Below are 71,850 nucleotides of genomic sequence, written 5' to 3'. Positions count from 1 at the left end.
GCGTTTATTGGCCAGGTAGATGTGCTGGGACGTGGATGCCCTACCGCATGAGGTAGTCGCGGCACAATCCGCTTGGTGCAGGTTGTGATGACGCTGCAGAATCACGTGGTCTAGGCTGCCCACCTTACTCCTAGGTTGCCCACAAGCCCCCTAGGTTGCTTCTATGGAAATTTTTCGTGGTTTTTTCTCTCAATGACGCTTGATTTTCTGTGGCATGAGCTCCTTAACGCTATCACCTTTAAACGGGAGGACAAAGAATATGCGCTATCTTTTGCGACTCCTTTAAGCTGAGCTGCGTTCTCACCGTATATTCAGCGCATTGTTTACTACCTTAAACGGTAACTAATAGCACAACGAAGTAACGGTGCTGAGAAAGCGCAGTCGTGGTGAAGACATCAAGATGGACCTCAGTACTGATCATCGGTCTGAAATTATTTTTCGCGGCTCTCGTGATGGCTGAGGACGCGGAAAGGCTGTGCTAAGTTGCAGTTGATATCGCTATTATTTATCCGTGAGGTCTGTTCCCTTTACAAATGTTGCATTGGAGCGTAGAACACCGTTTAAATCATTCACTCCGCATCAAATTTCCTCTAGTCTTTTTGTTTCTTAAACCAAAGATTACTTGCAAGCGAATCAATTATAATTCCCCTCGAGACGTCCGTTGCCCCTTTGCGTCCGTTGCATCCACAGATGCAAGCGAGCCAAATTCAAGTAAGTTGAGCACTTGAAGGTTGCGTTTTCAAACTCCAACTGCTGCGTTTGTTCCTAACCAATCACGGCCGTCGGCAGAAAACTTCTTTCTGGCCAAAAGATATACTAAAGATACGTAATAATCATACCTTAATCATATTCTCACGTTTCTAACGCAACATTCTTGGCAGAATCGATGGTTTGGGGCATTTTGCAATCGAATTAACTATAAAAACAATACCTACTACGTGCGCGTATCTGCGCTAAGCGAGGTTAGGATTTGCGAAAAGAAAACAAAAATTTAATATACGAGCTTTCGAAACAGGGAAAATTGAGCCAGACGACATTCAAACTTTCTGCAACCAAAAACCGTCACTTTTTTCCTGCGGTTTACCTTTTCAGCGTATGAAATTAAGCACTCCGGAATCAACGTCACAGCACATGCCCAGTTCTTTTTCAAACTGCGCTAAAAAACAAATCTGCTTTCCAGCGTATATATTAAAACAAACCCCAAACACGTCGGCAGGCAGCACAGGCTGCCATGGATCACAGATCGTTGCTACTCTGAAAACGCATCCAATTTGCTATCCCCTATTCTCTTCTTCATAGTAGAAGTGTCTGAAGCCCTTGATGTGTTCGAAGGGGGCTCCAGAGAGCCAGCGCCCAATTACGTCTGTCAAGTGCACGTTGAACAAGAACCAGGTGAACAAGGGGCGCCTTCCTGGTGTGTTCTTGACGATTTTGGCCTGTAAGAAGACGAACGAAGAAGGCTTGGCGCAGGGTGAGACAGAGGCCTTGTGAAGGCACGTTCGCTCGTGAGTGAAGCACAACTGAAAGTGCAAAATGGCACAATGACAAATTAGGCGAATAAACAGCATTGAGGCGGTGCGCAACGCATTGTATTTTATTAACAGTGTTATGAGCCTACTAACCTTTATAGACCCTCAATTTCTATCAGTTGTCCTCTGAACACGACTGTCGGCACTTTTTTTTAACTCATGTTGCGTCGTGCGTTACTCTGAAATATAAATCATTTGCATGGTCAAGTAGAAGCCTTCTTGCGAGCAAGTCAAGTACTTGTTCTTTGCTTAAACCAACAAAGAAAGTCAACATCATAAACGAAATTTGGGCGCGGAGCAACAAGAAGCAAAGTACAAAAGATACATGACAAACTCTCCAAAGCACGCAGTACACATCTTCCTCATTCCTGCTCAAATCAGCACGCTTCCTCTGTGAGTTCCCAGACTAGTACTTTGTCCCGTGGGGCACAGAGTTAGCCAATAGATTCACATGGTCGTAATGAATTGTGTGATATGCGGTACTGCATGGTATGGTATGCTATGCTATGCTATGGTATGGTATATGGTACGGTATGGTATGGTATGGTATGGTATGGCATGGCATGGTATGGTATGGTATGGTATGGTATGGTACAGTACGGTACGGTACGGTACGGTACGGTATGGTAAGGAATGATAGGGTACAGAATTTTATCGCATGGTATGGTTTACATTGGTTGTATGGTTGTCTATGAGATAATATTGTGTGGTACGCTGTTGTGAGTGTTTTAGAAGAACAAAGTATGCTGCGGCAAGGTATTACTTAAAGTACTAAACGTGCACGCGGGCTTTCCTCAGGAATAGAGGAATTCAGTGATTCGTTTTTTTTTTCCTCTGTGCGAATTCGTGCTTCAGTTTAAAGCGCAATGGACCTTCAAACTCATCTGGAGAGTTGTGCGTTTCGTTTATCGTACAGCGCCACATAGCAAAGGTAGACTCAACTTCCCTTTCATGAAACTTAGGGTGTCATGCGACTGCAGATTTTGTCCACCAAGTTTCTGGACAGATTCTTGGCTGTTGAGGCCGATAACAGTTTTCTCACTGTTTAGCTCGGCTGTTCCAACTTGGCAGTCCTAAAAACATAATAGCGAGAAAATGTGGACACCAACACTGAGCAAGCGCACTACCTTCTGAACACTCCTTTTTTAGACAAATACACTTTAAAGCTTGTTGCACTCCGCGAGGAATGATAGGCAAACGTCCCTAGTTCTATTACGCGCACAAGGTATTTTTATAAAAGTAATAGACAATAGAGACCTGATTTTGACCAGGAAATATAATACAATAGTGCAGCCTGTTTATCGAACGCACTACGAGTAAAAAATATATATAGTTATCACAAGTATGTAACACTTCACATGTTCCAACTTGGCAGTCATGAAAAATTATAGCAAGAAGATACGAACACGCGCAACGGGCAAGCGCAATTTCTTCTGCACATTGCTTTTTTAGTGAAATATGCTTTCGGTCATGTTGCATTCTACTATCGCAATGAATGATAGCGCAACATCCCCCGTTATATAAAGTGTAAAATAAATTATTCGTATAAAATCAGTAAAGAGCACGTAACCTCATTTTGGAGTGAAAATACAGTGCATACGGGCCCCCATTTAGTGAGGAACTTGCGAGAAATAAAAATGTATAAGTATCAGACGTATAACCAATGCTCACAGTTCATATGCTCAGAAAAGAAGTAAACAGGAGGAGTAAAAAGTACTCGGTTAGAATCACTATCTTTATATAAAGCAGTTGTTGTAGTCTACCTGTTACAGTAGGAAAATGCAAACAAAGCTTCACAAATTGAACAAAATAGGCCCTTTCTATAATAGTCTATCAGTGGCCCATCCTAATAAGCCGTTTTGTTTCATCTTCATGCTTTCCTGGTTCTCAAAGCAAAGCCTCTTCGGATCATTACGCAAGTTAAAAGACAAATCATCAAGGTATTTTTACATGCTGGCTAGTCAAATGACGCGCGAAGAACAATGGACAAGAGACAATTCAATTGGCGCTGACAGAGAGAGCGCTGCATCCCACGACCACTGCCTGCTTCGTCGTCTACCTCACTTTAACCGAGGCCACCGAGCGATCGTCCGGATCGTGATTAAAGGACACTAAAAAAAATGCCCGCGACATGGTGAAAGGCTTGAAAATACGATAGCTGCCAAAATGAAAGATGGACAACAGTTGTTTTAGTTGCTGCTATCCTAGCGCGAGCGCTCCGTCCCGTGCCGCGCCAGCTTCGTCATCTTCGTAACACCACGCGCCACGAGCGGCAGCGCGGCTAGCCGTCCCCTCTAACCCTGAGGCAACCGCAAAGATCACCAGCAGCCACGTCGACCCTCAGTAGGAAGGAACCTCGAATGCGCACTCCGCTCAGCAGCTTCCCGCACCTGTCCACGCACAGTCCGGTTCTTGGCTCTGGAGCGCCGACAGCCCCAGCCTCACAATGGAGAGCGACCGGTTCGGAAACGACAGGGAAGGCTCGAAGCAGGCGCCGAACCCAACCGAGAGTGACGCTGGTGAGCGGAAGGCAAGGCGCGGCCGGAACAAGGCAGCGGTGGTCGCATGGGCGGTACACACTCCGATACGAAGCACGGCCCGTGTGGGAGATCATTCGCCTAACCAAGCAGAACAAATCAGCGCTCGGTCTAAGGGCCAGCCGACCCTGGAGAAGGGAGACGCCGCTTGCAAGAGCCGTAGGCCAAGGAACGTTGCTCACGTCCCAGGTAGTGAAGATCCCTGGCCTTCAGCCTCGCACGAAGACTACGACTGCTCGCCGCAAGGCACGTCCTTCCCCTACAGGTTCTTCGTCGACCACCACCGGCGGTAGTGCGCGGAGGTGTGGGAGGCGCCGCCGAGCACGGAGCAGGTCTCTGAGTACTGCAGCTGGCAGCGAAAACGAGGGAAGCAGCAGTCGCCCGCGCCGCACTCAGGGCAAGAAGCGTCGCTCCAAGTCGCGTGAGCGATCGGGTACAAAGTCCTCCAGCCTCAGTTCCACCGGCACGACGGCTGGCAAGAAGATCCAGTGGTCCTGCTCTACGTCCTCAAGGCGCAGCGGTGGACGGAAGCGCGGAGGAATACGCCTCCTCCACTTCCGAGCGAGTCATCTGGGAGGAATGTCTTGCTGGCCGTGAGCTAGGACAATCCCTCAGGCCTTCGGCGACCGTGGCCGCTTCCCCAGAGCCTTGCGTCGACAGGCTGCGGCTTCTGCAGGCTCCTTCTATGCGCCATCGCCAGCTTCGCTTTCTTCCGTCCCATTGTTTCAACTCTTACCTACCACCGAGATGGCCTGAAAAACAGCTGCGTGTCTTCAAAACATCTCAAAACTTCCATCGAGTTTCAAGTGATGAAACCATCTTATTTTGCACTTTAGGCTATGTACCTTGCTATTGATTGTCTGTGCGGCTTCGCAGCATATTTCGTGCAGATGAATCTTTTTTTGCTCCTCTTTCCTGATTAGGCATGTGTTGAAATTCACTCTCATGGAAGGTCCCTCCTGTGGTCTTGTACTTTGGGACTTCTCGGTATATATTCGTGTAACTTCTTTTGGAATAACAACTTCAACCTTGATACAGTTGTGCACGCATTCAAGTCCCCCCTTCAATAACTTTTATATTAACTATTGAGCCAATCTCTCGTAATCGAAATGTTCTCTAATTCCCTACATCTAGAGTAAGTGTATATTTACAGCTAAAACTGCGTAAATGCTTTCCGTATCATGTAACGCCCATAGCTATGTTGTAATCGGATAGTCATAAGCAATGTACTCTTTGTCAGGCTATCATCTTTAATTCAATACCGGTCGCATATTCTTCCATCAAGATCATGTTAATAACCTCAAATGTATCGTGGCTTCTTATTGTGTAGTAAAATTTGCAAAGCCAGTACATTTTCAGCTCTTGTGGACAATTTATCACCTATCGTTCCTGCCTTTATTTTTTATTCGTACTAAAGAATACTGTAAACGCCTCCATCCTCTTCCTTGGCAACTGTCGATTTAATAGATCTCATTTCTTTTCGTTCTTTCTTGAGTGCGGATATGCCTAAAAACATTATTGCCTTGTTGTGCTAAGGCGGTGCTGGCTGGGCAATTTTAGTTTTCTCTTTTCTGCCCAATATTGAACGAAATTACTCCACTCTGCTTAAGTCAACGGCAACGCTTATGGGCCAGGTAGACGTGCGGGGACGTGGATGCCCTACCGCATGAGGTAGTCGCGGCACAATCCGCTCGGGGCAGGTTGTGATGACGCAGCAAACTCACGTGGCCTAGGCTGCCCACCTTACTCCTAGGTTGCCCACCTGCCCCTTAGGTTGCATCTATGGGGAATTTCGGTGGTTTTTTCTCTGTGACGATTGATTTTCTGTGGCATGAGCTCCTTAACGCTATCGCCTTTAAATGGGAGGACAAAGAATATGCGCTAACTTTTGAGACTCCTTTATAGCTAAGCTGCGTTATCACCGTATATTCAGCGCATGGTTTTCTACCGTAAACGGTTACTAATAGAACAACGAAGCAACGCTGTTTCGAAGGCGCTGTCCAAGTGAAGACATCAAGACGAACCTCAGTACTGATCATCGGCCTGATATAATTTTTCGCGGCTTCCGTGACGGCTGTGGAGGCGGGAAGCCTGTACTAAATAGCAGTTGATTTGGCTATTATTTATCCCTGGGGACTGTTTCTTTTATAAACGTTGTAGTGGTGCGTCGACTACCGTTTAAATCATTCACTCCGGATAAAATTTTCTCTCATCATTTTTTTTCCTTAATCAAAGATTACCTGCAAGCGAATCAATTAATTTCCCTCGAGACGTCCGTTGCCCCTTTGCATCCGTTGCATCGAGAGATGCAACCGAGCCAAATTCAAGTTGATTCGAGCTAAATTCAAGTTGATGCACTTGAAGGTTGCGTTTCCAAACCCCAATTGTCGCGTTTGTTCCAAAACAATCGCGGCCGTAGGCAGAAAGCTTCTTTCTCGCCAAAAGATATACTAAAGATACTTAATAATCATACCTTAATCATACTCTAACGCTTCTAACGCAACAATCTTGCCAGAACCGATGGTTTGGGGCATTTTCCAATCGAATTAGCTATAAAAACAATAAACACAACAAGCGCGTTTCTGCGCTCTGCGAGGTTAGGATGTCCGAAAAGAAAACAGAAAAATTCTAATTACTAGCACTTCGAAACAAGGCAAAGGGAGCCAGACGACGTTCAAATTTTCCTCACAGAAAAACCGTAGTTTTTTCTCGGTGGCTTATCTTTTAGCGTGTGAAATTAAGCACCCCGGCATCAACGCCACAGCACATGCCCAGCTCTTTTTAAAACTGCGCTAAAAAACAAATCCACTTTGCATTGTATGCTTTAAAACACAACCCAAACATGTCGGCAGGCAGGACAGGCTGCCGTAGTTTACAGGGCGTTCCTGCCGTGAAAAGTCTTCCAAATTATCCCATTTTCGCTTCATAGTAGAAGTCTCTGAAGCCCTGTATGCGTTCGAAGGGACCTCAAGGTAGGCAGCGCCCAGTGAAGTCTGTCAAGTGTACGCTGAACAAGAACCACGTGAACAAGGGGCGCCTGCCTGGTGTGTTCCTAACGATTTGGGCCTGTAAACAGACGAACGAATAGGGCTCGGCACAGGGCGCGACAGATGCTTTGAGAGGGCACGTTCGCTCTTGGGTGAAGCACAACTGACTGCGGGAAATGGCACAATGACTAATTGGACGCAAAAACAGCATTGAGGCGGTGCGCGACGCATTGTATTTTATTAACTGTGTTATGACCCCACTAACCTTTATAGATTATCATTTCTATCAGTTGTCCCGTGTACATGACTGTCGGCACTTTTTATTCACTCATGTAGCGTCGTGGGTTGCTCTGAAATATAAATCATTTGCATGTTCAAGTATAAGCAAGTCAAGTACATGTTCTTTGCTCAAACCAACAGAGAAAGTCAACATCAGAAACGAAATTTGGGCGCGGAGCAACAAGAAGCAAACTAGAAAAGATACATGACAAACTCTCCAAAGCCCGCAATACACATCTTCCTCATTCCTGCTCAAATTAGCCCACTTCGTCTTTGAGTTCCCACACCAGCATTGTGTCCAGGGGGACAGAGTTCGTCAATAAATTCGTATGGTCATAAAGATTTGTGTGATATGTGGTACTGCATGGTATGGTATGCTATACTATGGTATGGTATGGTATGGTATGGTATGGTATGGTAAGGTACGGTACGGTACGGTACGGTACGGTACGGTATGGTATGGTATGGTATGGTACGGTATCGTAAGGAATGATAGGGTACAGTATGATATCGCATGGTATGGTTTACATTGGTTGTATGGTTGTCTATGATATAATATTGTGTGGTACGCTGTTGTGGGTGTTTTAGAAGAACAAAGTATGCTGCGGCAAGGTATCACTTAAAGTACTGAACGTGCACGCGGTCTTTCCTCAGGAATAGAGGACTTCAGTGATTCGATTTTTTTTCCCTCTGTACGAATTCATGCTTCAGTTTAAAGCGCAATGGACCATCAAACTCATCTGGAGAGTTGTGTGTTTCGTTCATTATACAGCGCCACGTAGCAAAGGTAGACTCACCTTGCCTTTCATAAAACTGAGGGTGTCATGCAACTGCAGTTTTTGTCGACCAAGTTTCTGGACAGATTCTTGGCTGTTAAGGCCGATAATAGTTTTCTCACTGTTTATCTCGGCTGTGCCAACTTGGCAGTCCTGAAAAATTATAGCGAGAAGATGTAGACACCAACACGGGGCAAGCGCACTACCTTCTGAACACTTCTTTTTTAGAAAAAATACACTTTAAAGCTTGTTGCACTCCGCGAGGAATGATAGCGAAACGTCCCTAGTTATATTACGTGCACAAGGTATTCTTATCAAATAAATAGACAATAGAGACCTGATTTTGACCACGAAATATAATACTATGGTGCAGCCTGTTTATCGAACGGACTACGAATAAAAATATATATAGTTATCACAAGTATCTAACACTTTATATGTTCCAACTTGGCAGTCCTGAAAAATTATCGCGAGAAGATACGAACACACGCAAGGGGCAAGCGCTATTCCTTCTGCACACTTCTTTTTTAGTGAAATATGCTTTCGGTCATGTTGCACTCTACTATCGCGATGAATGATAGCGAAACACCCCAGTTATATAAAGTGTAAAACAAATTATTCGTATAAAATCAGTAAAGAACACATAACCTCATTTTGAAGTGAAAATACAGTGCATACGCACCCCCATTTCGTGAGGCACTTGCGAGAAATAAAAATGTATAAATATCAGACGTATCCCCAGTGATCACAGTTCATATGCTCAGAAAAGAAGGTAACAATAGGAGGAGTAAGAACTCCTCGGTTAGAATGACAATCTTTATATGAAGCAGTTGTTGTACTCTACCTCTACCAGTAGGTAAATGCAAACACAGCTTTACAAATTGAACAAAATGGGCCCTTTCTTCAATAGTCTATCAGTGGCCCATCCTAATAAGCCATTTTGTTTCATCTTCATGTTTTCCTGGTTCTCAAAGAAAGCCTCTTCGGATCATTACGCAAGTTAAAAGACAAATCATCAAGGTATTTTTACATGCTGGCTAGTCAAATGACGCGCGAAGAACAATGGACAAGAGACAATTCAATTGGCGCTGACAGAGAGAGCGCTGCATCCCACGACCACTGCCTGCTTCGTATTCTACCTCAGGTTAACCGAGGCCACCGAGCCATCGTCCTGATCATGAATAAAAGACACTAAAAAGATTTCCGCTACATAGTGAAAGGCTTGAAAGTACGATAGCCGCCAGAATGGAAGATGGACAACAGATATTTTAGCTGCTGCTGGTATAGCGCGAGCGCTCCGTCCCGTGCCGCGCCAGCTTTGTCATCTTCGTAACACCACGCGCCACGAGTGGCAGCACGGCTTGCCGTCACCTCGAACCCTGAGGCAACCGCAAAGATCACCAGCAGCCACGTTGACCTTCATTAGGAAGGAACCTCGAATGCGCACTCCGCTCAGCAGCTTCCCGCACCTGTACATGCACAGTCAGGTTCCTGGCTCTGGAGCGCCGACAGCCCCAGCCTCACAATGGAGAGCGACCGGTTCGGAAACGACAGGGAAGGCTTGAAGCAGGCGCCGAACCCAACCGAGAGTGACGCTGGTGAGCGGAAGGCAAGGCGCGGCCGGAACACAGCAGCGGTGGTCGCATGGGCGGTCCACACTCCGATACGAAGCACGGCCCGTGTGAGAGATCATTCGACTAACCAAGCAGAACAAATCAGCGCTCGGTCTAAGGGCCAGCCGACCATGGAGAAGGGAGACGCCGCATGCAAGAGCCGTAGGCCAAGGAACGTTGCTGACGTCCCATGTAGTGAAGATCCCTGGCCTTCAGCCTCGCACGAAGACTACGACTGCTCGCCGCAAGGCACGTCCTTCCCCTACAGGTTCTTCGTCGACCACCACCGGCGGTAGTGCGCGGAGGTGTGGGAGGCGCCGCCGAGCATGGAGAAGGTCTCTGGGTCATGAAGCTGGCAGCGAAAACGAAGGAAGCCGTCGTCGGCCACACAGCACTCAGGGCAAGAAGCGTCGCTCCAAATCGCGTGCGCGATCGGGTACAAAGTCCTCCAGCCTAAGTTCCACCGGCAAGACGGCTGGCAAGAAGATCCAGTGGTCCTGCTCTACGTCCTCAAGGCGCAGCGGTGGACGGAAGCGCGGAGGAATACGCCTCCTCCACTTCCGAGCGAGTCATCTGGCAGGAATGTCTTGCTGGCCGTGAGCTAGGACAATCCCTCAGGCCTTCGGCGACCGTGGCCGCTTCCCGAGAGCCTTGCGTTGACAGGCTGCGGCTTCTGCAGGCCCCTTCTATGCGTCATCGCCACCTTCGCTTTCTTCGTCCCACTGTTTAAACTCTTACCTACCACCGAGATGACCTGAAACACAACTGCGTGCCTTCAAAACATCTGAAAACTTCCATCTAGTTTCAAGTGGTGAAACCATCTGATCTTGCACTCTAGGCTGTCTACATTGCTATTTATTTCCTGTGTGGCTTCGCAGCACAATTCGTGTTGATAGATCTTTTTAGCTTATCTTTTCAGATGAGGTGTGTGTTGAAATTCACTCTCATGGAAGATTCCACGTGCGGTCCTGTACCTTGGGACATCTCGGTACATATTCTCTTAACTTTTTTTGGAATTGCAACTTTCAAATTAATACAGCTGGGGACGTATTCAAGTCATCCCTTCAATAGCTTCTATATATATTAATCAAGCCAAATCTCTCGTAACAGAAATGTTCTCCAATATCCTACATCTAGAGTAAGTATTATATATATATTGTGAAGCTAAAATTGCGTAAACGCTTTCCGTATCATATATATAGCTATATTGTAATCGGATAGTCATAGGCAATGTGCTCTTTGTCAGGCTATCATTTTTAATTCAATACCTGTTGCATATTCTTCCATCAAGATCATGTTGATAACCTCAAATATATCGTGGCTTCTTATTCTGTAGTAAAATTTGCAAACCCGGCACATTTTCTGCTCTTGTGGACAATTTATAGCCTATCATTCCTGCCTTTATTATCTTTTATTCGTACTTAAGGATTCTGAAAACGCCGCCATCCTCTTCCTTGGCAACTGTCGATTTAATAGATCTCATTTCTTTTCGTTCTTTTTTGAATGCGAATATGCGTAAAAACTTTGTTGCCTAGTTGTGCTAAGGCGGTGCAGGCAGGGCAGTTTTAATTTGTTTTTCTCTTAGCTGCCCAATATTGAAGAAAATTACTCCACTCTGCTTAAGTCAACGGCAACGCTTATGGGCCAGGTAGACGTGCGGGGACGTGGATGCCCTACCGCATCAGGTAGTCGCGGCACAATCCGCTCGGTGCAGTTTGCGATGACGCTGCAAACTCACGTGGCCTAGGCTGCCCACCTTACTCCTAGGTTGCCCACCTGACCCCTAGGTTGCTTCTATGGGGTTTTTTCGTAGATTGTTCTCTCAATGACGATTCATTTTCTGTGGCACGAGCTCCTTAACGCATTCACCTTTAAACGGGAGGACAAATAATATGTGCTAACTTTTGCGACTCCATTATAGCTAAGCTGCGTTCTCACCGTATATTCAGCGCATGGTTTTCTACCGTAAACGGTAACTAATAGAACAACGAAGCAACGGTGCTGCGAAGGCGCTGTCGCAGTGAAGACATCAAGACGAATCTCAGTACTGATCATCGGCCTGATATTTTTCGCGGCTCCCGTGACAGCTGAGGACGCGGGAAGCCTGTACTAAGTAGCATTTGATCTGGCTATTATATATCCCTGGGGTCTTTTTCTTTTGTAAACGTTGTAGTGGAGCGTCGACCACCATTTAAATCGTTCACTCCGGATAAAATTTCCTCTCATCATTTTGTTTCCTTGACCAAAGATTACCTGCAAGCTTATCAATTATAATTCCCCTCGAGACGTCAGTTGCCTCTTTGCATCCGTTGCAACGAGAGATGCAAGCGAGCCAAATACAAGTTGATGGACTTGAAGGTTGCGTTTTCAAACTCCAACTGTTGCGTTGGTTCCAAAGCAACAGCGGCCGTCGGCAGAAAACTTCTTCCTGGCCTAAAGATATACTAAGGATACTTAATAATCATACCTTAATCGCATCCCCACGTTTCGAACGCCACATTCTTGCCAGGACCGATGGTTTGGGGCATTTCCCAATCGAATTATCAATATAAACAATAAATACAACGTGCGCGTGTCTGCGCTCAGGGAGGCTCAGTTGTACGAAAAGAAAACAAAAATTTCATTTACGTGCTTTAGAAACAGGAAAAATTGAGCCAGACGACATTCAAACTTTCTGCACAAAAAAACCGTCGCTTTTTTCCTGCGGTTTACATTTCCAGCATATGGAATTATGCACTCCGGCATCAACGTCATAGCACATGCCCATTTCTTTTTAAAACTGCGCTAAAAAACAAATCCGCTTTCCATCGTATACATTAAAACAAACCCCAAACACGTCGGCAGGCAGCACAGGCTGCCGCAGTTCACAGGGCGTTGCTGCTGTGAAAACTCTTCCAATTTATCCCATTTTCTCTTCTTCGTAGTAGAAGTCTCTGAAGCCCTTGATGGGTTCGAAGGGAGCTCCAAGGAGGCAGCACCCAGTGACGTCTGTCAAGTGCACGTTGAACAAGAACAAGGTGAACAAGTGGCGCCTGCCAGGTGTGTTCATGACGATTTTGACCTGTAAAGAGACGAACGAATAAGGCTCGGCGCAGGGGGAGACAGAGGCCTTGTGAAGGCACGTTCGCTCGTGAGTAAAGCACAACTGAAAGTGCAAAATGGCACAATGACAAATTAGGCGCAAAAACAGCATTGAGGCGGTGCACAACGCATTGTATTTTATAAACAGTGTTATGAGCCCACTAACCTTTTAGAGCCCCATTTCTATCAGTTGTCCTCTGAACACGACTGTCGGCACTTTTTGTTCACTCATGTAGCGTCATGCGTTGCTTTGAAATATAAATCATTTCCATGGTCAAGTAGAAGTCTTTTTTCGAGCAAGTCAAGTACTTGTTCTTTGCTCAAACCAACAGTGAAAGTCAACATCAGAAATGAAATTTGGGCGCGGAGCAATAAGGAGCAATGTACAAAAGATACATGACAAACTCTCCAAAGCACGTAATATACATCTTCCTCATTCCTGCTCAAATTAGCACGCTTCGTCTGTGAGTTCCCACACCAGTATTTTGTTCAGGGGGACAGAGTTAGCCAATTGATTCACATGGTCATAATGAATTGAGTTATATGCGGTACTGCATGGTATGGTATGCTATGCTATGCTATGGTAAGGTATGGTATGGTATGGTATGGTATAAGGTATAGTATGGTAAGGTATGGTACGATATAGTATGGTATGGTATGGTGTGGTATGGTAAGGAATGATAGGGTACAGTATGATATCGCATGGTATGGTTTACATTGGTTGTATGGTTGTCTATGAGATAATATTGTGTGGTACGCTGTTGTGGGTGTTTTAGAAGAACAAAGTATGCTGCGGCAAGGTATCACTTAAACTACTGAACGTGCACGCGGGCTTTCCTCAGGAATAGAGGACTTCAGTGATTCGTTTTTTTTTTCTCTGTAGGTATTGGGGCTTCAGTTTAAAGCGCAATGGACCTTCAAACTCACCTGGAGAGTTGTGCGTTTCGTTTATCGTACAGCGCCACGTAGCAAAGGTAGATCCACCTTCCCTTTCATAAAAGTTTGGGTGTCATGCGATTGCAGATTTTGTCCACCAAGTTTCTGGACAGATTCTTGGCTGTTGAGGCCGATAACAGTTTTCTCACTGTTTAGGTCGGCTGTGCCAACTTGGCAGTCCTGAAAAATAATAGCGAGAAGATGTAGACACCAACACGGGGCAAGCGCACTACCTTCTGAACTCTGCTTTTTTAGAAAAATACACTTTATAGATTGTTTCACTCCGCGGGGAATGATAGCGAAACGTCCCTAGTTTTATTACGTGCACAAGGTATTTTTAAAATAAATAGACAATAGTCACCTGATTTTGACCAAGAAATATAATACAATGGTGCAGCCTGTTTATCGGATGCTCTACGAGTAAAATATATATATTGTTATCACAAGTACCTAACACTTCATATGTTCCAAATTGGCAGTCCTGAAAAATTATAGCGAGAACATACGAACACACGCATGGGGCAAGCGCTATTCCTTCTGCAAACTGCTTTTTTAGTGAAATATGCTTTCTCTCTTGTTGCACTCTACTATCGCGATGAATGATAGCGAAACATCCCCAGTTATATAAAGTGTAAAACAAATTTTTCGTATAAAAGCAGTAAAGAACACATAACCTCATTTTGAAGTGAAAATACAGTGCATATGCGCCGCCCATTTAGTGAGTGCACTTGCGCAGAAATAGGAATGGATAAATATCAAACGTATAACCAATGCTCACAGTTCATATGCTCATAAAAGAAGGTAACAATAGGAGGAGTAAAAGCTCCTCGGTTAGAATGACTATCTTTATATGAAGCAGTTGATGTAGTCTACCAGTACCAGTAGGTAAATGCAAACACAGCTTCACAAATTGAGCAAAATAGGCCCTTTCTACAATTGTCTATCAGTGGCCCATCCTAATATGCCGTTTTGTTTCATCTTCAAGTTTTCCTGGTTCTCAGAGCAAGGCCTCTTCGGATCATTACAAAAATTAAAAGACAAATCATCACGGTATTTTTACATGGCGGCTGGTACAATGACGGGCGAAGAACGATGGACAAAAGATAATTTAATTGGCGCTGACATAGAGCGACGCTGCATCCCACGTCACTGCCTGCTTCGTATTCTACCTCAGGTTAACCGAGGCCACCGAGCGATCGTCCCGATCGTGAATAAAAGACACTAAAAAAGATTCCCGCTACATAGTGAAAGGCTTGAAAGTACGATAGCCGCCAGAATGAAACAGGGACAAAAGATGTTTTAGTTGCTGCTGGCATAGCGCGAGCGCTCCGTCCCGTGCCGCTGCAGCTTCCTCATCTTCGTAACACCACGCGCCACGAGCGGCAGTGCGGCTAGCCGTCACCTCTAACCCTGAGGCAATCGCAAAGATCAGTATCAGCCACGTCGACCCTCAGTAGAAAGGAACCTCGAATGCGCAATCTGGTCAGCAGCTTCCCGCATCTACCCAGGCACAGTTCGGTTCCCGGCTCTGGAGCGCCTACAGCCCCAGCCCTACCATGGAGAGCGACCGGTTCGGAAACGACAGGGAAGGCTCGAAGCAGGCGTCGAACCCAACCGAGAGTGACGCTGGTAAGCGGAAGGCAAGGCGGGGCCGGAACAAGGCAGCGCTGGTGGCAGGGGCGGTCGACACTCAGATAAGAAGCACGGCCCGCGCGGGAGATCGTTCGCCAAACCAAGCAGAGCAAATCAGCGCTCGGTCTAAGGGCAAGCCGACACTGGAGAATGGAGACTACGCTGCCAAGAGCCGTAGGCCAAGGAATGTTGCTGACGTCCCAGGCAGTGAAGATCCCCGGCCTTCATCCAGTCACACGAAAACCAGGACTGCTCGCCGCAAGGCACGTCTTTCTCCAACAGGTTTTTCGTCGCCCACCACCGTCGGGAGTGCACGGAGGATTGGGAGGCGCTGCCGAGCACTGAGCAGGTCTCCAAGTACTGCAGCTGGCCGCGAACACGAGGGAAGCAGTCGTCGCCCGCGCCGCACTCAGGGCAAAAAGCGTCGCTCCAAGTCACGTGGGCGATCGGGTACAAGGTCCTCCAGCCTCAGTTCCACCGGCAAGAGGGCTGGCAAGAAGATCCAGTGGTCCTGCTCAACGTCCTCAAGGCGCAGCGGTGGACGGAAGCGCGGAGGAACACGCCGCCACCACTTCCGAGCGAGTCATCTGGGAGGAATGTCTTGCTGGCCGTGAGCTAGGACGATCCCTCAGGCCTTCGGCGACCGTGGTCGCTTCCCCAGAGCCTTGCGTCGACAGGCTGCGGCTTCTGCAGGCCCCTTCTATGCGTCATCGCCAGCTTCGCTTTCTTCGTGTCATTGTTTCAACTCTTACCTACCAGCGAGATGACCTGAAACACAGCTGTGTGTCTTCAAAACATCTGAAAACTTCCATCAGGTTTCAAGTGGTGAAACCATCTTATTTTGCACTTTAGGCTATGTACCTTGGTATTGATTGTCTGTGTGGCTTCGCAGCATATTTCGTGCAGATGGATCTTTTTAGCTTCTTTTTTCTGATTAGGCGTGTGTTGAAATTCACTCTCATGGAAGGTCCCACCTGCGGTCTTGTACATTGGGACCTCTCGGTATATATTCTTGCAACTTCTTTTGGAATAGCAACTTCAACCTTAATACAGCTGGGGACGTATTCAAGTCATCCCTTCGATAGTTTTTATATAAATTAATCATCCAAATCTCTCGTCATAGCATTGTTCTTTAATTCCCTACATCTAGAGTAAGTGTTATATATTTGAAGCTAAAATTGTGCAATCGGTTTCCGTATCATGTAGCGCCCATAGCTATTTTGTAATCGGATAGTCATAGGCAATGTACTCTTTGTCAGGCTATCATTTTTAATTCAATACCTGTCGCATATTCTTTCATCAAGGTCATGTTAATAACCTCTAATGTATCGTGGCTTCTTATTGTGTAGTAAAATTTGCAAACCGGTACATTTTCAGCTGTTTTTGACAATTCATAGCCTGTCATTCCTGCCTTTATTATCTTTTATTCGTACTTAAGAATTCTGTAAACGCCGCCATCCTCTTCCTTGGCAACTGTCGATTTAATAGATCTGATTTCTTTCCGTTCTTTCTTGAATGTGGATATGCCTAAAAACTTTATTGCCTTGTTGTGCTAGGCGGTGCAGGCAGGGCAATTTTATTTTTTTTCTCTTTGATGCCCATTATTAATCGAAATTACTCCACTCTGCTTAAGTCAACAATAACGTTTATGGGCCAGGTAGACGTTCGGGGAGGTGGATACCCTACTGCATGAGGTAGTTGCTGCACAATCCGCTCGGTGCAGGTTGTGATGACGCTGCAAACTCACGTGGCCTAGGCTGCCCACCTTACTCCTACGTTGCCCACCTGTCCCCTAGGTTCCTTCTATGGGGATTTTTCGTTGATTTTCCTCCCAATGACGCTTGATTTTCTGTGGCATGAGCTTCTAACGCTATCGCCTTTAAACGGGAGGACATAGAATATGCGCTAACTTTTGTGACTCCTTTATAGCTAAGCTGTGTTCTCACTGTATATTTAGCGCATGCTTTTCTGCTGTAAACGGTAAATAATAGCAGAACGAAGCAACGGTGCTGCGAAAGCGCAGTCGTAGTGAAGACATCAAGATGAACCTCAGTACTGATCGGTCTGAAATTATTTTTCGCGGCTTCCGTGACGGCTGAGGACGTGGGAAGGCTGTGCTAAGTTGCAGTTTATTTAGCTAATATTTATCCCTGGGGTCTGTTTCCTTTATAAACGTTGTATTGGAGCGTATGCCACTGTTTAAATCATTCACTCCGGATAAAATTTCCTCTGATCTTTTTGTTTCCTTAACCAATGATTTCCTGCAAGCGAATCAATTATAATTCCCCTCGAGACGTCCGTTGCCTCTTTTGCATCCGTTGCATCCAGAGATGCAAGCGAGCCAAATTCAAGTTGATGCACTCGAAGGTTGCGTTTTCAAACTCCAACTGTTGCGTTTCTTCCAAAGCAATTGCTGCCGTCGGCAGAAAACTTCTTTCTGGCCAAAAGATATACTAAGGATGCTTAATAATCATACCTTAGTCATATCCTCACGTTTCGAACGCAACATTCTTGCCAGAACTGGTGGTTTCGGAAATTTTGCAATCGAATTAAGTATAAAAACAATAACTACAACGTGCGCATGTCTGCGCTCAGCGAGGTTAGGTTGTGCGAAAAGAAAACAAAAATTCTAATTACCAGCACTTCGAAACAGAGAAACGAGAGCCAGACGACATTCAAACTTTCCGCACAGAAAAACCGTCGTCTTTTTTTGCGGTTTATTTTTTTAGCGTATGAAATTATGCACTCCGGCATCAACGCCACAGCACATGCCCAGCCCTTTTTAAACCTGCGCTAAAAAACAAATCCACTTTGCATCGTATGCTTTAAAACACAACCCAAACACGTCGGCAGGTAGGACAGGCTGCCGTAGTTTACAGGGCGTTGCTGCCGCGAAAAGTCTCCAAAATTATCCCATTTTCGCTTCGTAGTAGAAGTCTCTGAAGCCCTTTATGCGTTCGAAGGGACCTCAAGGTAGGCAGCGCCCAGTGAAGTCTGTCAAGTGTACGCTGAACAAGAACCACGTGAACAAGGGGCGCCTGCCTGGTGTGTTCCTAACGATTTGGGCCTGTAAACAGACGAAAGAATAAGGCTCGTCACAGGGCGCGACAGATGCTTTGAGAGGGCACGTTCGCTCTTGGGTGAAGCACAACTGACTGCGGGAAATGGCACAATGACTAATTGGACGCAAAAACAGCATTGAGGCTGTGCGCGACGCACTGTATTTTATTAACAGTGTTATGACCCCACTAACCTTTATAGATTATCATTTCTATCAGTTGTCCCGTGTACATGACTGTCGGCACTTTTTATTCACTCATGTAGCGTCGTGGGTTGCTCTGAAATATAAATCATTTGCATGTTCAAGTATAAGCAAGTCAAGTACATGTTCTTTGCTCAAACCAACAGAGAAAGTCAACATCAGAAACGAAATTTTGGCGCGGAGCAACAAGAAGCAAACTACAAAAGATACATGACAAACTCTCCAAAGCCCGCAATACACATCTTCCTCATTCCTGCTCAAGTTAGCACGCCTCGTCTGTGAGTTCCCAGACCAGCACTGTGTCCAGAGGAACAGAGTTAGCCAATAGATTCACATGGTCATAATGAATTGTATGATATGTGGTACTGCATGGTATGGTATTGCATGCTATGGTACGGTATGGTATGGTATGGTAAGGAATGATAGGGTACAGTATGATATGGCATGGTATGGTTTACATTAGTTGTATGGTTGTGTATGGGACAATAATGTGTGGTACGCTGTTGTGAGTATTTTAGAAGAACAATGCTGCGGCAAGGTATCACTTAAAGTTCTGAACGTGCACGCGGGCTTTCATCAGGAATAGAGGACTTCAATTATTCGTTTTTTTTTCTCATTTGTATGAATTCGTGCTTCAGACTAAAACGAAATGGACCTTCAAACTCATCTGGACAGTTGTGCGTTTCGTTTATCGTTGAGCGCCACCTAGCAAAGGGAAACTCAACTTCTTTTTCATAAAACTGAGGCTGTCATGCGACTGCAGATATTTTCCACCAAGTTACTGGACAGATTCTTGGCTGTTGAGGCTGATAACAGTCTTCCCACTGTTTAGCTCGGCTATTCCAACTTGGCAGTCCTGAAAAATAATAGCGAGAAGATGTAGACACCAAAACAGGGCAAGCGCACTACCTTCTGTACAATGCTTTTTAGAAAAATGCACTTTCAGGCTCGTTGCACTCCGCGAGGAATTCTAGCGAAACGTCCCTAGTTTTATTACGTGCACAAGGAATTCTTATAAAATAAATATACAATAGAGACCTGATTTTGACCAGGAAATATAATACAATGGTGCAGCCTGTTTACCGAACGCACTACGATTAAAAAATGTATATAGTTATCACAGCTATAACCAATGCTAACACTTCATATGTTCAAAAAAGGAGGAAACAGCCGTATAGATAAAAACTGCAGTGTTAGAAAGACTATCTTAATATGAAACATTTATAGTCTACCAGTATAAGTAGATGCATACAAAAATTCCTTCTCAAAAAGAAAAAATAGACCCTTTTTACAATAGCCTATAAATCGCCAATCCCAATGAGGTGTTTTGTTTTACCTTCAAGTTTTCCCGATTCCCTGTTGGAGCGAGGCCTCTTCGGAAAAGAACAAAATCATCAAGATATATTTACGTGGCGGCCGACTGAAGAATGAGGCACGATTAACGATGGACAGAGATGATTTAGTTGGTCCGCTGGTCTGAAATAAAGATGGCGCATACCCAAAACCGTGGAGCGGCTAAGGCACAGGCAGTTAATGTCTGGAAACGGGAGCGTTTTGAAGGAAAAACGAGTTGTAATAGGTTATAGGCTGACAGATTGGGATGACGCAAAGACAGCGGGGTCCTGTTGACTTGGAGATCGAAGACGCGACAATGCGCTAATGTGCAAATCGTGTAGAAATTATGTAATGTTTCAATTTCGCACCGACAGAGCGGGAAGAGAGAAAATAAAAAACGCATAAAAACTACAGTCGCTGCGCTTCCTTAAAGAAAGTTCGCTCACCAGAGGGCGTACTCCTGTCGCTTCGTCCAAGCAATGAAGCGCCAATGGAAAGGACAACCGCAGAAGACGCAGGCAAACTTAGCTGGTGAAGCGGAATTTGCAATAGGCGCCTCCTCAAATAAGAGATGCCCCTGCAAAACAGCAGCAAGTGATCTATTGTCTCATGTTCGGCACAAAAAGGCCACAGTGGCGAAACCGCTGATTAAATGGCCGTTGACCTAGCGCAAGCGCTCCGACCCTTTCCACTGCCACTCTTCGTCTTCTTCGTCACATTACCTGAAGCCACCAAGCTATCGTCCAGATCATCAATTAGATTCTGAAGAAGATGCACGCGAAATTGTGTTGGGCGATAGCCGCCACGATGAAAGATGGGCAAGAGATAATTTAAGGGCTAATGACCTAGCGCGAGCGTTCCGTCCCGCGCCACTGCCAACGTCGTCTTCTTCGTCACACCACGCGCCACCAGCGGCAGCGCGGCCAGCCATCACCTCGAACCCTGAAGCAACCGCCAAATATCACCATCAGGCACGTCAACCCTCTGCTGGAACGAACCTCGAAGGCGCATTCCGCTGACTGGCTTTCCGCACCTGTCGAGGCAGAGTCCGGTTCCTGGCTCTGGAGTGCGGACAGCCCCAGCCTCAGCATGGAGAGCGACCGGTTGGGGAACGAAACGGAAACCTCGAAGCAGGCGCCGAACCCAACCGAGAATGGCACTGGTGAGCCGAAGGCAAGGCGGGGCCGGAACAAGGCAGCGGTGGCCGCCGGGGTAGTCGACTCTGCCACTCTGAAAGGAAGCACGGCCCATGCGGTACATAAAGTAGATTGTTCGCCCAAGCAAGCGGTGAAAATCAACGCTCTGTTCAAGGGCAAGCAGACAATGGAGAACGCAGCCGCTGCAGCCAAAAGCCGTCCGCCAAAGAAGGTCCCGGATGTCCCAGCCAGTGAAGATCCCGACCTTTCAGCGCCACAAGAAGACCAGGACTGCTCGCCGCAAGGCACGTCCTTCCCCTGCAGTTTCTTCATCGGCCACCACTGGCGGGAGTGGGAGGCGCCGCCGCCGAGCACTGCGAAGACCTCTGAGTACTGCAGTTGGCACCGAAAGCGACGGAAGCAGTCGTCGGCCGCGCCGCACTCGGGCCAAGAAGCGTCGCTCCAAGTCGCGTGGCCGATCGGGTACAACGTCCTCAGCCTCAGTGCCACCGGCAGAAGGGCTGGCAAGAAGCAGCGGCGGTCCCGCTCGACGTCCTCAAGGCGCAACGGCGGACGGAAGCGAGGAGGAAGACGCCGCCACCGCTCCACGAGCGAGTCATCTGGGAGGAATGTCTTGCTGGCCGCGAGCTAGGACGGTCGCTCAGGCCTTTTGCGACTTGCCCGCTTCCCCAGAGCCTTGCGTCCACAGGCTACGGCTTCTGCTAGCCCCTTCTATGCACCAGTGCAACATTCGCTTTCTTCGTCACAGTATTTCAACGCGTCCCTACCGCCAAGATGGCCTTAAACACAGCTGCGGACATTCAGACCACCAGAAAACTTCCATCTGGTTCCAAATGGCTGTAACATCTGGTTTTCACTTTGTACAACGTAGCTTGCTATTGATTGCTTGTGTTGCTTCGCAATATAATTCGTGTTGGTTCTTTTTCTTTTTAGCTTCTGTTTTCTGATTAGTTGTGCATCGAAATTCACTTTCATGGGAGGTCCCACCTGCGGTCTTGTACTTTGGGACCTCTCGGTGAATATTCTTGTAACTTTTTTTTTCGTATAACAGCTTGAGCCATAAAATAGCTAGGGACGTATTCAAGCCATTCCTTCAATAGCTCTTATATAAATTAATCAAGCCTTGTAACAGAAATCTTCATTGATTCCGTACACCTAGAATAAGTATTATATGTTGTTCAGCTAAAATTGCGTAAATGATTTCTGTATGATGCAACGCCCATAGATATTTTGTAATCGGGAAATCATAGACAATGGATTATTTGTCAGATTAATATTTTTACTTCTATACCTTTATTATTTTTTATTCGTGCTTAGAAATTCTGCAAACGCCCCCCATCCTGGCCCTTGCTTGGCAGGTGTCGATTTACTATATTTCCTTTCATTCTTTCTTTAATGCGGAAATACTTTTAAAAAATGTATTGCCTCATGCTAAGGCCGGTGCCGGCAGGGCAATCCTTAATACTTTTTCTCTTTGCTCCCCAACATTAAAAGAAATTAGTCCACTCTGCTTAAGTCAACGGCATCGTTTATGGGCCAGGTTGACGTGCGGGGATGTGGATACCCTACCGGGTGAGATGGTCGTGGTACAGTCCGTGCGGGGCAGGTTGTGATAACACCCCAAATTCACGTGACGTAGGTTGCCCACCTGCCTCCTACGTTGCTTCTCGTTTTTTCCGCGATTTTTTTCTCTCAACGACGTACAGGAATTATTTACGGCTCCAGTGACAACTCAAAACGCCGGAAGCCTGTGCTAAAGAGCAGTTGATTTAGCTAATTCAATTTCCGCCTGGGGCGTGTTCCCTTCAGAAACATATCATTCGAGATAAGAACACCGTTTAGACCACTCAATCCGCATAAAATTTTCTCTCCTCTTTTTGTTTCCTTAACCACAGATTACCTACAAGAGAATCATTCATAATTCTCCTCGAGACGTCCGCTACTTTTTTGGTTGCATTCTGAGATGTTCTGGAGCCAAATTCACAGGTAGTTGAGGCACTATACTGTTGCGCTTCCCAACTCCCACAACTCTCGCGTTTGTTCTAAAGCGATCGCTCCCATCGACATAAAACTTCCATCTGACGAAGAAATTTACTAAAGAAACCTCATAATCATATCTTTATCATATTCTGACGTCCCGAACGCAACATTCTTGCCAGAACCGACGGTTTGTGACATTTTCAATAGAATTAGCTGTACAAACAATAAATACAATGTGCGCGTGTGCACACTAAGCGAGGTTAGGCTGTGTGAAAACAGGTGAGTTGTAAAGAAACATTCTAATTACGAGCGCTTTGAAACAAGGAAAAAGGAGCCAGAAGACAACATTCTGCACACAAACACCATGGTTTTTCCTGCGATTTATTCTTTAGGGAACGAAATTAAGCGCTTGCGGCAACAGCTTCAAAACACATGCGCAGCCCTTTTTAAACTTGAGCTAAAAACGAATCCACTTTGCATCGTATACTTTAAAATAAACCCCAAACACGTCACCAGGCAGGACAGGCTGCTGTAGTGCACAGGGCATTGCTGCTGAGAAAACTCTTCCAATTTATCCACTTTTCGCTTCTTCGTAGTAGAAGTCTCTGAAGCCCTTCAGCCGTTCGAAGGGACCTCCAGGTAGGCAGCGCCCAGTGACGTCTGTCAAGTGTACGTTGAACAAGAACCAGGTGAACAAGGGGCGCCTGCCTGGTGTGTTCATGACGATTTTGGCCTGTAAAGAGACGGACGAATAATGCTTCGCAAAGGGTGAGACAGAGGCCTCGTGAAGGCACTTTCACTCGTGAGTGAAGCAACACTGGCAGCGCTAAATGGCACAGCGACTAACTGCACACAAACACAGCATTGAGGCGGTGCGCAGCGAGTTTGTTTTATTGGCAGTGTTATGAGCCAACTAGCCTTTATTGACCCGCATTTCTATCAGCTGTCCCCTCAGCATGACCGTCTGTACTTTTTATTCACTCAAGGTGCGTTAGATGTTGCTGTGAAATATAAATCATCTACATGGTCATGTAGAAGCCTGCTCTCAAGGAAGTCAAGCACATGTTCTTTGTTCAAACCAGCAAATGAAGTCAACATCAGAAATGAAATGTGGGCGCGGAGCAACAAGAACCAAAGTACAAACCATTCACGACAAACTCTCCAAAGCACACAGGCCACATCTTCCTTATTCCTGATCAAATTAGCGTGCTTCCTCTCTGAGTTCTGAGGCCAGTACTGTGTCCCGGGGGGCACAGAGTTAGCCAATGCACTCATATGTCCATAATAAATGCTGTGATATATGCTACTGTAGGTACTGTATGGTATGGTATAATATGGTATGTTATGGTATGGTATGGTATATGGTATGGTATGGTGTGTATGGTTAAGTAGGAGAAGGTATAATATGGTGCGGTATCATGCTGTATAGTATGGTATCGTATGGTATGGAATCGTATGGTACTGTGTGATGTCGTATCGTGTAGTATGGGATGGTATCGTTAAGTGTGGCATGGTATGATAAGGTATGGTATAGTATGGTATGCTATAGAACGGCATGATTCGTACGTCATGGTATAGATTGGTTGGTCTGGTTATGTATGAGATGGTATTGTGTGCTACGGTGCGGTAAAGTATGCTCCGGCAAGAAATGACTTAAGGTACTGAAGGTGCATGCGGGCTTTCCCCAGGAACAGAGCACTTCAATGATTCGTTTTTTTTCCTTTTCATCTGTATGAATTCGTTCTTCAGTTTAAAGCGCAATGGACCTTTAAACTCATCTGGACAGTCGTGCGTACTGTTTATCTTATTGACCCACGTAGCAAAGGTAGACTCACCTTTTCTTTCATAAAGCTGAGGGTGTCATGCGACTGTAGATATTGTCCACCAAGGCTCTGGACCGATTCTTGGCTGTTGAGGCCGATGACAGTCTTTTCACTGTATAGCTCGGCTGTGCCAACTTGGCACGCCTGAAAAATAATAGCGAGAAGATATAACGCAAACACGGAGCAAGCACAATGCCTTCCGTTCACTGTTTTTAGTAAAATATACTTCCAGGCTTGTTGCACTCCACTGTTGCGAGGAATGAGAGCGAAACGTCCCCAGCTATATTAAGTGCAAAAAATATTTAGTACAAATAATTATAGAAACATAATTTCGACCACGAAATACAATATGATGATGCAGCCTGTTTATTGAATGCACTACGAGAAGCAAAAATTTATATTTATCACAAGTGTATCCAATACTAACAGTTCATACGTTCAAGAACGGAGGTAAAAGTCGGATAAATAACTACTGGGTTAGAAAGGCTATTTTAATATGAAACAGTCATACTCTAATAGAGAGAGGCGGGCTAGTTTGTGACTAGTCGTAGAATGCATCTTGAAACCGCGCATAAAAGACAAGGGACGAGGAAGAAACTAACAGGACACAGCGCGGGACTTCTGCTAGTTTATTACAACGGTGCGTCACATTTATACAATCATCGCTATCACACTGTACCCTGACAAACGATCATCACGTAACACTGGTGCGCAGACGCGTACGGGACATCATGCTCTCCAGATATGAAAACTCTTTATCCGACAAATTTACCGAGGTTTTGCTTAAAGACCAGCCGGATTCCTTCTTAATACAAAAAGTATGGTGGAGCTGCCATAAAAAAAACGTAAACCAATAAAATCCTTCTTAATACAGTGGGCTTCGTACACTTCTCTACTTAGTTTAGATGGGAACTTATTCAAGATTGTGGTCTCGCGGAACCGAGGCGTACAACCGCGGCAGTGGCGACAATGGATGGCCACATGCCCTCCCCCCGCCTATGCGCCTACTCTAGCGTGGTGCTCCTGAAGTCTGACATTTATACAACGTCCAGTTTGCCCAATGTAGCTTTTGACACAGAGCAGGGGACAGAGCCAGTTGACCTTCAGGCTCGGCATGGAAGGAGTAGAAGTTTTAGCTCTGAAACTTGCCTGCGAATAGTCTGACACAGACATTGACTCGCATTCCTTGTAGAGGGCACTTAGAGGGGCAGTGTGACGTTCTTTCAGTTTGTAGAAGAGCACGCCCATTTGGAAGGAGAAAGCGACAGTGAGCCCGGGTTTCCCGAAGCTCGCCATGGCGGTCAGCAAAGCATTCTCCTGCGATTGCGAAAAACACGTTTTATGCTCCGTGGTTGAGCTCCTAAAGTACCAAATGAGAACTAACGTTGTTAGAACGAAATGATCAAAGCAGGCTTCATTACTCCACAAGTCCGGGTTTACAAACAGATTTACCCCACAGCGTGAATGCTGTTTACACGGGCATTACTTAATTGCCTAGCGACGCACAGTTAGTGACGAGACCTATGAGCTCAAGACGGTATTTAACAATGTAGTTGAGTTAAACAGCGACTCGTCTACTGAAATGCCAGAGATAAGCCTGTTTCCTTAGTACTTAGTATCTGCCGCCTACTCTCTTCTATCTCTTTCCTATCCGTCAGCCTTCCAGCCTGCTTCGCAGGTGCCGCGAGCGGGAGAGAACACCCCCGTGGCTAGCGGGCTGCATTTAACAATTCAAAAATAAAATTTAGGCTTAATTTTTTTGCCATGGTGAGTTTCAAAGACTGTTCCCCTTATCCACCAGTTGCGGGCCCTGTGATGTAATCCAGTACTGCTTATCAATGGCACCGCTGGGCTGCGACCAAATGAATTGATGCCTCTAAAGAGACTCATGTGAGTGGCATTGGAACAATGATTGTCCACATCATGCAAAAAAGCAATCATGATTTGTCGTTGATCCGCTCATCTGTTGTTTGTCGTCTGGATACATTGCGTGACAAATATTCTTCGAGGCAAACACGAAGATACCGATTTTGCAAGTATAAGTACCGAACGCAGCAACAGGTGTTCTACTCTCGATTAGGCCGAAGGAAGAGACGCTTCCTTTCAGAAGGGCGCTCGACACGTAATAAATCAATAGCACGCATGTATGAATATTCGCCTGCTGGAATTAACTGCGTTACGAAGTAGTCTTAATGCGATTTTCCTTCTAAATTTAAACTTAACTTATGAGCTCCTTTATTTTATGCTCTCAAGCCATAAAGTCCAATAGTTTTTTTTTATTATTCTGTGCGCTCGCAGGCCTTGCGTACGTACGTTTTGGAACATACTGTATACTCGCACCTCTCTAGGTTTTTCCTCACAGGGCCGACCAAGCATTACATAAGTGTGAGCAGTTACCGCGCCTTTTCATCTTCTTAAACTCCTGCCTCAACAAGTGTGTACCACGCAAGGCGAGAAAAGCGGAGAATAAAATATTCCTACACAGATTTTTAAAGAATTATTCTCGTTAATCCGGGTACAACGTTTTCAAGGCAAGAAAAAAAAATGATACGCAGCAGAATATCCCCAGCTGTTCTATGCGTCTCGTTATACACCCCCTCTGCAGAAATATCAGCCCGCTGCTTAGTTCGGAAGTAAGGAATCTAAGGGCAGAAAATATCGTACAGGCGGTGTTGACGTGCTGTCACCGGCGCCATTTTCTTATCCGGCGCATAACCTGAGCAGTGCAAGCCGGAGAACGTGGCGATAATCTCATTAGACACGCCCGCAGCTTTTCGAAGTGCTCCACAGACAACAAAATTTCGCCGCTGTGACGTCAGTGAATGCCCTCTATATGAATTTATCTGGTCTCTTTTTTTGTCATACAGAAGAACACGTGTCAAATGGCAGCAAACTTTTTTCTCAGTCCTGTGCAAGCTTACCATAGTGGGCGTCATTGGATTCAGGCTCCTCATCGCGTTCGCAGGCAGGGTTGTGCACTGACTCCGGCTGGGTATCGTCAAGATGCTGGTGATTATAACCACGATGTCCACATCATTGCTGCACAAAAGATAAAAAATTATAGAATTGACGAAAAATATATAAAACTGACATCAACCTTTAAAAGCTTTACTTCAACGGAAGATTAATTTTTGTAAGTTTCGCTGCGAGCACCCTAATTGTGTAATAGAAAGATGGCTTCGACTATTAGTCTCGGATTGGCTACAAGCTTTTTTCAAAATGATTCCTCAAAAAAAGCGAGAGTCAAGGCATATAACGCTCTATCTAAGTTTTAGGCGTAGAATTTCAAAAACTCCTTTCGTAGAGTGGCTACAAGCTTAACTGTAGGCTTAACTGTAGTAATTATCGATGATGATGGCGCAAGGGCACCTTGATCAAAGAGTGCCGTATCTGTTTCGTCCGCATGAGACGGGGCCCAAGTACACGCCTATTGCATATCATTCAAGTTAGTTGCAGTGAATCACGTTTTCAAGTTTCCACTTCGTAATGGTGGTAAGAAGTGGCTTCAGCTAACACGCTGATGAAGCAAAACAAATCTGACAAGATTGCTTCTTAGCATTTCACCCATGGGCTGTAGTCGACTTTCACCTACCGATTATGAGCTGGCATTGCGCAGAGGCTGCAGTACTACTAGTGAGCTTTGCGCAGACAAACTCAGCTCTAGGCAGCAGTGCATTCCCCGTTAATTCTCTTCACCAGGGCTCTTCTGAATGAGAGCGGATACTGTACGGAGTTTAGCCCTGTGTGGCAATAACAAAGTATAGAGAACACAGGAAAGGCCTAAGAAGGTAGCAAAAAGAGAGGAGCCACTTCGAACGTGTTGTGCACAGTGTACGTCAAGTCGAGTACAAAGTAATTTCATAAAGAGACGAGAATAGGGCCATATGTGAAAGGAAATAAACATAAATAAAGAATTAAGATGCTGGTATTACAAAGTTTCACTAAAAAACTCACCTACGACACGATCTACCTAAACCAATAAAATTGCGTTGAGAATGCATTGTCGCATTATGGCAGTTATGCTGTAACAGGTTTTGAAAGAAACTCCACAGTACGAGGGGACAATGTCGCAGGAAAAGAACACAAAACGATTACGTGCAAGTCTTGTTAGCAATACGTTGCATACATTCAAAGCAAAGTTGAAGGACGTAATTAGTAAAATATTACCTTATTTACTTAACATACGCTCAAATACCTCTGGGAAGTAATTAAGAAAGCACTGCTCAAAAGTAACTATAGGCACTGCACTTTATTCGAAAATCAAGCGATAACGAACCAGTGTTTTCAAAGTATGCCTAGATAATCTTAAACCGGAGGAAAGTTCTCTACGAAGCAAAACAAAAGGCGACAACGAAAGAAAAGTCATTCGACGACCGCATTAGTGCATCTCAAGTGATTATCTTAGATCGTTTCCGTCTTGCGACTTCTCTTTGTGTTGTTTTTAGGACAGTGATTTTTCCTAGAGTCTACTGCAACTCATATCTATCGTGTGTAATGCCAGAAAAATCTGTGGGCACCACCAGGGGCGCGATGCTCACGTGGCAGTGTTTTCAGCGACGTAGGCGAGGTCTGTCCAGGCGGTGCTTGAGTTGTAGTAGAAGTAACCAACACCAAATATAACCTTGTTCTTTGCTCTATCGTGTCCTAATAGTTTTCGAAATTCCTGTAAAACAAAGCAAAATTGTTCGTACCGAATCACTCCTCGAATTACTGAAAAAGGTGCAGGGGGGGGGGGGGGGGGGGAGGATAGATAGACAGTTTTAAGAAACCTCCTTTCCTGCAACACTCTGGAATGCGTGGTTAAAAATAGCTCGGAAACGCTGTTGGAGAAAGAGAACGAATAGTGCGGCATTCGTGTACACCTTTATCAGGGTCATATATTTGATAAACTAGAACCGCCAACTCCGATAGAGATGAAACACCACGCTCACCGAATCGCGGGGCCCTTTGGTTACAGGCTTCTCAAAACTACTGCATTCAATTCTGCCTTTCCACCTGTAAATAGGGCATTGTATGCCGGTGTCTTACGTTCCCAAACCAAAGAGCATAGCGCTATGTGTTTGCTACAAAACTCATACTTCAATTTGGGTAACAAAATACGCGTCTCGCCTAAATCGCACCCGGCTACATTAGGTTATTGCTCAAGGAAATGCACCACTCCATATTAAGCGTCCCGGAAAACAACGACGCATTTTAGTTCGACATAATTGAACCACGCACGAAAAACAAACAAATGGCTTAAGGAAACCGAAACCTGGCATTCGTACGTATCTGTCGATATCGATGTTTGCGTTAGAGAAGCTTAGTTTCTGATACCACGGAATAAAAAGAAAAATTCCCTGAGTTGAATTCTCAAACGACAGTCGTGAGAATGCAAAGCACTTTTGAATGCATTATGTTAAATAAGAGACGCACAGAATTTAAATTCGAAAAGGACTGGTAATTTCATCGAATTAAGGGGATTTTCAAATAAAGTGCGATTTTCCAATGGGCTTTATTTAGTATTTAGCATGGCCGTGGATTCGAATTAAGCAAGTTTGAAGCAGAGAGAATAGACCTGTTTCATTTACGCTCACGCAGTTTTCAGTGTAAAACGAAAATGAAAATCGAATTTTAGGAAAAGAAATTGCACAGTAACTGTCTCACATATATCGGTGTACACCCGAACCACGCCGTAAGGGAAGGGTTGAAAGAGGGGCAAAAAGAAGAAAGGAAGAAAGAGGTGACGTAGTGGAGGGCTCCGGAGCAATTTCGACCACCTGGGAATCTTTCTTCCTATCTTCTTTCACTCCCTCCTTTATCCCTTTTCTTACGGCGCTGTTCAGGTGTCCGCCGATATATGAGACAGATATTGCGCCATTTCTTTTCCCCCAAAACCAATTATTTCTATTATTAACGTGCACTAGCTGACATCGCAAAGCACAAGGACGCCTTATGCATTTCGCCGCCTTCGAAATGCGCCCACCGCGGTCCGGTTCGAACCAGGGTACTGCAGCTCATTAGCGGAGCACTCTATCCACTCAGCTACCGTGGCGGGTATTTCAGTGTACCGCATTATCAGCAATAAAAGTGTAATGGCACTCCCGACAACCAGCTGCCCTCACATGCAAGCACTGAAAAGAAACGCTGTTCGCTCACACTGAATATTGGAGTCACCAGGCTTGAGTAGGTAGTAACGTGCTCCTTCGTGTTGTACATATTCATTATCGCGTAGTGGTAGATCCTTGACGCCATCTTGGCCGTCGACAGCTCGTCAATCACGTCCGTGATAGTGAATATATCTTGAGAAACGTAGCTGTAGAAGAAATAAAATCAAAAGCAGCAGCCAACGCCCATCAATATTTAAACAAATGCTCAAATTTCATGAGCAAATGTCCTTTTCACAAAATATGCACAAACCGTACGTAGCACCGTAGCATTCAGATACTCAGAGTCATTAGATTTTGTGGACAGACGCAGTTTCCTTTGACGTAAGCAGTTAGTAGTAGCAGCGGAAAAAGCTGCTGTTTGAGAACAACGAGGCTGACTTAGAACTCTATCTTTTTAACGACTTCCGTTGAGTTGCTGGAGTCATTTAGATATTTAGCCACTGTTTCATTATGATTGCATGTCTTTATTTCCCGACCGTTCCATGAGCTTGTCGCCATACCGTTCATAAAAATGCCAAGTTATAATTTTGTTTGTCTCTGTATATTTCTGTATTTTTTTTTTCTGTACATTTGTTTCTGGACTGTGTTGCTTCGTTGCCGTCAATGCCAGGGGGGACCAAGATTTTTTTTCAAGCCGTAAAGGAACGGCTTTTCTTCTTGGCCCCTTTCACAATGTGTACGTCATGTTGTGAAGAACAAATAAAAATGAATGAATGAATGAATGAATGAATGAATTTCCCGGCACATAACTGGAGTCATGAGCGGGCCTCTTGCGGGAATTTAGAAAAAACACAGCGTCCAGTCTATCTTTTTAATGACCCGTTGAGTTGCTGGAGTCATTTCCCGGCACATAACTCAAGTCATCAGCGGGCCTCTTGCGGGAATTTAGAAAAAACACAGCGTCCAGCAAAAAAAAAATGCTCTGCGTCCTGTTTTAAACGTGATACTACTACCTTGGAGCTATATTTAAATGATTGATCATCCAAAATTATTATATTAAATGTCACAAACAGCTCTGCGATCTGGTGCGCGTGTGCATATTTACGAACTTGTCATACTTTTCTCTCATTTGGCGCATTTGGTCCGTTCACGCGCGGTAGAAAAAGAAGCACACCTTCGGGACGCTTGCTCAGTCAACACACACGTGGTGTCGGTCGGAAGCTATACTTGCTCTAACGGACAAAAGTACGGCATGATGTGCGTCGCTCTGGCAGGATTAAGTTTAAACAATGTAATTAAACTGCTCTTTTTAATTTTCTCAATAAATGCAAAAAAATTTTTGTTCGGTGGAGGTCATACAATGTTATTCGACAAATGTGCATTAGCAAAGGTGGTTATGAAATTTTGTTTTAGCACTGATCGATTTCCCATTGCGTATTTTAATTCGATTTCACCGTAGCTTATTCGTTCCGCTGCGACATGGATTTACAGAGGCTGGTGATCACTCACATGTCGGGGGTGGAGACTACACACGTTGCGGCTTTGGGGGAATGGCGTTCATATTGCTGATATTGTTTACGTCGTAAAATCAAAATGGAATGTTATTGGAGCCTAGCGAGAGATGTAGTGAGGTAGTAAATGCCCAATGCACTTGCGTTATGCATAGGTTTATTCGAAACAATTGCGTTCTCATATCTAAAGGCACGGCTTGTAAGTTTGATCATGAAAGCCACATGATGTTTTATATATAATGAGACAGCAGTAGTCAAAGCACCGAAAATATTATAGAAATATTATACAAATTCTCCATGTAACTGTTTCCGCACCAGTGGAGCCGGCATGAAGAGAGGGGCTCAATCTTTACTTCACACCCTACTTTCCCAAAGTGCTTAAGAAGTCCTCACAAATCATCGGCTCATCTAGAAGAGCAATGCCATTACTAACATAACTTTCTTCTTGACAGGCTTATAGGAGCACACCCTTAACGTTAGAGCATACCCTTAACATTATTACGCCATCTAATGAGACCCAGAAATAACCTCTGAACAGAACATCCAGCCAGTTCGCTATAGTGCGTGCCAGTGCCACCACCTCCGTATACGGCCGGGCTGCAATCGAGGTACCCTAGTAATGAACAGGCAAAGCCTCTACCTATGAGGCTGGCAACTGACTTTTGGTGACAACTTGCAATTCTTCGTTCTCCACAATAACCGTTTCTTGTGCAATTATAGGCAGTTCATCTCAATGCCGCCAAGTGGGGCGACACTCTGTTTACCTTTCAACCTTGCACCAATCACTGACAAACCACGATGCATGCGTAGTAGTATTGCGGTTTCACCACCCGGATAATCTCATATTTCTGTCGCGAAATGCTGTTCATCAACTCACCGGATATCGAAGGAGAGCCCGCACGTTGTGTCCGTGTAGAGCTTGCAAGCGTCCTTGAATATCCCGTAGCTGAACTCGCCCTCCAAGCCGACTATCTTTCGATCCTCAACGAGCACGTGCGTGTAGATGAGGATGTCGCAGGCCTTGTCCGGAGGGAACGAGATGTTCAGCGCGGCGATGAAGGTCACTGAGCACAGCAGCGGCGGTGGCCGGGTGGTGGTCGTTGTCGTCTGCGTGGTCGTCGCTATAACCTCCGTCGTCGGGAAGGTCCCTCCACCCGCTGCCACCGAAGAATGACAGAGTACAGTTGTTCAGATCTTCGAAAATAATAGTAACGGCGTTTCCTACTCTGTAAACTACTGTGCTCCGGCCGGTAGCTGCTCCTGTTTTTAACATTTTTGGGACCCGTAAACGGCTCGTGAAGTTCATCAATATAAGTCAACGTCATTACTGTTTATCCTTAGTCTGTGTAATTAAAACGGACAGCAGTGGGTGGAGGCAAATCTTCGCTCACAGGAACCAAAATACAAGTGCCTGAAATTACGTTGACCACCTCCAGCCAGCTGTACAAAAGCAGCGATCCTCCAATAGGCCCTCCTAAAGAGGGAAGCTTAGGTATTACAAATGATGGCGTTGAGGGGACACGTCATCACCTGAATGCTGCTTACTCGTGTTCACAGGAAGGTGTCAGAAAATCAGGATGAGAAAATGGTAAAGCGACCGCAGTTTTCCTCAGCTTAGCAGAACAAGCTGAGCTACAAATGCTCCAAAGGTGAGCCGGCCTCCTTCAGAACAAGGTGCAAAAAGCCTTTTACATACAACAGAATTGTACATAGCAATTTTTACCTTTATTTTTCGATTTGAATAGTGAAATACGCAAAAAGAAGGCGCGGACAAAAAACTGCACAAAAACCATTATCGTGACGTATGAAGTGATGTCCTCTTGTGTGGTGATGTGGCAATCAATTCGTTTTTAATCCTCGTCTAAAAAAGCTTAATTTGCTTAATACAGTAGCGAGTACATTCAATTAATATTCGCTTCTTTTGAATCCACTGGTTGCGGTCCCTTTGCAAGCACTCTTCCTGTCGATTCGGGCCGGCAATTTCAGCCACTTTGTTTATTAATAAATGAAGGTCTTTATCGTATCACCTGCGCAGCTAAAGGCTGTTATAATCGTCTGGCCAAAAATCCCTACTTTCAACGCACAATTCTTCCGGCCGGGAGTATTTTACCCCGTGCGTGCGCAAAACAGTGTGAAAAACCAGCAAAAGCAACGAAAAGCTATGTGCCGCTCCTGCTCTGAATTTTCGTACATGTAGGGCGCTGATCACTGACGGGTTGTAGTTGTGTGCGGTCTGCTGAGCCCTTACGGGGAAGTGCAGCGTTCTTATAACAGCTCGACTCACTTTCTCCCGTCGTCGTGATGACGTGCGTCGGTGACGTAAAGTTGTCAGTATGTGGCGGAGGAGCTGTTGTGCCAGGAGTGACCACAGGCGGAGGAGACGAAGGGAGTGTTGGAATGACGGGGCCTGGACCAACGCTGCCTCCAGAGACGCCCTGAAGAAGCAAGTAAGAATGGTTAATCACCAAGAGATGTCGGGGCAGCAAACCCACACACTGGGCAGCGAGGAATGTCGAAGCGAAAGGCCTTAGATTTATTTGCACAATCAAGGATTTCTTCGCAGCAAAAAGCTTCACTACGCTAGGAAAAGCAGTCTTCGGGTAGGCAGCACAACGACCTTGAACGGCCTTCAGTCCAACCAAGGATAACCATGTATCACCATGCATGGTACAGTTATGGTGTCAAAACCTTGACCTCTGACCTTGACCCATGAACTCTTGTTAACCTTTGACCTTTGATACTAATGACGTCGAATTGACCTCTGACCTTTGACCTTTGATATTGGGTGACATTTGGGTTGACCTTTGATCTTAAGAACATCTCATGGGGTGATGTGAATCCACGTGATAAGTAGCCATGTGTGCAGAAGCTTTTCGCTTAATTCTAGGGTTATCCAAGTTAAGCCACTAGCATTTTTTTTCTTTTACGAAGCGCAACTTTCACCACACCGGCGTCGTTGTAGTCTGCTTTCGTCGACATATGGTCATGCTAGCGGTACCGTAACCAAGTCTCCGCAGTGAATCACTCTACGCTGTAGGAGCTGGGCCCCAGTTAGGACTAACATAAGGACATAACACGCACGTACGCAATACACCTTTGCGTATTAAGTACTTAGATCGTGGACTAACTGTTCAGCGGCTTAGTAACGCTACGGCTGCCACTGGAGTACTTTTAGTCAACGGGTAGTAAAGTGCGTTGAATCATAGCGACACATCGGCAATGATGGACGCCGTATTGGTAGGCTCCGGAATATTGCTAGCCAAATAGGATTCTTTAGGTTGGGCTGATATCAAACAACACATGTTTTTGTTATTTGCAATGCACAAAATTTGAAATGGAACAAAAAAAGAGTATGTACGAATTGCGTAGTCTATGACATGCAGACAATTTAAAAATAAATAGTTTTGTGAAGTGTGAAACTTGAATAAGAGTGAAGGTACACAATATGTTAACATACAGGAAGCTACTAAAATGAAAAATAAATTCGCAAAACAATTGCGAAAGTCACATTGCATATATCCTACTTCGACGAAAAGGACTATTTGACGAAAACCAGAGAGAAATACGTAAGCGGTGCATTTACTGCTGTGACTAACTTATATGACTACATGCCATAGTAGATTTTTTATTCCAAAAAATGTCATAAGGAATAATTTGTGCTCGCCTTTTAATGCACAGTGGAAATGGTAAAAGCGCTAAAAAACCAGGGCCGAGACAACGCAAAAGGCAGACTAGCGTTATATGGCAATTTCTACAAAGGGCTTTTTCAGACTCTAAATTATTAAGTCCTAATGCACACCGACAGATTGTTCCATTACGTGGAGTTCAAATATTAAGGAGCGTATTCAATGCACTTGATATTGGCAAGAACAATAGAGCCAATTCGAAAAATCCATGGCTTCAAATTAGGCGAGTGTGCGAATCAGCTACAGTTCATTTTACTACGCTTTAAAAGAGCTTTTCTTACACGGCTTCGCAACTATCGCGTATACGTAAAGTTTAACGCTTAAGTTCATTATCGGCAGCAGTGTTCAAGCGAGGTACGGATACTTACCGTGGTTTTTTCCGGCACGACCATGGGTTGACCATCGCCGTTATCACGTCTGTTACGCGCACCGTTTTCATCCTCGTTTTCACCACCGTTTTTAGGAACGTCTCCGCCGCGATTTCTACCACCTGGCCCTTCGGCAAACTCAGTCTCTAGAAAAAAAAAGGTTTTAATGAAATGTTGAATGCTTTCTCTTTTGCCTGCTTCAATTTGAACACTGCTTTGTTTCGGAGGAATCTCCCGAGGTAAAGCTACTATTCAAGAAGGAAATTATAGTTTCTGAGCAATTTTACCACTTGGCTTTGAAATCCGTGCCAACTGCCATTAATTTTGGAAAATAAGAAGCTGGCGAGTGGTTAAGTGCGTACTATTTTCTTTCTTTGGCGTCTATAAATATTGCAGGAAGTTCTTGCAGGAAGATTAAGCAAGAGTGAAAGGGAAAGATAGACTGTCGTTCAGAACGCAATCCAGGCGCTTGCATGTAGCTGATCAAATATGCTTAATGAACGGCATGCAGAGCTTTTCGGTAAATATTCATTGGTTAGAGCTAGACATTGGCACTAGAAATCGGACACTGCTTTATCCCTCACCCCTCGGAAAGATGTACGTGCAAAGTGAGACTCAATATGATGTGGTATGTCTTTGATGGAGGCCACAAAATATCTTCTGGTGGAAACTTTTTTGCCACGCATGTCCGTCATATGAGACATTTCTAGTGATATGTGCTGCGGTCTTCATCTGGTTTTATCTATGTCGTGAAAATCGCGAACAATATAACAACTGTTCGGATGACCAAACCTAAACATGCATGCGGTCTTAGTTGCTCTACACTATCGGAATCCTTTCAAGGCATTAGTTGGTTCCCGTCTCCAGGACCTGTGAAGTGGTGTGCCTTATAGCAGCTGAAGCTGGCGCAACCACCAATTTTAAGCTGTGCATTTTCGTCGCATTCATTGAATGTTTAAATCCAGAGTCTTGCACGTATGGTCTCTCAGCAGCTTATCTGCGCGAATTCTTTATCAAAAATTATGGAAGAGTATTAAATTCATGGTTTCTAGCAAAATGACACAAGCATTCAAGACACATAATGGGACTTCCTTAATAGAACAGGACTAGTGAGGGTGCTATCATTTTGCGGGCGGTCTTCATCTTATTCTCCTAGGAACGACTTCACGAAGCCACTACCAGCTAGTCCCGCTAAACCGTCTAGTGAAACACTCCACTACTATCTGTGGTTCCTGAACTACCCTGGGAGGGACTGACGGTTATGCTTTTTTCTTTGCTCTCAAACAATCAGTATAAAATGAATAACCCTACCTCTTTGGAAATAATCGCTTTCACATCAAGGGTTCTATCGCTAAAGCCAGATTGACTTTCGGAACAGCAAATAAGGGGAGCGTTTAACTCGCACATCTATATTCAATAGTCCATATTTGATAGAAACACAGCAGGTGATTTCAATATATACTGAGCGTCTAGCCATAGGCCAGCCGCGACATTCGAAAACATCCGGCTCCATGTATGTTAAATGGCACCCCACAAACGCTCAGCGCATTCTTCGTAAAGGGAAGAAGCATTCAAATAGCGTCTAACTGGTTTCATGTGATCAGTGACCTCATGGCTAGATAGGCATTCGTTGTCAATTCGCACTGCGCCAGGACACTTACCTTCGATGCTGTACAAGGTGAGCCCGATAATGGTCACGAATAGCGTGAAAATAAGGACACAGCTGAGAACGATGACCCAGGACAATTTCTCTTCCCTGCACGCATACGTTGAGAACTTTAACCAGCTTTGGGAAATGTCACCATCACGAAGCATATCGCACAACCATAAAGGGTAAACGATCACTTTTTGCGAATAATACAGTACTAAGGTCGTATTCTCGTATCGGAACTACGCGGTGTTTCTTCTGCCATCGGCAAAGAGCGTCCGGTGAAACTAATGTTTCCGTTTCATTGTCGGCTCTTGAAATACAGGAATGCCCGACGCAAGAGCTTCGTCATACTAGGTAAAAATTTCGCAGCAACTGTCATCAACTTGCACGGGTAGTTATGCAAAATCAGCGAAAACTTTGGGAAGAAATATTAAAGACATCCGCGCTATGTGAGAATTCAACAAAAATTAAGTTGTCTAGAAATTCAACCACCCTTGTTTCCATTACAAAAGATTCACGCTAGCCGATCACGCTAGGAAAAAGATAGCTACAAGGTATAGCAAGGGTTGTTACTTACGAAATGGTGCCTGCGAAAGAAACGCCAGATGTATAGATAGCAATAACAACGCACATGCATGGATTCATGCAAATGTTTCCAACTGTTGGATAACCTAAGTGCGATGATTTATTAAAGATATGAGCTTTATGGTAGGAACAAAGCTCGTAATCACTAATTTTGCCGACGCATTTGAACGCCTGAAAAAGCGCGCCATACTGGCTGTAGTAAAGTGGTGAGTTAAATGATAAAACTCAATTATTATTGGCACTCAGCACTAAATGTTATAAGTGCATTAACATAACACGTTAAATAGAAGGGGCCATTTCTTAACTCCTCTGTAGAGCCAAGCGACGTGATTTAACTTTCTACCCTAGCCTTCGCATCTAAAGTGATTATGAAAGTGTACAACGTCAAGTCTGGGCCTTTTATGCAACCTTGGCTTGTCTAAATTGTTTTTCATGCATTAACTTCAACAACGACCTTTTTTTTTTGGTCGGCGTCTCTATTTTTTTCATATTGAGACACGCACACTGCAGCACATATCCTCACTCTTGTCTACGCTAACGCTGTGAATAATCTAACACTCCAATCTCGCCGATACAACAGCTGCCATCTACATTCAGAGTGCATTGCAACACACGGTACACATCGATACCTCAAGAACACAAAGCGGTAATGGCTCATTTGTGAAGAAGCACCAAGAAATTGGCAGTTAAGGGCTCACTGAGCAAGCTATTTTTCTCTGAAAACAAAGTACACGCCTCTAAGGTAACAAGTGCAGTCCAATCTGTTAGAATCAAAAACACTGAGGCCACGTAGCTTGTTCCTTTTCGTGTACGACAAACCCGTCGTAAACAAATACTGCAACACAGTGGGTGCCACTCTGGTTGGAATAAAATCAGTAGCATGAAAAACCGCTGTATTTACTTTCGCCCTTTATATCTTGGCCGGGTCCAGGGGCTGCAAAATACACCAGCAGAGCATGAATGAAAAGTGTTGATAATACTGCAGCTTAGAATTTAAAGCCGTCGTACTGTGCACTTACCGAACTGCTGCTTATAAGCATCAGGAGGAAGTGCATATGGGTCGTAGTCGTAATCAGGAATGTAGTCCTCCATGAACAAGTCGATATCGTCACCTGCGCAAGGTTGTGAGACATGAAATTATCAGAAGCCTTTATCTCACAGCTCAGTTATGAGCGACTAGCGAACAGGCACGTTTTACATTTTAAGAACTTTTCAATCCAGTACGCAACTCTCCTCTCCAAATCTGTCGATTTTGTGAAAGTAACCGGCATACTTGAAACAAGTGCACAGACAAGATGTGAAGCCGTAGTCAGGCTAAGAGCTACAAGAACAAGTGTCCTGCCAGTGAAAGTGTTTTTTCTACACTCTAAAGGTGAATTAGCCTACATGGTAGTAAAAAGGAAGTAAGGTGCCCTATTGCGCACTACCATTTAGGGGCAGGTTATGCAGCCCGAATGCTATGGTAGATTCGGATCGATTAATATACGAAATGCCTACTATTGGCAACGGAGGTATATTGCCACCACAAAGCTTAGTAACTTGATACAGTTAGCAAGGGGGGAGGGGGGGGGGTTGAACTCAACCTTGCAGGTCTTGGTGTTAAAACATAGAAAAGAACGAATCCTCTGGTAAAATCTTCACGACTGCTAGAACTTCAGACGTTTTGAAGGGGGAATATATTTCTGTGGCCAACTTTAAGTATTCCGTATTCGTAATGGTGGAAATCATTTTCAGCGCTGCGGCAGAGTGCCCTGGCTTTAGAAGCGAGTGCGCTAGGCCGCAGATTAATTCATTTTTGCTCTATATATGCTAACACGTGTTTAGAGTTCAAGACAATCGAATTCGGAGAGAACTCTGCAAGGGGTCTAGCATCCATCAACGCAGCGCTAGAAAGACAATGGGCTCGCCCTTATCAAAGATTAGAGGCTTCGAGCGCTGATTTCACTTTTTGTATGCAATATATATCCGGGTGCAAGCAAATGGGAGGTGTAGGAAAATACATTTTGAACAAATGTCAAAACAAAGTTTTTCGAAGAGGAGCCCCGGAACAGAATTTTGTGCGTTTGTAACTTACAAGTTTTCGTTTGAACAGTTTGAAGCGAAAGCCTATGATGCCCAGCAGACACTTGATCCAAGAGAAAGCGCAAACGAACTCGCCCCGACTGCGACGGTTGTAATGTTAAATGTCAAAAGCCTGATTATAGTCTGCCTCACCTATGTGGATTTACAAATCGCAGTCCTGCACTTTTAACATTTATAAACAGATTGAAGGGTATTTTGGATGCTTGGAATTCATTGGAGTTCATTTAAGAACTGTTACAAATGTACATCCGGCTGAGTGAATATTAATTGAGAAAGAATTTATGCAAGCTCACCTGAAGTTGCTTAAACAGGTAGGTCACCCTATGACACCCTGCCAACGGCTTTATTAGCTTCATTAGTCCAGGGATTTCAGCTGTCATTATAGCGCCTTTAATTTCTCGGCTTGAAATTTGACCACATTAAAACTATTCATTGCCACGACAAACATTCGCTCATGAGGGTTCAATAGCTTATTTTTGCAAGTGCAATGTTTACAAACAATATTTATAAATTGTACAGGAACTGCTGCATTGCTTTTCGAAATTTTCCGCATGCAATTATCAAAACTGTTTCTTCCCTACTTCTTCGGTATTTCTCTATTGTTGCGAATAAAATCAAGGTTTTTCATGACAACAAAGTCGTACCTGGTGTAAGGGCTCCTGTTGACCCTGTAACGGTTCCTGTAACCGTGAATACTGGTCGCCTCCCTGGAGTACTGATCCCCGGTGCTTCTCCCGGCCAGACTTGTTCAGGAACCACTGTGAATGCAGGCGGAGCGTGACAAACCGTTGAACATTGCGCGAAACGGTGGTTACAACGATGGCAAATACCTGGTGTTACTGTTGCTGGTACGGGGCGTACTGGGCGGTCTGCCGGTTCCACTTCGGTCCTCCTCGAAGGCGACTTCTTTCCCTTGCGTCTTCTTTCAGGAACCTCTGTTAAAAATTACAGGATTGCGCTTAAGTCTGTTTAAGAGGGGAAATGTGAAAGCCTTTCCCTTTCCTCATTTTCCATTCATCTTTCCTTTCCATTACCTTCTGTAATTTTTGTTTTTGTTTGTTATCTTTCAGTTTCATTTATTTTTATTATTATTTTATTTATTCTTTGTTTTTATTTCTGGTTTATTTTATTATATATACGTTGCTTAAGAACTGTTGGTTAATCAACATTTACATATTTGTTTTTTTTTACCACACAACTTATGATTGACAGATTGTGCGGACAACTTCCGCCTACAACTTTCGCCTACATCTTGCGTCTGCAACTTCCGCCCACGCCACTCATGAGTCAAGAAAGGCTTTCGCATTAAAAGGAACATGGATGTGACACTGAAAAGAAGAAAGTGCTTTTGCGCCTTTGATTGTTACCGACAGGTGACAAAGCGAGCATACCCCTAATGAATATATCAACCAGGTTTTGGTTACGGGTGCATTACTGGCCGCAGCAGGGTGGTATATAACATATCTCGAATACTGAATTCCACAATGTTCGTCTGCTCCAACCCGTGCTTTGAGCGTATAGCACCTATTTTAGAGCTAACGTCAAACCAAATTGGATTTTAGCACTGCTTTGTGTGCCAAAATTACAAGCACGTGATTAAAGTAGGACCAGCCATGGTGTTGTGAGTCTTATGTTCTGCACATTTAGAATTCATTAAGTGAGCATTCAGCACTTTTCGGGCCGGTATCCACTGCCCTTTCTTTGATGTCTAGTGTAAACTGAACAGACGGGAGAGAGTATGGTCATTTTTTATGGAGAGCAAGCATGAGAGTGAAGCTGACACATAAAAGACGAGGTCAATGTTCACCAAAAGAAAAAAAAGAAGAGAACCGGTGTGAAAGGAAGAGGATGATGAGGCAGAAGTCATGGTGATCTGAGAGAGAGGCTCAAAATGACACAGAAAGTAGTGGGTTTGTTTGCAGTGTTGCGTTACAGTTACGCACCTCGCAACAACGCTTCATCGTTGGCTGCACTTACGTGGCAAAAGCGGAACACATTTAAAACAATTAAGTACATAATAGTGTTAACATAGTAGTGATTATATTACTACAACTCTCAGAGTCTTTGTAAAACGTTTCATGTAATTATTTCTAACAATTCCGTGCCTTCAAACATTTTCGAAACTCATAACTGGTGGTTACGTTTACGGTTCACAGAAAGTGGTTTACTGCTGCTCAGAGCTTCTCTTATTTCTTGAGGAAAAGCACGCAGCATGCGTCGCAGCCAACAAGCGCACAAAGCTATGTACAATTTTTTTCCAAAATAATCCTGCGCAAGGGTAATCTTTTTGACTTGATTGTCACTGCATTGTTTACCGACAGCTTAAGACCGTTATGTTTTTTTTTTTCTACCAGCATCGCAGAGGCCATCCACGAGATAAGATTATGATAGCAGTTTCGGCTAGTTTGTTCGTTAATTCGTAGGAAAAGTAGGGCGGCCAGCAAAGATGGCGAAAGACAACTCAAGTACTCTAGCAGCACCGGGCATCGGCCCAACATTGGGAATGCATTGATCGCGCAGGACTGAACAAGAACTGAGAAAGTCGTTAAAACAAGCACCATTGAAAGTTAGCTGCTGCTTGTGCTGTTCTGATTCAAGTGGTTCAACTCATCACCAGCACAATTCCTACACATTCTCTATTAGTGCCTTCGTCACTATCATTTTTCCTGCATAAGCTATGTACAGAGAAGTGCTCTGTGTTCCTTTGCTGGACAAGGATGCATCTCTCTGTGGCCTCACACTGTGTTTGGACCAACTGTGCCTGTGACTTTATTTGTGCTCACATTATCTGTGACTTTATCTGTGCTTCTGACTGTCTGTGGTGTCTGGACCAACTGTGCCTGTGACTTTATCTGCGCTGACATTATCTTTGACTTTATCTGCGCTTCTGACTGTCTGCGGTGTCTGGACCAACTGTGCCTGTGACTTTATCTGGGCTGACATTCTCTGTGACATTATCTGTGCTTCTGTCTGTTCTGTGCCTTCGGGTTTTCATGTCTGTTTGTTTGCTGTTTTTATTTTCCTGCTTTTTTCTTTAAATTAAGTTCTTTTTTTAGCGTTTAGCACCTTTTCTTTTTTTATTGGCTTTAAGCCCGGTAAAGCGTTGATGGTCCGGGCTCCCCCTGTCTTTCATTTATGTTTTTGTATTTTTTTTAGAGGACGCACAAAAAGGGTATTTTGTAGCACCGGTCTTTTCCAATACACATCCAACATTGGGCAGATGCTCTGTCCTGTTTGGGTACTCAGTCAGTCCTTGTTCCTAGTGTCTGTTGCGCTGCTTTACCATTGAAACAGTATTAGCTGTTTCGTGTTCGTGCGAGCCTTGAGTCTCTTTTCTAATACCTCAGTCTGAGGACCTAATGGTCATAAAATATGCAGGTCAATGTATCGATGTCATTTCTGTTTAACGTGAGCCTTAAGGAGCTCCTTCTCTTTATGACCTGATTCAGACAACACAGCTGAAAAGCTGCAAACATGAGTAGTCTAGCTGAAGCCTTCCAGACGTTTCCTATATTAACGTCGTGCAGGACTGAACAAGAACTGAGAAACTCGTTAAAAAAAAGCACCGTTGAAAGTTGGTCGTAATTTTCTTTGAATGTTTCGTTCAAAGTTAATACGCAATGCACGCCACGCGAAAGCAGAGAATGGCAATGTTATCTCGCATGGCAGTAGTAATGGTGGTACGTGGCTCTCACCTCCGACACTCTCTCCTCTTATCCAAGAGGTGACATCGGGACCTGCAGGAGACAAGGATCGCGCAGCGTAAGACAACGATTCCTGCGACATCTCGCGAAACACTCGCGTTCCACAAATGGTCACTTACTGACGCGGTAGTACTTCTGGGGCGTCTTTGATCCCGTGCGCCGACGTTTAGCGTCGCCTGCGGAGAAACATTTCCCAGAAGCTTCAATACGGCTCCTATGTCCCATTGTTTCTCTACAGTTCATTATCATCATCAGCAGCAGCAGTATCATCATCATCAGCCTGAGTGCACCCATTGCAGGGCAAAGGCCTCTCCCATGTCTCTCCAATTAGCCCTGTCCTTTGCGAGTTGGGCCCACCCTATGCCTGCAAACTTCCTAATCTCATCCCCCCACCTAACCTTCTGCCGCCCCCTGCTACGCTTGCCTTCTCTTGGAATCCACTCCGTTACTCTTAAGGACCAGCGGTTATCTTGCCCAGTTCTTCCGATTTGCCTTTATGGTTACAAGCACCAAGGCGGCCGCACCTACATAATTTCACGTGGCTGTCATGCAAGGCAGAGCGGTGGACGACTCCATGTGGAGGAATACAAAAGAAGTCGTTAAGTCATAAAATAACGTGGCGGTGGCGACCGCACCGAGGGTTCTGTTCGTCCCTTGTCATCAGAATGCCAACCGGCCTCGCAAGCGCGAAACTCAAAGGACAACTCCATCTATGCATTCTTCTGGGTACAGTTAATTTTATTGGTCTTTCAAGATTTGTTGAAATTTGTCTCTAACTAATACACATTTATTATCCAGAAAGTTGGACTTAGTCATTTAAACGCCCTTTGATTCATACTCGCAACGCCAAGAACGAAAAATACTTCGTGATTCAAACTTTTAAGTGAAAGGCAGTGTAGCCTGACAGAGACACGCGCTGAAGAAAAAAATGGCCTGACGTATCGCAGTTTACTAGGCAAAACTGATGATGGTAAGGACACCTGTACTCCATTTTCTGATTTCATATGTAACGAGACTTCACATATTTAAGGCAACATTGCCTCTACCGTCTGTCCTTACGCTAGGGACCTTCGCTAGTTAGACTAGAAATCGGGCATTCATCGCTATATTCAAAGCCGCGGGAAACAGAAGGCGAAAACTCACCCATGGCTTATGCTTGAGATCTCTGGAAGGGATTGGGTACGCTTGAAATTGAAGGAGGGCAATGTTCAGCTGAAAAACAGAACACCGCTCTCCGGCTCTTTTCTTCCTTCTTGCCACTCATGCTCCGAGATGCGCGCGCGATGCAGATAGTGGCCCTCAGTTTCTTCAACAATCACATCGCGTAGAGTATGCTTGCAAGCTTCGGACTGTCGAGTTAAAAACCTAATATTATTCGCAATAGCAGGAGCGACGCAGCTTGAAGCAAGAGTTATCTTCGAAAATGAAAGAAAAAATTACAGAGACACCTTATTATTCTCTGTTGTCAGTGCGACTGCGTCAACGACTATGGATGCTTTGAGAATAATTAACGTCCTTTACGATCTCGTGACGTTATTTTCGATTTTTTGATGTCACTTGACTTGAGGAAATGAAAATTGTCTGTTCTCGTGACGTCACTTTCCTCCAGCTCATCGAAATTATCCGGACTGGTGACGTCAATTCCATCCAAGCGAGTGAACTTTTCGACTGATGATACACTTTTGCCCAATGGGATTTCTAACGGTAGCGCATTGAGAACATTGAGAAAAAACTTTGAATCAACAAAAACTGAAAAAAAAAGAAAAAATAGTCTTGAGAATCACTCAAAAACGATGCAGTTACCTGTCGGCGTGCGCATTATAGCGTTTAAATCAAGAATTCAGTGGTGAAGATTAGGCGTAGTCACTGCAACACTGCAATATTTAGCTGGATTCTTGGCCAGCTCGAGTTTCGTTCTTATAAAATTTTGCTGACAGCAAAATGGTGCAATTACTACTTAGTTCTATAGAGCACGTCATGACGCTTGCATATCCTTGATGCTGAAGCTCCGTCCAAAAAGTGGACATTCTTTTCTAAGGTTTGACAACAGCCAAAATTCTCCAACATATTTTGCTCAAATGCGGCCAGCAAGGTGCATTGTAATTTCCTTTTGGCTGCTAATCCCGGTCCTGGGGGCTGTATTTCTATGAAGGCGAAACACAAAAACACCCGTCTTTTGTCGGATGTCTAAATCAAGACGGAGCTCTCTACTACAGTGTTCCTCACACCCCATTTCTCGCTCTGGGACGTTGAGCCGCACTGTTTACAATTTACAATTTGTTTTTAATTTCTTGCCTCATTGCCCCTGCGGACGTTATCTGGATAAGTTCGTGTAGGAAACGCTTAAGGCGGCACTGAAAAGAAAAGCGAACTAAATAACAGTAGGCAGGAAAGCCGCACTAAAGAGGCTGAATTCTTTCACTATATTCTTGAAGCGACCGGGAGACATCGCTGCTTCGACATACTTCGTAGGTACCCCTTTTCGTAAGTCAGGCAATACTGTCCGACCCCTGCGCCACCTGTGTCTGCGACGCAGCCACACACAGCTACACATGTCAAACTCGCCTAAACCCGCCATGGCGTAATGCTACACCATCGGCCTATAGCACACATACATCGGTACCATGGTGATGATGATGATGATGAGGCTGATGATGATGATGGATTTTTATGGCGCAGGGGCATCTGTGGCCAAAGAGCGCCATGGCACAAGGTATTTTCAAATTCTCAAGGTGGGGTCGAAGACCCAGGTACCATGGTGTACTGCTCCAAAGCTTGCCTATGCTTGCAATATTTACTCTTCCTCCCACTCTTCTTCTGTGTTCTGAAATCAATTTGCTATAAATTTGTTGAGAATTTCAGTAAGTCCATTTCCCCATTTACTAGGTATACGGGATTGGGGAAGAGCCTCCCTAATCAGCGGGAGGCCAGCCTGCTAGCGCAAGCCCTGGGGCCAGAAATGGCTCGCAAACAGCCAGTGCCAGGCAGTGCCGCTAAGTCTAGTGGCCCATAGCTGTCGGCAGCCACTCGGCCATTCTTCTTTAATTCATGGATCATGTCAACGGGCTGTTTCTAAACGTTAATTAGGGTCTGTCGATGCGGCTTCTTTTCCAAGGTGGTGACACCCATTGTGCAACTGGAGAGGAAGCTGGATTGAGCATGCTGAAACCCATGCATGGCAATAATGCGAACAGTTATATAGTGAGGCTTTTATAAAATAACAAAACGAAAATGCTTCTGCCTACACCCCATATGCATAGCAGGCATAATCCAATTATAATATAAAAGATTAGGCCCAAAATCAAATAAAATTCAGCTACCCGAAGGTGGAAAGAAATAAACAGGGAAGCTACTTTAGCCACCCACAGCCGGAGTAGCGGTTCCGGGGAGAGACCCCTGATCTCCCCTTGGACGTAGCGGATAGGTATGGGCCCAAGCAATGGGAAATATGCTATAAAAAATCGGTTATGTAAAATGGGACTGGAATAGGAACAGGGGAGAACTTACCCAATTTATGCTCATAAAAAAACTGGCTGTGGTTTAGCTCTGGTTAAACCTGATTGAATTGCGAAAGATTGCTTAGCTTTCGCCTTAGAATTTAACTGTTCCAAAGCAATAGAGCGATTAGATTCAGATAGACTCTTCGTCGCTAACTTCCATGGCGTGACTGATCAACACCCCTTAGCGCACCGCTATATACCCCAGTGAAGCCGCCACGGAGCGAGCGCAAGGCGAGGAGGTCGTCATATCAACGGAGAGACCACCTGCTAGGCGCGGCGCCGGCTCGGGGGCGACGGCACACGCGACGAGAGGCTCCCTTCTAGGTTGCGGCGGGGAGCAAGATAACGTCACGCATCGTCATAGCAACGAAGAGAGCTGACGTCATACCACCTGCCAAGCACAGCGCCGGCTCTGGGGGGAGCACGGCATACGCGACGGGCGGTGAGACCTGGCGTAGTATTGCTTTCGCAATAATAAAGCTAATCCAAAGCCAATGTGTGGCCCTCGGACATGCTGCGCGCCCCATACCAAAGGAGACGTTCACCGGGGTTTGAGAGCCTCCGAGACAGGGTTACCCTACAGGGGCGACGACCAAGCAAAAAGCGCCTGCTCCGAATTCGTACCAATGATTCAAGATAACAGAGAGAGAAAAAGTACTTTATTGTACGCCCCATATCCGGCTCGCTTCGAGCCTTGAGTAAAGCTACGTTGCACCAAATGTGGCTGTTAAACTCGGCATGGTCATCGGCAATGCCTTCAATTCTTTCGGTGAAGTAGTTTTGTTAGAAACCATCTACTGTTTCCCCCACACTATGCTACTTAGTGTGGAAAGTGAGAACTGAGAACACAGGAGTTTAAAATAGCTTAGTTTAAACCTGTTAAGGCTAATCGTACACGTCGGGGGTATAGATGAGAAGGAAGATAAAAGCGCTCTCATGTTTATAGACTTTATTCGAATATACAGGTTCGATAAAACATTATCCGAGATAGCGGACAGAGATTGGAAACAAGAGTGTTAGTCAAGAGTGCTAAAATTTCTGCTCACGCAACAAGAAAGCATTCATTGCAATTGATGGCGAATGTAACACATTGGACTATTCATGTGGAAGTTACGAACTTTCATCTCTACATGTGTTGCTTGACGCCTGGTTAATGAGCTGCAGTTCTAAATTGGGGCAGAGAATTTCTCAAGCCGCATATGCACTGCTTTTGCCTTGGCTTGTTTCCGCTTATTTGCGAAGAATAGAGTATCGATGAATGAATTAATTTTACGGATTGCCCTAGATTGATGCTCTATGTATCATCAAGTTCGAAGATTTGGCGTTTGTTGTTTCTAATTATGCCGTGTAAAGTCAGTCATTCCTCGTAGGCAGAAGACTTGCTTTTAAGAGCACCACGAGCTAAATTTTTCTCCCTAGCGTCTATGTTGTTCCGACAAAAGCCCATGAACAAACTTTTTTCTAGCGCTTTAGATATTACAAATCAGCACATGATATTGCCTCGCCAAGTCGCGAAGAGAATTACTTGTATTCGAGACTATGAAATTGAACATCTATTTATGGCTACAAATATAATGTGCGCTCTAGTACCTGTATTGTTTTGCACAGAAATATTCAGTTACTCACATTCATAGCGACCGAACGCAATACAAAAAGGCAAAAAAACCAGGCCTGTATCTAAGGTGAATCGGTGTTCTGTGCCCGAGCTTTCACAGTCAGTACGCAACAGACCCTCATGGCCAAACTGTCACACATATTGATCTGGCCTTTTCAAACGTACGCCGGACAGCACCCTCAACACAGTGATCCCTTTTCCGGGAGTTACGATGTAAGACACCACACCCACACTTCGCCAGGCATCGCAGGTTGACATGGGTCCAGAAGTCACTTCCCCCTGGCATGAAAACATGCTTGCTATCCGTTCTGCATCTCCTGATAATAGAAGTCTCTGAAGCCTTTCAGGCGTTCGAAGGGACCCCCAGGAAGGCAGCGTCGAGTGGTGTCGGTCAGATGCACGTTGAACAGGAACCAAGTAAAGAGGGGACGCCTGCCTTGTGTGCTCATGATGGTCTTCGCCTGCGAGGACGCGGAGATTTAAAGTGATCTTGTGAAGGAGCGTTCACTCCCGAAAAGAGGTCTGCTTTTGTGGCATTGAGGAGAGAGGTCAATCTAGTACCAGGAATGATTTCAAAAGACGCATCCTAGAGGCTTTATAGCTTCTGGTCTAATTGACAAAACACAAGCATTGGCACGCACAAGACGGTTGATACAAAAGCGTCAAAATGGCATCTCCTTAATGCGGTGAATATCAAATCGTTGGACTGAACCATCAAGCCTTCATGAGTGCTTTGTTTCTGGTGTTTTTTCAACTGTTTGCGTTTTTCTTGTCTCATCACAGCTATTATGCGGTAGCGTGGGCCTGAGTTGTTCCTGTAGGGTTTCACTTTTCATGTTTTATTTCTTTCGCGGAGTAAGACTGCTATAGCATCTGTCTTTTGGTTTATGTCTAGAAGTCTTGATTCACCAGCCAGAGGGACTGACGTAGTACGTGTTTCGAGAAAAATAGTCAAGACTAGCGACAAAGCACTTCCTCCAGGAGTCTTCAGCACTAGGGTTTGGTATTCCCGATTTACGCACACTCACATCCTCGGAGACATGCAGATTATGCAGGCTCGTTTATCGCTAGGCAGATCCCGCATGCAACAAAAGCAAACCCACCTTATCCTTCATGAAGTCCAGGGTATCATGGGACTGTAGATATTGCCTTCCCAGCGCGCGGATCTCCGGCTGGCGGCTGAGGCCAATGACAGTCTTCTCATTGTACAGGTCAGTCGTGTCGACTTGGCACGCCTACGGTAATATAGCAAGGCGATTTGAGCTCAAACGCGTAAGCACAGAGCCCCTTTTTGTCAAGCCCTTCGAGTTGGCATGCAAGTTGCAGCACTGTTTTACACCACACTTCAGTCCTTCACCACTTCCCCCCCCTTTGTTTTCCAGACAAAAGTGACTTTGTCGCAATGTCTCAACAAACTCCTTACGCCGATCAGATACAAAATAACAGCGCGGTGGAGAGTTCAGTTACCATTCCGCCTCATGCGCGACCAAGTCCAGCTTTCACGATCAAAAATTTTGAAAATTGAAAAATTGTAAGACATTGTTATGGAAATATTTAAGGTAATGGTCCATTATCCTGATACGTAGCAAAATCTTTTTGTTTCCAGCGATCCCATCTAACAGTTACGACTGCCGTAGAAAACCAATGGCGAACGCTTTTGAAGATACCAAGAACGTGAATAGGAAAAAAATACAAGACTACCATCGGCTGATCTGCGGGTGTATTGCTTGTTATAGTGAAATCTTATATGAAAAAATTGCGTTCATAAACGGTTTCCCGCTCAAAAATACTTTTTTTTTTTCAGAATTGCTGGGTATAAAGGAGCTTCCTACTGGAGTTCATGATTATACAATCAAGGAGTAGCTCGGGGTGGCCTGGAAGGTGTTTTAATGGTCATACCTGTGAGTAGTCCGACACGGACATGACAGTGCATTCCTTGTACAGGGCGTCTAGCGCGATGCTGTGGTTGTCCTTCAGTTCATAAACCAGCACTCCCATTTGAAAGGAGAATGCCACGATGAGCCTCGGAGAACCAAAGTTCGCCATAGCAGCTGGCAGTGCCTTCTCCTGCGATTGCACGAAAGACGCGGTGAGGCTCTGCACTGGAGCTCCCACACAATTCAAAGGGCACAAAAATTTTTGGAATAAAGTAGACTAAAAGGAGGTGCTTCGAATTTTCAGCGTTTGTTTGTCGCACTGGCAGTAAAATACCTAGCCAGATGAGTCGGATTCGTAGGCCGAGCTCCCCACTTATAATGTTCGCTTCATCTCGCCCATTCGCTAGCATTCGTGCCTACTTGGCTTTGTGAGGGAGACAAATTTTTATGCTTTTTTTTCTATGGCGGCGCTTGATAGTGGAGGATTGGTCACTGATAACAACAACCGCACTAACGTAAGCTGCAAACATCCATGAATAGCGCACCATCGGACAGAGCAAAAGAAGAAAAGACGTTTAAAGCGGTTTCACTGGGCAGTCAGGTGAATGGCTGCCGTTGAAATAGAGGATGCGTTTATCATCGTTTGCGCGATGTGTACAGGCACCAAAGGAATCACTAGCGCTAGCCAAGAGCTATGTCATTGTACGGGACACAAAAAGTACCTTGTCCACGTCCTTTTGATAATACGTATTTGAAGTCAAGTGCTTGTGGCATTCGTTCTTGTCTGTCTGCGCATTGCTGCTGCTGGTAATTAGCTTCTTTATGAGACTAAACTGAACAATACCCTAACTCCTTGATATTACTCGAAACGCTACAAAGCTCCTAGTTTAGATGTGTGTGTGTTCAGGTGAGATTGTTGGGCAGATGACAGCAGCCTGAAAATTAGGTCCTAGGAGTGAAAGAGAAATAATTACAAATCTTGAGACGAACAGCCTAATCGTAGAAATAGCTTTTGAAGTGCCTCGTACTCTCACATAGAAAACGTACCTTTCCGAGGGACCCAATCGTTACACGGCACCCTTCAATATGCTAAAATGACTACAACTCATAAACAGCCGTCTGCAGGATTTAAATTATTAAACATGCGCTCTTCGCCCATTCACGTCTCATGGTCCGGACTAATGTCACTTGCTCCATTACACTACAAAACTCGATCAGTGGATTAAACGCTTTAAACAGAATGCTCCAAACTCCAGTTCTGAGAAGTGTGGTATTTTTTTTCTTCTTCTCTTTCGTCACTCGGCAGATAAAAAAAAAAACTCTTCTAACTCAGACACTCAGTTACTGGTGTCATCTTTTTGTGAGAACATCGTACGCCCCTTGGCGATGCTGAGAACATTTCAGAAAAGCGTCACAAAATGAGCCACAAGACAAACATTTTAATTCGATAACTTTAGGGGTCCAATGTCGCAGAAAAGCTGGCCTCATCGTGGTCGCTGTCGTTTCCAGTGGGCCAAAAAGATAAGATGGAAGCAAAGAATTAGTGAAATTCAGGAACTGGTGAAGGAAATTTTCGGGTTGACGCCGAATTTCTGAAGGAGGTTTCTGTAACCAAAGAAAAAAAATTGGCGGTGGTTTAGCTCTGGTTAAACCTGGAGTGACGCGATAGCTACAGCTGGCCGAGTGGAACTTTCTCAGTTGAATTGCAAAGTCAGTCTTTCGCCGCTCCGTTTCGCTTCTTCTTCGTCCCATTTGACACGGCGCATGCGCACAGCTGTGGCAGCTCGGTTTCGCCTGCGCGCCGCGCCGCCGGCAGCAGCAACTGCTCCGCACCACGTGTCTGGCCACCTGACCAACCACGTGACGAACCACGTGATCAGTCACGGCGCCGCGCCGCCGGCAGCTGCTCAGCACCAACGTGACCAACCACGTGACAGCGTGGCGGCGCAGCCACGCTGAAGGCTCGAAATCCTACCGTAATGTATATCGCCACCAAAAAATAAGCTGGAAATAAATAGGCTTAATTTGGCTTTGGGTGGGAAGCGAATCCAGGACCTCCGCATAGCGAGACGGGTACGCTTCTTACTATTCAAGAAGGTTCGTTAGTTCCAGCTGAATAAAGGCCGACTTAGTGAATGCGTTGTGGTCTTTGACATAATGAAGCGTCTCAGAGGCGTGTGTACTGATATGTAAAAAAATATTTATCAGTGTGGTAATCAGGAATTAGATCATTGTGTGAGAGCACAGTAAGCGATAAGAACGGATCCCGATAAAGCTATCGCGTTGTGCTCTTAAAGGCGAAGCTTAAACGTCCTTGAATTTTTTGTTTGTCGTTTGCCTTTTTCCGCACTCACTGTACACGAATTAATGCGCTTGCAGATATAGGCAGTCACTTGGACTCACATTCTCGGGCAGCTTAACAGAGATGCAAACAATCATGAACTTAAAGGTCTTTTCATGGCAGTTGATGTTATTGTTTTAGGGCGCACTTACCATAGTGGGTGGCAAGGCATTCGGGCTTTTAAAGGCGTTTGCAGGGAGGGTTGTGCATTCATGTCGGCTCCGGATCGATAAAACGCTGGTGATAATAACAACGACGTCGACATCGTTTCTGGGGAAATCCAAAAAAAGATAAATGAACAAATCTATCGTCAACGACACCAATGTCCGAGCGGATGATAAAGGGGAAGTTGGAAGATACAGCAAAAATAAAAAATGGTATCGAAACATGAAACTGCCAAAAACTTTCCTAGCCTTACGAGCCTCCGGGAAATCTTCTTTGACGTTACGGCCCGGAAACCCTCAATATTGAACTGTAGAAATAAGCGTTCACCAGTTGTGTTGCAAACTATAGCAAGATGGTAATCTTTAGGTTGTCAAGGTCCACAGAATGCACTTTCAAAGTTGGCATTGGAAAGCCGTACAAACTTCAGGGAAGTAAATATCAAGCTCCAAAGAACTGGTTTCTTTCACTGGTTCCCGAAACAATCACTAGTTGAATGCGGGTTATTTTATATTCAATACAATTCATTTCTGACAAATTCCGAAACAAAAATGTCTCTTACCGCCGACAAATCGCAAAAACTGCAGCTAAGATTTAGAGGGGCAGAAACCAAAGTATAAAGTGCTTTTTTATTTTACAAAAATTTCTCCGCCACTAGTGCTTGGCTCTGCATATAGCCTGCTAAAAAGCGCAGTTCAATATAAGGAGTGAAATTCGATTAAGCAACAGTCCGACTAATAACTTATATTCATTTGGCGCAGGGCAAAAAAGTAGCCTGGAAGTAGTGAAATTGCTAATAAAAAGCCAAAGAGATGTGAAAAAAAAAATCAACAACGGGTAAAAATTGGAAAATTGCTTATTTAACAACAAACTTGGAATAAATCCCTCACCGCACATTGCAATATCAAAAACCAGGAAAACCCGACATTCTCATACCCTTTCTCATGCCCCCTACTTTTCTAAGAGCAGCTTATTTCAGCACTTCTTCAGCAGACCGTCACCGACTCGGATGTTTTCCAGCTTATTGTGTACAGTCTTTTAACCTCATAAGTTGCATGTTTAGTTTTATGTGTTCTGTTACAAGTCATTTTCTGCTCCTCATAGCTTTTTTTCGCTTGCATTTTGATTTGCAATTTAACATTGCAATATTTTGTCGGTGTATCCCAGTCTAGTTGGGCCTTCATAGCCTGCAGTATGTCATAAATAAATAGCACCAGCTGCCACAAGCAATTACATACGCGACATCAATGGAATATGACGCTGTCAAAACATAAATTGCTATTTTAATGTGAATGACGACGACAAAAGATGAGCTCAGCACCTGCACTTCTGGGAGGCGGTAAATTCTACGTTTTCCTCTGGTATAAATGTGTTAAATGTCGATCACGAGGTTTTGGAGCAGCAATGGTAAAGCATTTCTGGTTTCCAGAGCCAAAATACTTCGCAGTTCAACGGGCTCCCAGGACTTTGCCGCGGAATTGAGGTTCTGAGGCGATATTAAGGCGTATCACTTTCTTGGCTCATGAGTGGCCTGGACGGAAGTTTTAGACTGAAGTTGTCCACGCGAAATCTCAATCATACGTTGTATGGTAAATAAAACAAAAATGGAAAGGTTATTAAGCAGCACTTCTTGAGCATCATATATGTAATACGCAATAAAATTAAGAACGCAGAACTAAAGATTAAAACAAAACCAAAAGGAAATAAAAATTTATAAAGAAAGCAGAAAAATAAAAATAAAAAAGAGAGCTAACGAAATAAAATAATCACAAAATAAAAAGATGAAAAACAAAAAGAAACACAAAATGGCAGAAAAAATATTGGAAAATCGAGGGAGAAAGGACGACAGGGAAAGGATTTCACATTTCTGCTCAATAACAGACTTAAGTGCAAAACTAATTTTTTAGATTCTGCTTGGCTTTGTGGGCACGATGCGGTGGCTGTGACTTCTTATCAAAAATTTAAGAGTTGCGAAAACGGGAATTTCCCATAAGCACCTGATGATACAAAAATATTGAAATTTATCTGCGCAAGGCAACCGTATTCTAATATTCTGCGCTCAGGTGGGATTGTTTCCTTCATATTAATTGCGTGCACAGTTTTATGTGCATGACATGTCCTAGCAACTGCTTCAATTGCAATGGCGCAGTACTCACGTAGCTGTATTCTCGGCCACGTAGAGGAGGTCTGTCCAGGCATTGCTTGCGTTGTAGTCGAAGTAACCAACGCCGAAAATAACTTTGTTTGTTGCTCTGTCATCACCCAACAGTTTTCGAAATTCCTTGGAACCAAAAGCCAGTTTGGTCAATAAGTGGCCATTTACTGTAGAGCTTGCGCGGCGTAGAATAATGAGATTGTTTCAGAAACAATTTGCATCACATCTCTGCAAAAAGTCTTCACAGCCGACCTAAATAGAACTTTTGAAACGTGGTTAGCGGTGATAACTCGCCGTGATGCCCTTGCATTCTCCTTTCTGAAGGCTTATGAATAATTTAATAGTAGCATTTATGCCTATACGAGAACACTAAATAAAATAATCGTAAAAGGTTCCGGTCTTATAATAGTGGAGCTATTTGCTTTTAGGTTACAAAAAATGTGACAATTAATTCTGTTTTTTTTATTACTCCCAGCTACGACCGTGTTTGTAAGCACAAAGCAGATTGCAACAACCCATAGTTCGTTAATGGAGGAACACTCCGAGCAGGTTGGAACAAAGCCCAATGCCTACTATATACAGTTATTGCGCAATTCATTAATGTCAGTGACGAAATATCACCCGGCTCATCGGAAGCGGATGCACCCCTGTCCAAATACTCTTCGCTGCATTCGAGCTCATTTCAAAGCAGCATGTATACGATAGCGTAGGAGTTTTTCGGCATCGCGCACCTTTATTGGTGCCTGATCTTATCAGCTGCATATACGTGTTTATACTTTAGCTGTAATGACGACGAACAAGAGAAAAAAACGAGCGTTGTAGTATTTGTTGTAGAGTTCTGTCTATAGCTTTTAAACCACGTATTTTATCAGGATAAACATTCATTAATTCACACAGTCATTCACCCCTGGTGACAGGCGTCCTACGTGATACCAGTGCCGCGGGGCTACGTCTGCTTACTTTGAATACTAAAGTTGCCTGCACAGTGTATTCTGCAACGAGCTCCTTGGTCTCGTAGATGTTCATGATGGCGTAGTGGTTGATCCTCGAAGTCGTCTTGGCCGTGGCCAACTGATCCCGGACATCCGTGTTGCCGAACATATCTTGCGAAACGTAGCTGGGCATTGAAAATGAAGAAACGGTGTTGGAATTTTCAGGCTATTGTTTGCAAGCACTCACATCGCGTATAAAAAACGAACCTTTCAGAGATACAGCTTGTTCTGGCTGTAGTGTTATTGCATGTGCCAGATGAATATAACTTAGTGTTATTACATGCGTAGCGTTGCATCTGAGTGTTAAGAAAAAATTAACTGACACTCAGACCAAAGTCTCATGGGACAACCGACGTCGAAGCACGAACTGGGCACCTCCTTTAGCGTTGACAGGGTGGAAGCAAAAGAAGAGTTTTTTACCTTCTGTTTTCCCACCGCCACCGAAGGTGGCCGCCTTTGAGTCACAGTGGGTGTGTCACAATGAGTCACAATGATATCGTGAACGGGCCGCCGTGTGAGTTATGTGAGTTATAGCGCCAACAATGGGTCAGCGACAGTTGTTGGGGGGGCTGGCCTCGCGACGGCACGAAGGCCATATACAATCCCAGCCATAATATTACGGAGCATGCTTCGGTGCTTGGAACTCCCGCCACACCTTACCTAGCGAAAATTAAGAAGTACTTCTTACACAGCTTAGCACACGTCACTGGCACGTTCGTTTTAAGAACAGGAGACACACTCATATCTCCTCTACAGAACACGTGAGAAAAATTTCAAACGCCGAAGCCTGCTCCTAATAGTTTGGCCGCCCCTGTACATATACACTGAGTAAAGGGAGCCTTCATTGCGGTTTAAATTTCTGGGTAACTTTTGTATCTGCCAGGATTCTATAAGTTATCGGTTACATGGATTGGACTCACTGTCTGCAACCCTGGCATGCTCAAAGTCGATGCGGTGGTCTGTGTCCTCAAAATTGTATGCTATAGCACTCTTCTGTCATTCAAAAGCCGCATTTTGAACTCTTTTGAACTGTTCATCCGAATGCGAATGTATAGGTTGTGAGAACACAGGCGGGAGATTAGGTAGGACCAAACAGCATTTCACAAAAGGCAACACATAAGAACTGAAAGGCAATAATAAGGTCAATGAAGACTGAAAGAGTAGTTCAGCTTGTGAGGCATGATAATTAGCACAGCGACTTCGAAGAAAGAACGACAAGAATTGCTGCCAGTTTATAGAGGGCATGTTCCTACCATCAAGTTTTATTCATTTATCCCTCTATGCCCCCCTTTATCTATCCGTCTGTCCTTTCTTCGATCCGTCCATCCATCGGCCTATACATTTATTCATGCATCTATTCATATATATATATATATATATATATATATATATATATATATATATATATATATATATATATATATATATATATATATATATATATATATATATATATATATCTTTCTATCCATCTCTGCATCTATCTATCTATCTATCTATGCACCTGTCTGTCTGTCTGTCTGTCTGTCTGTCTGTCTGTCTGTCTGTCTGTCTGTCTGTCTGTCTGTCTGTCTGTCTGTCTGTCTGTCTGTCTGTCTGTCTGTCTGTCTGTCTGTCTGTCTGTCTGTCTGTCTGTCTGTCTGTCTGTCTGTCTGTCTGTCTGTCTGTCTGTCTGTCTGTCTGTCTGTCTGTCTGTCTGTCTGTCTGTCTGTCTGTCTGTCTGTCTGTCTGTCTGTCTGTCCGTCCGTCCGTCCGTCCGTCCGTCCGTCCGTCCGTCCGTCCGTCCGTCCGTCCGTCCGTCCGTCCGTCCGTCCGTCCGTCCGTCCGTCCGTCCGTCCGTCTGTCTGTCTGTCTGTCTGTCTGTCTGTCTGTCTGTCTGAAGGTCTCCCTTTCAAGAACGTTCCACCACTCACACTGATAGAATTCGACAACTGATCAATCATTATGAGGGTTCGGAAACCCAGTGTTATCACCACAGTCACGCAGAACTCCTCGGCTACGCACCGGACATCGAAGGAAATTCCGCACGTCGTGTCCGTGTACAGCTTGCAGACGTCCTTGAATGCCCCGTAGCTGAACTCGTTGTCCACCGCGACGACCTTTCGGCCTTCGATGCGGACGTGCGTGTAGATCAGGATGTCGCACGTCATGTCCGGCGGAAACGAAGAATTCAGCGCCGCAATGAAGTTCACTGAGCACAGCAGCGGCGGTGGCGGGGTGGTGGTGGTCGTCGTTGTAGACTCTGTGGTCGTCCTCTTCTCCGTGGTTGTTATTACCACGGTTGGCGGGATGGTTACTGCACGCGCAGCAGGCGAAGAGGACAAGGATGAGTTGCTAAGACCGTCAGCCGCAGTAGTGACCGTGTTTCTCACTCACAAACTCATCATCATCAGCCTGGCTACGCCCACCGCAGGGCAAATGTCGCTCCCATGTCTATCGAATTAACCCTGTCCTTTGCCAGATGCGGCCACTCTATCCCTACAAACTTCTTAATCTCATTCCCCCACTTTACTTTCTGCCGCCCTTGCTACGCTTGCCTTCTCTTGGAATCCACTATGTCGCCCTTTAAGACCAGCGGTTATCTCGCCTTCGCATTACATGTCCTCCCAAACCACTTAGGTGGAGTGCAATGAATTCAACAAGAGGGGTAAGTCGGGCTGTTTGCTGCATGTTGATGGAAACGACTGTACAGTGCTAATATACGGGACAGAAGAGACATGCGTTGTGTCCAAGTGCACGCATGTGTGTCTGTTTTGAAGCCGAGGATGAGCAGTTTCGCATGGCTCCTGGAGAGCTGTGCTGCGCATGCGCGAGCAGCAGTGACGTCACGCGGCGCACAGATGGCGCGCCGGAGCCGCCGCGCGCGCGCCTCGCCGGTCTGCGCATCCTCTGGAAACCGCACCACGTGACCAACTGCGTGGCGAACCACGCGACCAGCCACGGCGCCGCGCCGCCGGCAGCTGCTCCGCACCACGTGACCGACCACGTGGTCAACCACGTGGTCGACCCCACCGTACACTCACTGAATAAAAAAAAAACCCTGCGTCGAGGCTGGGAATCGAACAGGGCCTTTGGCGTTTGGGGCGGAGACACCACCACTCCGCCACGACGGCTCAACGTTTAACCGTGAATAAAGGCGCCTTCAGTGAATGCGCGCCTTTCATATATTAACTCTTCCGAACCAGATGTCGCCGCGCTTACGCTACGCATATCCTGGCCTAACAAAGCTAGGCCATCATCAAATTTTTTTCTCTTGCGTCCCGTTTTTTAGAGCTGCTTAGTCTTTTCTATCAATCTAACAACTGTGATTTCTATCGTGCAGATTTTCGGCTGTAGAAGCAGCTTCTCCTTTAATTCTCAGTTAAGTGCAATGTGCCTTCCATGATGGCTGTGGTTAGCTAAAGAAACTAGTCGACGCACAAAGTCGGAAAATGGCAGATATCAAGAATGCTTATGAATTCGGATCCGCTGAGCATTTTCTACCCGGTTGCGCAAATTTGCGACGTGAAAATTTAAAGTCACAAAAATGAACCCAGAGCCTTTCAGACGCAGTAGCTTAATGTCGACGTCGAATGAAACCGCCGGAGTATTTAAATAAAAGTCGTGTTCACTGTACGAATGCAGCCTGATTATGTGCAATCTGCTTGCACATTCGAATGCAATCCGACTGCTTGTAGCAGAGCCCTACAGTCTATGTTGGCCATGCGATATTCATTCAAGCAGAAATGGCATAGCTCGAAAGACAATGTGAGCAACTGTAAAATAAAAGTAAAAGTAACCGAAAGACACACCGCACGTAACTATCCTAACCATGGAACACTGCACATAGAGGGTATGAAAACAGTTCAAGGTATAGTCTAAAATCAGGAACAGGAGTATTATGACAAACTTTGACAGTCACTGGAAGAATATTGATTCAAATCAGATTGCTGTGGATTGTCATTTCTTGGGTAGGCCATTAGAAAATAGAATAAAGTATCAGCAAGGGGGTGTAACTAGCTCTTTAGAAAATGCTTTAGTGTAATAAGCAGTGCATCTGTTCGCGGTGTAATGTTAATCATAAGCAACATTTCGACTGCTCCAGCGCTCTATTTTGAACAATTAAAAGTGTCATTTCTAGTGTATAATGCGTCCTGTTGTGTAATTTTAAACAATTTTTTTGTTACTCTCATGTTATTCGAAACCCGCTGTTATTAATGCAATGATCTCAACTACCTCTGTTCACATACTGCTGCACCGCTACATTATGAGCTTTGTTGTACTTTGTGTTGTGCCCTTCCTGAGATGATCCCGATTGGGACTCCCTGCATTTCTCACCAAACAAATAAAAAATTGGAGGGGAGCCTTTAGAGTACGGCGCGATAGCGTAGTCGGCTAATTCCCATATATGACAAGGCCATTTTCTAATTCACATTCATAAATCCCTGGAAGCCCTCATACCCCTCCTGGCGCAGTGGTGCAGCAGTTAAGTGATGCGCCACTGCTCTGCGATGGGAGGTGCGCCCAGCGGTTGGCCTTTTGTGTGGCCCAAATTGCTCTTCCCGAGCAGCCAATCATTAATTTAACTTTTACCTGCCACCGTGCGCAGTCTACCTGCTATCATATCTGGTGGGATGTTTGTAATAAATCCGCAAGGTCACGTGACCCAGGTGGCGCGCTTGTCTTCTAGGCTGCTCTCTGGCGACCACCTGCCAGATCCATGCTCGTGACTTTTCGCTCACAAAGACGACACAGGCCTTTCTGGGGAACAGGGCCTGTAACGCTATCGCGTTAATAACTGCGCTGTTCAAGGTAGCCCATACGACGGTTTGTCGTGTTCCTTCAGGTCAACTCACTCGGTTGTATCGGTGTAAGCACGGGCCCCGGTGGCGTAACCCTGTCAGTGTATGGAGGAACAACTGGTCCCGGAGGCGTCACCGGAGGGTGAGGAGGAGCAGGCGGGGGAGAAGGGGGCAGCGTAGGGACGGAAATGTCTTGACCACCATCGCCGCCTGGAACGTCCTGATGATCCCGGGCGTAATGTGAAGATGCCATATTATTAGTATTTATACGTGGCAAGGAATCAATAACTGGCAAGCCATAGCGGCGTGCACTGGGCTGTCTTCTACCAAATAAGTTCTTAGAGCCTGCACAGAAATCTCAGCACAAACGATTTATACAAACAATATGTGCCACTCATGTGCGCCGCTGCACAAAGCTAACGACCACGGCAGTTCTGGCTTTTACGTGAGCCTGAGGAAGTGGACGCAAGACCTTTTCTAAAGAGCATATTTGGCTTCAGTTCCTGTAGACAGAACTGATGACTTTACCAACAATACCATTTGTTGGGCGAGTTGGTGCTTACGATGATTCATAACAGCGCGACAGACGGGACAGAGAAGAGAGGACACAACACAGAGCGCTCTGTGTTGTTTCCTCTCTTCTTTGTCCTGTCTGTCGCGCTGTTATGAATAATTGACGACTTTAACAAAAAATTTTTTGCTCGTACCAGAATTTTTTTATAATATTGTACTCGCAAGCAAGGCCCTTTTACACAAACACAGTTGTCCTACCAAAAAAAATCACTCGTAATATTGATCCGTCGCTTCAAGCAGAACCGCACTTAGAAACACATTTCAAACACAAACACGCACACTCACAAAAAGATATGCATCTGATTGAATATCGTCATGCTCATTCGGAGGGCGACAGCTACGAGGCCGAGATCTTAAAAAGAGCGTATATACTAGTGACGGCAAGGAATCAAAACTTTTCAGTCGAGTCACTACTCTCGTCCGCCCTCTCCCCTCTTCAAAAGCCATTTTTTTACATATTATACATTTTAACAATTATATTAATCTCATTGTCTTCTTTTTATCACTGGGGAAGCCACACAAACCAGTATTTTCCCAGTACTCGGGCATGCTTGCAGTTCAGGCTGTGTATTCATGCCGCGGCACAGTAGTCAACACAGGAATAAGTGGGAAAACGTGTTGCATACCGTGGGTTTTTCCGGCACCACCATTGACGAACCACCGGAGCCTTGATCGCGGTCTCGTCCTTCGGCAGGGTCAGTCTCTGCCAAATATGTCGAAACACATCTCGCCCATGACGCATCTTTCGTTTCGCTAAGGTAATCGAAATAGAAAGCGCTCTCAGCTGTAAACCGTGTCTCTGGGCCAAAAGTTCACTAAGCACTACTCATGGCGACTGAACCACACAGGAAACAAGTATCACGAAGACTGATTTAGGTTTTGGGAAGCTAATTTATAGAGACCGAGGTTTATGATAGGAGTTCAGTGAATAATTTAGTAGTCTAGCAATACGACCGTCTCAAACTATCCAATGTAAACACATGCGCTCAGAGCACTGACTAAAAATTGATGTTTTATGTAATTACGGCAATGGAATGGGGCATATATATTCACACATTAAATTAGTGTAATCCCATAACCTATTTGCGAAGCCAGTGAGAATCTGACTTCACATTCCTTGCACTTCTTTGACACCTGTTTGGATATTCATACCCAGCAATTCTGGGCGAAAACGTTTTTGAATGAGAAACCATTTATGAACGCAATTTTTTTCGTATAATGCGAGATTTCACCGCTACAACCAACATTACTGCAGATCATCCGACTGCAGTCCTGAATTTTTTTTCTGTTAACGTTTTTGCTGTCGTCAAAAGTGTTTCTCATTGGTTTTCTATGGCAGTCTTAACTGTTCGATGCGCACGATTGAAACACTCTAAAAGAAAAATTTTGTTGCATATCAGAAGAATGGGCCTTCAATATTGCCATAAAAGTACATTACAATTTTCTCATTTTCAAAATTTCTGTCCGAATTTGATGGACATGTAGTTTCCTTGGAGTTCTAACGCTAACGTGAACAATTACCGGAGCCTTGTCTAACAGTGGAAGACGAAACATCTCATGCATTTGCCTTGCACCATACTCATGCCGGGCCATGCTTGGCTCCTACTCCTATAGTCATGAGCTTCTACAGCTCGCTGAAGCAGACGAATGAGGAGATGATGTATGCTGCGTATAGTTATGGCGTTGTCTATTATAGAGTCCCTCGTGCGTGTTGTAGAAAATATCTCAAAGGAACCTTTCTGCGCATTTCACTTATGAAACAGTTAACAAACATGACAGAATTCTCTGAAGCCCCGGAAGTATCACGTGCGGGTCTCTGAACTTCCTACCAACAAACGGACTAGAAATATTAGGACACCTTTGTTGTGTGGTCATTACTACCTTTTCAACTCGATTTCTTTCACTTTCACAATAAGAAGGGTGGAAATTGGTCACAGGAGCACAGGCAACGAAAAACTTCGCTCCTTTTATAACATTGAGCATAAACAGACGAACCAGTTGAACCTGCAGGTAGCTACGTAATAACAGCGGCAAGAAAAATGTTTGTACTGTGTCGATAGAAGGTATAACAGTCTTATTGCGTCGAAAGGAAGATTCGTTGCCTTGCGATCATAAGTCTTTCCTGCTCTCTCTGCCGCCACCTAATCGAAGTATGTCTCCTAATCTCGTATCCCCACCCATCACGGTTATGAATAACTTCTCTTCGCTTTCATTCTCTTAAGCGAGCACTAGTTTACTGCAGTGCGCATGATGTGTCCCGACCAAGTCCAATTCCTTCTCAAACTTCCCATATACAATTTACCCCAGTTATTTTATTTATAAATTTGTAGCACGTGGCGTGATCACGTAATCCAGAAGCAACGTGAGTTGCGTGAGGTGTTTCTCGTAACAAATTGCCATTGACTTAAACGTCCGTTGAAATGCTGATGTGCAAGTCACCTAAACGGCAGATAATACTGCCCCGTGTATCAGAAGAATTGCTCTCGTAAACGCACAAGTCGTATGAGTATCGCAAAACACGGTCCTTTCTGTCACCTTAGCTTTATTCATTGCACGTTCACCAGAATTCAGAACGCTTTTCCCACATCTGTCACCCTTTTGTTACGCTTCTCTCAACAACAAAAAGGTTACAAAGCTGGGCGAATCTGTGCTCGCGACAGAAAATTGGTTCGCACTTTGTTTTAGTTTCGTTAGAAAACGCACCTTGTATCGTGTAAAAGATCACGCCGACGACGATCATGAAGAGCGCGAGAAGTAGTGCGCAGCCGAACAGGATGGCCCAGGACTTTCTTTCATCGCTGGAAAGAGAGAGAAGAAATAGCACGTGCATTTTGGCGTGTTTTATTTCTGGCAGAAGCACAAATACGCGCGGCTCACTGTGTAAGCCATATGCAGCTAAAACACGTTTGAGGTCGCTGCGGTAACCCGCACTGAAGGAATGCGGAAGATTTGACACCTCCTCTTTGTTTTGTTTTGTTTTTTTGCGTCTGTTTGCCTGTGCTTCACCCGTCGCCTCTCTTTGCTTCACTTGTACCTTCTCACATTTACTCGATTAAGCACTGATGTAAATTCATACAATTTTTCAATCGCCACAACTAATTTTCGTACTTAATCAGCTCCATCAACTGCCCATTTTGAGTTTCCAAACTTGGCGCCACGCTTCGTTTTCAAATTTGACTCCACGCGTTGGCTCCGTCCACACTTCCGGTTTTTCAAATTTGGCGCCGCACGTTGCCCTAGGTCCGCCCACTTTTTAGACATTTTTGACTCTAATTAATTAGCTAATGAACTTATCAACATAATTCTTTGTTGCGACATCTACCTCACATCATCCTCTTTCGATTATAACCATTCGTTTGGCGCTACCTCTTCTAACTTCCTCACAAATTCTGCGGACACGTTTTTCAGACATGATGTTGTCGACATATCCTAGTAATGCGTTCGGATTAAAAAATTAAAAAAGCAAGTATTTGTTTCAGCAATGCCTCATAATCTGTGAATATAGCAGAATGTTTCTATTTCTTCAAAAAGCACATCTTGCGTCAGTGTTTGGAAGGACGGATACTTATTTATTTATTTATTTATTTATTTATTTATTTATTTATTTATTTATTTATTCCTCAAAGGTCCCTTTCGGGACATTACATGTGCCTTTTTGTCGCTGTTTTGATCTTGCGTTATGGGCAGTATAAATGTCCGAACTAGCGGAAGTGTTAGGAGCAGTTAGAGATGCTTCTATTCTTTAGACTATTTTTACAAAGCACAGGCGCACTCAAAGAGGAAATGCTAATAATTTGAAGAAATGGATTGAAAGATGTTGACAACGAGGTCCCGCATGCCGCTTATGTCTTGCCATATCACTATTGCAAAAGTCCATTTACAGATCTATATAATATTGCTCTTATAAGTTTTTACTAAACTCCTACGTCTGATAAGGCTGTCATGATGAAGCAAGATGCAGTACTTACAAACCGGCTGTAATAAAATGACAAAAAGATCTTTGACACTTCATGCGCGGCATGAACCGATCGCCAATAACAGTAACAGCAGACTCAAATCAAACCGAAGGAAGCACTGATTCAAATCTCTTCTTTGCTAAGTTCGCCTAAACGGCTCGTTGTGCCTGTATGGCTAGGCACCGCGCAGAACAGTGGACATCTGATATGGCACGTCTGGAAAAAATACCTATATATAGCACTGTATTTAGTAAAAGCGGAGAACCGTGGTATCACCTAAAGAAGAACGTAGCGCTGGTCTGCTGGTTTTAGCAACTCCCCCATATCCGGGAGGTGTGTGGTTCGATCCCCAGTGCAGCGCCGTGTACCATCAGGAGATTAAATGCTAGAAGTTTTCTCCTGGCTTGGTGGTCCGACCTTTGGGGAGAAAATACGTGCAAATTGGTCTTGACACAACCTTGGGGTGTCGAAAAATACTCTTCGCCATGGCGCTCTTTCCTCAAGCTGCCCTCACCTCATTAAAATGTATCATTATCATCAAGACACGGAGAATAGAAACGTATTTTTGTCCCCCATTCGAACGGCTCTGCACGCCATTTTCAAGACAGAAGTGAAAATGTAAGGAAGAAGCCTTGGCCCTGCACTGAAGGTAGCTGGTATGATGACGATGACGCCTGCGTTTAGCTCGAAACTATGTGGCATCGAACTGACATTAACCGACACGTTCAGTATCTTTTTAGTTTTTCTCCTGACCGACCGCTTCCGTCTCCTAACTGCAATTTTATCTGAAACTGTAAATGGGCCCTTAGAAAAATTGTCAGTGGCTTAACTTGGCTAACCGTGGAATTCAACGAAAAGCAAGCACGCTTGCTAACAGTCTCATGCTCGTCCATGGCAGCTCCCCTACACGGTCGCGACAACCGTTCTATATATACCCGCACGACCGCGTGGATATGACGTGGTATCACATGGTCTTACGACCCCCCATCAGATGTCGTCACATGGCTTCACATCACTCCCATTAGATGTTGCTAAGGTCAAAGCTCAACCCAAAGGTCACCCAATGACAGAGGTTGAATGCCAATGGTCAATCTTCGTCATTGGGTGACCTTTGGGTTGAGCTTTGAATGTCAAAGGTCAACGGTCAACTAAAGGTGAAGGTCACCGTCAAGGGTAAGACACCATAACTGTACCACATGTGGTCATTCACGGCTAACGTGTTTGGGCTTAAGGTCATTCAAGGTCATTCTCCGGCCCACGCCTTGCTTAGTAAAGCTTTTTGCTTCAAATCCGTGTCACCTATCCTAAAAATGAAACATTTGCGCTGCCCGGCCTCCTTGTTTTGACAGAAATTAGGTCTGCGCTGGAGAATAACGTTAACCGCGTTTCCTGCAATATTCTGCTCTCTGTTGCAGTCCAGAAGACGGGATCGAGAACAGCTCCTCCAAGAATGACTTGGAAGACTTATCACTCGTGTTGCTTGTTGCAGTCGTAACAGGGTGTAAAAGCACAGCGTTTCCAAGCTGCTGCTTACGAGGTACGTGCAGGACATGTCTTCAACCAACCGCTGCCGCCCTGCTTCTGCTCTTTGCAGCGGTCGCGCCGGTATAGTGAAATGAAGTCTGCTATGCACCAACAGATCCCATCTACAGTCTTGGCTCTCTTAACCGAGAGGCAGACTTCTGTGCCCCGATGTCAGCACTCAGGAATTATTTCAAAGGTGCGCGAGGCATCTACATGAGCAAACATTTCCAACAAATAGAGAAAACATCCAAAGATAAACTTTGGCAATTCATGGACAGTAATTCGACGGAGCGTTAACGGCAGCAGTGAGGGAATCACGGTACACAGTGCTGAATTCTCAATGAAGAGGGCTTTGAAATCAGCTACTGAAGTAATAATAATAGCGCGACAGTCAGTAAAGAAAGAGCCAGGGAACTAAGTCACCCTGGGAGAATGCAATGCGTAATGAAAATAAAACTATGCTACAGGAAACAACTAAGAATCTAATTAAGCGGCCCTGGTAGTGAAGTAAACTCACGCAAGACCAGTGACATTCAAGAGTGTTTGATTTACCTCCGCTCGTGAAACCTGTGCCTGTCAGGATTGCTGGAAGAGAGAAGATCAGTGCAACGTAAGTCCAACGCTGTGAGCCCTACCAATCCGAGCTATTACCCCCCCCCCCTCTCTCTGCTCACGTACTGGACGGCGCGTCTGTGTCAAGGTCGTCCTCAGGAACCAGGTTGTCCTCATCACCTGCAAAAGGATTTAAGGAGAAGCCAGCAGCCCGCATGTCACCCATCGCGGCAATTTTTTTGTCTTCCCGTTCACAAGTCTCTTGAAAGGTACCCGAATTTCGCATAACTATAAGAACACTTTCTCTGTGAATGCACACGACGCCAGCAGCACAGGTAATTGGCTCAATATTGGAAATGCATTGGCATAGGCCGGTCCTATAAAGCACCAGAATAAAACCATCTATTTCTAATCTAATACTGGGCACTGCTTGGGGATGGCAGATCCACAACGTATATCCATCCTGTTACACAAGGCCAAGAAAAATTGTTGTCCTTGATTTTTTATGATTCTCTAAGTTTTTTCTAAAGTAGAACACACCCTCAACAGTTTTTTTTTTTTACGTAAGAAACGACGGCAGCGCACAGAGAAAACGGTTACCTCTCACAGCAGCCTCTACAATGTTTAACATTGTTGACGGTGCTTCACAGCCTCCCTAGTTCAGTTCGGTGACACCTTTAAATTGAGCGCTGCCGAAGGAGAACGTGCATTCCTATCCCGATGAAAATATAGGGACACTGAGAGTATTGCCGGTTCCAAACCCTTCATTTGACGGCCTACATTCATGACCACTACGTAAAATACAGATGAGCATTTACTGCAATAGACAAAGAGATTGCAGCCACCCTGTTCTCGCAGCAGTAGCAAAGCGCAATAAGGCTAATAAAAATGCTCGCCCCTTAAAGCCAGCCCCACTATATGTCAAATAGCACATAATACTTAAATCAGTAGAAAAGCTTCTAGAATAAAGTAAATTTCAATCACTTTACGTGCTAAAAGGGGTCTACACCTAAAGTGAAACAGATGGTTCTAATTTCTTGGAAGCTTGGCCCAGTGCGCTCCTATGCTTCAACCTTCAAAAGATATTAATGACGAATCAAGCGATTCTGGAAAACTATATTTGTCAAAAATAAATCTGAACATCTGGTCGAAGAGTCTTACACCCCTAGCACGATGTAAACACTGATGATCATTGCACTTGCTGGTACAAAGACCTATTTGGAGTCGCATCGACCAGTCGGCCAATGACAACAGGCGTAGCGCAGCCCGATGCGCCGCGGCACTTGGCATCGAGAAAGAGCTTTGAAAAGGTTCCACCTACGCCTTTGTCGATCGCTCAGGGGCTGTAAGTAAGCTATATGAGTCATATTTTCGATATTTCCGCGCTTTTTTTGAACTTGTTCCAAAGCGGAGTTAAAACTGGCAGCAGGCACATGAACAAGACAAGACTATATAAAACCAGCAGGTAAATATGCATTTCTGATCGTAGTGCGACAGCACAAGCCTGGTCAGCGAAGGGAAGACTATTGGCATAGGTGAGAAGTGCTCTCATCACAGCAAACCTCTCGCAGGTCTCGAAACATAGGCATACGCACAGACTACTGAAAGCAGAGGAAGCGTGCATATGAGTGACAGCGCAGCAGTTGAAAGAAAGTGAAGAACGCTGTCAGTCTGGCGCGCGTCTTGTTCGTTCATGGCAAAATTGGTTACTCTGCTTTTTGCAAGGGTTGAAGCCGTAGAGGAACAACACAGCGGACGATATTTCGGAAAGCTTACCCATTGCTGATACTTGTACAAGCAGGACACCACTTTAAGCACTGAAGAAATGGGGGAGGTGGCCTTCGTCGGGGAGACACGAAACAGCCGTCCGTCACCTTTGAACTTCGTTCTTCTTAGTTCGTGCCGCGTGAAGGGCGCGTCTTAGGCGTAGAGATCTTCTGCGTCTTCTTACTGTGGCATTAGCTGCCAACAACCCATGCTATTAGGATGGTTCAAGGTACAAAAGAAATCAGACTTCTAGAGGATAATCATTGGGAAAAAGATATCAGAATAACTTACATAAAGGTCTATGGTCGTTTATCCATGGGGGTTTAAAGTCCCAAAGCGACTCGGGCTATGAGGAATGCCGTAGTGGAGGGCTCCGGAAATTTCGACTACCTAGGGTTCTTTAACGTGCACTGACATCGCACAGTGCACGGGCCTCTAGCGTTCCGCCTCCATCGAAATTCGACCGCCGCGGCCGGGATCCAACCCGCGTCTTTCGGGCCAGCAGTCGAGCGCAATAACCACTCAGCCACCGCGGCGGCTAACTTACATAAAGCTACTCAAAACATCTCTAATCTATTGAATCGAAGTAAACACTCCAAATAGCTATACGCTTGCTGCTGTAAAGACCTACTAGTGGCAACACGCGTCAGTTAGCTGTTTAAAACATTACGTTCTGTTTAAACGTAAAACATTAGAAAAGTAAAAAAAGGTATCCAATGTTTGCGAGAATTGTGAACTACAGCGACCTCTAGAGAATGGTCAGGAGAGAGCTCTGCTCAGCCCGGGTCCGGCCCGGACCTCCTCAGGCCCGTTCCCAGAGCAGCTCAAGAAGGAAATTGCCCATTGTGTGCAAGCAGTCTTTTATTACACAAGAAGCGGGCGGTAATGATGCTAAAATAGCTATACCAGTTGAAAAAAATATGGTTTGGTAACACGAACCCATGAAGATGCCAAGCGCCTTTTGCTAGATCCGACAGTGTGGTCTCGGTTATAGCTGCGACAGCCGCTCCCGTGCGGACTGCCCCCAGGCCGTCCAACAAATGCAGAAGAGTGGATTTTGGGGCCGCTCCACAGGATGTTACTGGAGTTTCGTGGGGAGTTCAGTGTGTGCCTATATTTGTAAACGCATGCCAGCAGGCACACTGTCGCATTAAAAAAAACTTTGCAAGTGGTGCTGTGTACTTTTCTAGATAAATGGCTCCATGCATATGAGCCGCTGGTCAGGTTGACGCCGTCCGCTAAGATTTCAAGTCTAGTGCGGCCTACTGCTCGACTTTAAGCTTTTTAACTTCTCTTTTTTGCGTGCTTCCGAACCGTCAACGATACAGCGCACCAGCATAGCTCCGCCACCTAGCGGAATATGGATTTTTTTTCCGGAAGGGAAAGTGCACAGATAATACCGCAGATCATCGTTGTTTCTGTGGCTCAGTGGATTGGAGCCCTGCTTTTGAA

General features: G+C 45.0%; 2 protein-coding genes and 1 long non-coding RNA gene across 3 annotated transcripts; all 3 read right to left on the bottom strand.

The window, feature by feature from the left end:
* Positions 1 to 23,664: 23,664 nt before the first annotated feature.
* LOC144134428 (uncharacterized) lies at positions 23,665 to 45,811 on the bottom strand. Its single transcript, XM_077667344.1, has 17 exons — positions 45,747 to 45,811; positions 44,723 to 44,779; positions 44,595 to 44,636; positions 41,730 to 41,834; positions 41,544 to 41,657; positions 39,837 to 39,929; positions 38,810 to 38,819; positions 38,243 to 38,337; positions 36,582 to 36,727; positions 34,812 to 34,962; positions 33,405 to 33,684; positions 31,066 to 31,222; positions 29,466 to 29,590; positions 27,849 to 27,966; positions 26,077 to 26,244; positions 24,940 to 25,071; positions 23,665 to 23,837 (listed from the first exon to the last, which is right to left on the bottom strand). Exons 1-17 carry the CDS (start codon positions 45,748 to 45,750, stop codon positions 23,676 to 23,678), a joined length of 1,959 nt encoding a protein of 652 aa, XP_077523470.1. The 5' UTR covers positions 45,751 to 45,811; the 3' UTR covers positions 23,665 to 23,675.
* A 3,958-nt stretch (positions 45,812 to 49,769) lies between these two features.
* LOC144134427 (uncharacterized) lies at positions 49,770 to 65,429 on the bottom strand. Its single transcript, XM_077667343.1, has 10 exons — positions 65,303 to 65,429; positions 63,226 to 63,302; positions 62,081 to 62,246; positions 59,250 to 59,541; positions 57,214 to 57,370; positions 56,255 to 56,379; positions 54,089 to 54,206; positions 51,618 to 51,785; positions 50,822 to 50,953; positions 49,770 to 50,179 (listed from the first exon to the last, which is right to left on the bottom strand). Exons 1-10 carry the CDS (start codon positions 65,427 to 65,429, stop codon positions 50,018 to 50,020), a joined length of 1,524 nt encoding a protein of 507 aa, XP_077523469.1. The 3' UTR covers positions 49,770 to 50,017.
* A 3,201-nt stretch (positions 65,430 to 68,630) lies between these two features.
* LOC144135370 (uncharacterized) lies at positions 68,631 to 70,466 on the bottom strand. The gene is made up of 3 exons (XR_013315482.1): positions 70,408 to 70,466; positions 68,758 to 68,811; positions 68,631 to 68,664 (listed from the first exon to the last, which is right to left on the bottom strand). It is a non-coding gene; the product is annotated as an uncharacterized LOC144135370 (long non-coding RNA).
* Positions 70,467 to 71,850: the final 1,384 nt, after the last annotated feature.

Source organism: Amblyomma americanum, chromosome 5, assembly GCF_052857255.1.
Source record: "Amblyomma americanum isolate KBUSLIRL-KWMA chromosome 5, ASM5285725v1, whole genome shotgun sequence".
NCBI classification, from domain to species: domain Eukaryota; kingdom Metazoa; phylum Arthropoda; class Arachnida; order Ixodida; family Ixodidae; genus Amblyomma; species Amblyomma americanum.
The sequence above is the reverse complement of the archived record's forward strand: the minus strand, read 5'-3'. Positions and strand labels throughout refer to the sequence as shown.

Excerpts from the sequence above, each read along its gene's own strand:
- LOC144134428 (XM_077667344.1), bottom strand. Across the intron at positions 41,835-44,594 it reads AAGAGGAGAGAGTGTCGGAG|AGGTTCCTGAAAGAAGACGC; the intron begins GTGAGAGCCACG and ends AATTTTTAACAG. Across the intron at positions 25,072-26,076 it reads CTGTGTCAGACTATTCGCAG|GCGTGCCAAGTTGGCACAGC; the intron begins GCAAGTTTCAGA and ends ATTATTTTTCAG.
- LOC144134427 (XM_077667343.1), bottom strand. The coding sequence starts at position 65,429 with ATGCACGTGCTATTTCTTCTCTCTCTTTCCAGCGATGAAAGAAAGTCC. Across the intron at positions 56,380-57,213 it reads AGGCAACTTTAGTATTCAAA|GAATTTCGAAAACTGTTGGG; the intron begins GTAAGCAGACGT and ends TTTGGTTCCAAG. Across the intron at positions 50,180-50,821 it reads TGGACTTCATGAAGGATAAG|GCGAAGACCATCATGAGCAC; the intron begins GTGGGTTTGCTT and ends GCGTCCTCGCAG.